Raw genomic sequence first — 51,174 nt, 5'->3', positions numbered from 1 at the left:
AAATAAAAGGGTATGTCAGAAGCTCTAAGTAATGATGTCACGCAAAACGTTACCAAGTGGCAGCAATCAGATTCTGCTTAGCAGGGAGCAATGCCTACAGAACACCGAGTCTGGACAACAGCTACTCACGGGGAGAGATCTGCAACAAAGACAAATCTGTTTAATGGCGCCTGTGGGGGCCGATTTGCTGGCAACATGTGCCACTGGGTAACTTCTCATGTGCTTTAGTCAGCGTTATTAGCTTTTGCAATTCGATCACGGGTCTTGCAACACCAGCAGTTTTTCTCGAAGCGCTAGTTACCAACGCATAGTAAGGAAGATCAAGATCCCATTTTTTGAAGTTGGTATTTCATCTTGACGAAGGATCAAGCTGCTAAGATTGAAACAACCCCCTTAGGGGCTGGCTAACGTGCCAGTGCCACGGCTACAAGGAGGGACTCCTCGGCGATATTCACTCCGAAAAGAAAACTTCCAGTAGACATCCCGGTATGGCACCTCCCGGGTTCTCACCCTCCGAGGCTGGACCCCGCCTCAGAGAGGTAACGCTGCGGGCCACACCGTGAAAGCCAACCGGGCCCGGGAGGCGTTTCTTTCCTCTCTCGCCTATTGCGAGCAAAACGGGTTTCACCGCAGCAGCACAGGAATGACCGCGGACCGGTGCCCCCGCATCTCGCCCTGCAGGCTCCCCAGGGACTTACGTCCAGCCCGCGGAAGACCCCCGGCAACAGCACCTGCCCTCCGTGGGGCAGCGCCTCCGCGCCCGCCCCAGCGCTCCCCTTACGCCAACGGCTCCACCACATAACCCCGCCCACTCCCCCGCCCTGAAATCGCTGGCCGACTTCCTGCGCTCCCGGCCCCGCCCTCGCCCCTCCGCCCCCGCCGCGCCCCAAGCGCTGATTGGCTGCGGGCTGACAATACGCGCGGCAGCGCCCCCCTGCCCGCCCCCCCCCGCCGGCTTCACCCCTTCAGCCACGCGCCGCTAGCCGCGAGCTGGCAGGCGGCGTTAGCCCGGCCGGTACCCGTCTGCTGAGGGGACTCAACGGGTGGCGGAGCGGGACTCATGGCCGCGTCCAACCGCATGATGCTGGGGCCACTGGTGGGCTCCATCGATCAAGGCACCAGCTCCACTCGCTTCCTGGTGAGCACATCGCGGGGCTTGCGGCGGCCCCCGGGGCGCAGAGACTTACGGGGTGCAGGCGGCGGCCCGGGGGAGCTGCTGATTCCTCTCCTGCATCCTCGCGGGGCCCCTCCGGCCTCTTCTGTGCCCTTGGAGAAGGGCAGGGGGAGTGGGCCGCTCGGGGCCGTGCCGTGGCTCTTGTCTCCCGCACTGCACCGGCTCCCTCTGTCCTCTGTCGGGCCGGGGCCACCGCGCCGCAAGAGGAAGCGAGCGCCGGTGGACGCGGGCCGTGGGGAGCTACCGGCCGGCAGTGTTCCCCGGCGATAGGACCCCCGTCGCCTTCCCGCCGCCCTGAGAGGCGAGCAGCGCTGCCCGTACCGAGGGGAGCGGACCGTGCGGCGGTGCCCTCCCGGCCGCAGGGCAAAGCGGAGGGCAGCATTTCTGGGTGCTGCTGGAGGGGGCTGCAAAATCCTGCTGCTTCGAGCAGGCTGTATTTTAAATCTGAAAGGTCTGTCGCTCTGAAGTCAAATGGACAAGGTGCACAGACAGTGGAGAAATAGATACGCGTGGGTTGAGTGACTGTGATTAGCTAGCAGTGTTCAGACAGTGCAATGAATGCTGCGTTACCCTCTAAAACCTACTTGGGCCTGTTGGAATGATCGCTGCAGTTTCGGAGGCTACAACCTTAATGTCAACGTGTCCTGAGCACTGTAGGTATTCAGGTGACTGAACCTGTACACCTTATGAGAGATGGTCTTCTTAATCTCTGGGGGAAGATAGTTTCTTTAAGAATGGGGTGATTAATAATAATAATAGCCTATATAAGACCTTTAGTTTAAGGATCAAGTTATTTCTCTATTATGCAATAGAAAGTAACTAATGTTGCTATTATATATGAAACTTATAAACTTCCTGCATGCAAATCTCTACAAATGACCTGTTGCTGAGTCAGTAAGTCATAGTGATTTGACTTAGATCCCACTGATAATTCCACTGTAGAAATGGAGTAGAGAATGACTAGATACAAAATGCTGCCAGATGTGATCAGCTGGGGAGGGCAATGTTTTATCTTGCCCTTGCCTTTTTTTTTTTTTTTGGTGTGTGCGTTTGTGTGGTTTGTTTGGTTTTGTGTGGGTTTTAGTTTTTTTTCAATGCTTTCCCCATGTGGTATGTTCTTTCATGAAGCTGGAGATTAGAATATCTTCTTGACCTGTGTTACCATTATTACTCAACATCACGACCTTCATGGGATTGTCAAATGACAAAACAGAGATCTGAGGGTGGAGGGAAAATCCAGACTGACAGATGACACCAGCAGGCTATCTTGCATGCCAGTCAGGAGTCCTTTTTGGAAAGAATTTGGAGAAGTTTCCTTTAACACCTGAAGATAAACTCTATATGCTTTATGTGTATGTGAGGTTAACTTTTTTCTTGGCATAAAAGGTTAACATTAGCAGAACCAAAAGTGACACAGCAAGCTTTAAATTTATACTCAAGCTCTTTTTACCAGCATTTTGACATGTTCTTCTAACAAGGAATTTCTTGCACTTTCATCAGTGGATTGTATACAGTTGGGAGCTTTTTCTCTGTGCATTAGGTATTTTGCCTCTGTTCAAGGATTCAGGTGCTTACACAAATGACATCTTTTTTTTTTTATTTTTTTTTTTAAGTGTATTGTGTCTGTCACTCTTCAGTTCTTCTTGTATCCATCCCAGTTTCTCAGTTCATTTCAAAATACAATGTTGTCTTCAGTTTGGCAGTGACCAAACTATAATGATAATAAAGTTATGTGAATTTGAGCAAAAAAGATACATCATCACTGAATTAAATCAAAAGATGGGGTAAGGGGAAGGAGAGGGCAAACTGTGCATGGATTTGCTACAAGCTGCATCAGGCATTCAGATAATAACATGTATCTGGAGAATTCTGTGCTGGGAAGAGATTGCCACACTTAGAAGAGAGACTTGGCTTTGAAATGTTTTAAACCAAAAAGTAATGTGGTTTGCCCAAGTTGTTTTCTTGGCTCTGTTGTTGCCTCTCTATCTTCTACTGTGCTAGTTGTTTTCCATACCTTTTTCTCTTAATCTCTCTACTTTATTTTTTTCCTCTAATGCTTCCAACAATTTTCATCTTCACCAAGTCATCAGTCAAAATTAAATTGCTGGTTACTTTGCACTAGTACAACTGCTACCTTGTTTTTTAAGATGGAAGACATACAACTTTGACCAGGTTAAAGATGAATGGGTGAGAAACTGGCAGGTCCTTTGGGGCTGAAGGATAGTGTCAACAGTTCAGAGTCTAAATTTACAGTTACAGGTGCCAGTTTACAAGCGGTGTTCCACAGCAAAGCAAATACTGGGATAGCCTGCGGTATTTTCATTAACAGCCTGGGGGATGGGGTGGAATGCCCTCCCAAGTTTGCAGATCACCATAGACAGGAGGAACAGTTCATTGGCATTCCAGTTGGAGAAGTGGCCTGGCAGAAGCCTAAGTTCAACAAAGTTCAGCACTTGGGACAGAAGGCTAAGGAGCAGCTTGATGCAAAAGGACCTGGGCTCCTGCTTTACAAGCAAGTTTAGTAGAAGCGAGCAGTGTGTTCTTGTACTGGTGAAGATTAACCACATTAGGAAAAGTGCAGACTGTGGATCAAAGAAGTAATTATTGCCATCTGTGTGGCACCTGGGAGGCAGAATCTAGAACACTGTGTCTGGTTTTGACTCCCCTAGAGGCAGAGAGAGTCTGAAGAACTGGATTTCGTCCAGCAGGGGGTCACTAACATGATCACTGAGCTGCAGCACAAAGCATGCAAGGAGAGGTTGAGAGATGAGGAGCTGTTTCTTCACAGAGAAGTGTAAGAGAGTGTCTTCAGCTATCAAACCATATCTTGTAGAGAACACAGAACAAGCCTTTTGTCAGAGGTGCACAGAAAATACAACAGGCAATGAACACAAGTTGCAGCAAGTGAAGTTTCAGATAGATGTAAGGAAGAAATATTTCACTAAGAGGGTCTCTGGATCAGGGCCACCGAAAGCCTGTGGAATTTCCGTCCTTGCAGATACTCAACATCTGACTAGCAAAAGCCCTGAACAACGTCATCTAACTTTAAATTTAAACTTACCTGAGCAGTGGGTCAGGCTAGACAACCCCCAGAGATTCCTTCCAGAATTAATTATTCTGTGTATGGACACAAGTTTTTAGAGATTCTCCTGCTTATGTGATTGAGGCTATATGAGCACAGATGATGAAGAAACACCAGAACAAAGCTACATTTCTGCTACTGCCACTTACTTGTCCTTGCCTCTCACACACAACATACATACAGTTTTAGCTTATGCTGTAGTTTTACCCTCTGGGAACCCTAGTTTGGATGTTTGGTTTTTGTTTTTTGTTTTTTGCTAAGCTACTTGTTTTTGCAAAATGAACTGTAATTATTTGATCTCAACTTTTCTGTTGTGTCGAGTCTGCATGACAGATTCACTTACTAGGGAGGGCGCAGTGCTTAAAGCAGTGCAATTGCTTAAGGCTCATTTTCTTTAAGATACCAAGCAGGAAAATAAATTGAGTAGGCTATGCAAGTGTACCCAGATGACTAAAGTCTGGTCTAGATGTTTTGCCAAATATTTTCATCAAATATTTGCATCTCTCATTTTCCATTTTATTCAAGAATTGTATAATAAAAATCCATTGTAACTTCTTTTGCCAAAAGCTTTTGGATCATGAGCTAATGTTAGCCTAACCACTGGCTGATCTCTTGAAAGGTATTTGCAGGGTAACATCTGGCATTTTATCCAGGAGCAAGAAGAATAGAAGTATTCAGTGAAGTATACATACAGTCAAGTGCATGTACAGTACTTCAAGTTCTAGCTTTGTCAGTCAGCCCCATTTTTTTTTCCACCTCATTTCAAAAGAAACATTCAAATAAAGCTGTATCACACTATCAGCATTCTTTTCAGAAAACAAAACCTGGTTTTAGAGAAGGAAAAACTTAGTACCCATTAAGCTTACCCTTCAGAGGGAAACCTGTTTCACCCCTCTACTGAAATAATGTGACATTTTAGGGGAGAAAGCAAAGCTTGATTGTATAGCTAACAGAAGGGTTAAAAATATTGCAAATATTTCAGTTTTTTCCTAGTTCTTAGTTTTTATCACTTCAAGTACATTGCAGGTTTGCTTTTTATTCCCACAGGAGGGAAGAGACACCTGCTTGAAGGGGGGGAGGAGGGAGATCTGTTCATCAGGAGCCTTCCAACCAAGATAATTTCTGGGAAACTTGTTAAACTTATTCATAGTTTCTGCCTGCCTGCTAGGTAAAGTGCTAAAGGCAGGATTATTGTTTGACATCCTTCCCCCAGTTGGGTTTATTTCAGTGCAGTTTCAGAACTCGAGCTAGGAGCTTGTTTGCTATAGCTGTTTCAGCTTAACAAAAAGTCATGAAGATACAGCATAGGACAACAGAAGTAGGTTTTCTCCAGGCAGAGTTACGTGGCAAAGCTTGACAGTAATCATAGAATCATAGAATAGTTAGGGTTGGAAAGGACCTTAAGATCATCAAGTTCCAACCCCCCTGCCATGGGCAGGGACACCTCACAGTAAACCATCTCACCCAAGGCCTCGTCCAACCTGGCCTTCAACACCGCCAGGGATGGAGCATTCACAACCTCCGTGGGTAACCCATTCCAGTGCCTCACCACCCTAACAGGAAAGAATTTCCTTTTAACATCCAATCTAAACTTCCCCTGTTTAAGTTTTAACCTTTTACCCCTTGTCCTGTCACTACAGTCCCTAATGAACAGTCCCTCCCCAACATCCCTATAGGCTCCCTTCAGATACTGGAAAGCTGCTATGGGGTCTCCACGCAGCTTTCTCTTCTCCATGATGAACAGCCCCAACTTTTATTGAAAAGTTACTTCTAATATCTGTTTTCACTATTGTTTTTTCAGCTGTGCAGCTTCTTGCTTGACTTCCATAAGCCTCATGTTTCTCTTTGTTTCATATTTATTTTCATCTTTGGAAATTATTACAATAATTGATCTGAATTCTTTTCCACTAAGATAATAAAGACTCAATGTAATACCATGCAGCTCTCTGCACCCCTACATATGATGCCATGCGTTATATTACAGACCTTGTAAAGATCAGCCCTTGTGCTTGCTTACCTACAGCACAGCTAAGTATGTCTGTCTTCTCTCTGCTCTTGAGATTTAAGGCTCAAGCTTTAATTCTTTGTATGTTATTTTGTTGTGAGTGGAAGGACTGTGTTATTTATTCTTTTCCTCAATCTCTCACCAGATAATGGAGTACGTATCAGGTAGTTTTCACTGCCTTTCACAGAATCACAGAATCCTAAGGGTTGGAAGGGACCTCAAGAGATCATCTAGTCCAACCCCCCTGCAAGAGCAGGGTAACCTAGAGTACATCACACAGGAACTTGTCCAGGCGGGCCTTGAATATCTCCAATGTAGGAGACTCCACAACCCGCCTGGGCAACGTGTTCCAGTGCTCTTTCACTCTCGCGGTAAAGAATTTTTTCCTGATGTTCACATGGAACCTCCTATGCTCCAGTTTACACCCATTGCCCCTTGTCCTATCACTGGACATCACTGAAAAAAACCTAGCTCCATCATCCTGACACTCACCCTTTACATATTTGTAAACATTGATGAGGTCACCCCCCAGTCTCCTCCAAGCTAAAGAGTCCCAGCTTCCTCAGCCTCTCCTCATAACAGAGATGTTCCATTCCCTTAATGATCTTTGTAGCTCTGCGCTGGACTCTTTCAAGCAATTCCCTGTCCTTCTTGAACTGTGGGGCCCAGAACTGGACACAATATTCCAGATGCAGCCTCACCAAGGCAGAGTAGAGGGGGAGGAGAACCTCTCTTGACCTACTAACCACACCCTTTCTAATGCACCCTAGGATGCCATTGGCCTTCTTGGCCACAAGGGCACATTGCTGGCTCATGGTCATCCTCCTATCCACCAGGACCCCCAGGTCCCTTTCCCCTTCACTGCTGTCCAGCAGGTCATCCCCCAACCTGTACTGGTACATGGGGTTGTTCTTCCCCAGATGCAAGACTCTACACTTGCCCTTGTTGAATTTCATCAAGTTCCTCTCCACCCAACTCTCCAGCCTGTCCAAGTCTCGCTGAATGGCAACACAGCTCTCTGGTGTGTCAGCCACTCCTCCCAGTTTAGTATCATCAGCAAACTTGCTGAGGGTACATTCAGTTCCCTCATCCAGGTTGTTGATGAAAATATTAAACAGCACTGGTCCCAGCACCGACCCCTGAGGGACTCCACTAGTCACACACCTCCAGCTAGAGTCACAGACCTCCAGCTAGATGAAAGACCTCCAGCTTTCATGAAATCATCTCTGTTCAAGATACCTCTACATGTCCAGTAGCCTAGACAATTCTTTTGTGACTACTGCTGATAAAATTAAGGCAAAACCCACTTTGTCTTCCCCTACCTCCAGAGGAGAGAGATCACTATCATAAATTGGAACCAGTTCTTAATGAATATGAAAGGAACAAAAGTAGTAACAGAAATATGCTTCAAACCTTTTCCAACAAGAACGTATTAACCTCTGAAATACTTATTGTCACCTATCTCTTTCTCACTACTGTCAGAGAGAAACAAGGACAGATTTTTTGAGTTTTGTCAATTTTTTTTTTTTTTTTAGGGGGTAGGCAGAGAAAGAGGGGAGGTCACTTTTGTTCTACGTATAGTCCCTCTTTTATAATCTAGGTTCAAATATGACGACCCATTTATGTTTGTCATCCTTTTGTGTATCAGGATTCTATTTATCGCTGTGGAATATGGTATTGTTCCCAGTGAAACTTTTTAATCCCTTGCCCTGAGGTGCAGGGAGTGTCTGTTGGCTTTGTTGAGGATGTCAAAGTTTGCGGTTTTGTGTGTGATGGACTAGGAGACTGTGTTTACCTAGTTCTCTATGGGCATGAAGAGATCTAGGCATTTGTAGTGTTACCGCTTCTGTTGAGAATTTATTGCTGTTAGAACACCTTGCTTAGAAGGAGTTAAAAACCTTTGGTGTGCTAGAGCTTCATGCTTTATTATAGGTGGGTCCCACACTCCAGGTTCAATGAATGACCTTGTCCAATTGTATTTATTTCCTGCTAACAGTAGGCATCCTTATGCACTGCCTTCTGTTTCAAGAACTAGTGAAGAATTAAGGGTGGATGATCAGCCAAATTATATTTTACACTGTTAGTAGGTCAGATACGTACCAGTTCAATAAAGTCTTCTATCTTTCTATCTTTATTATAAAAAACCTAGTAAATGTTATTGGGCTTTTGGCAGAAAGGCAATTTCAAGTAAAAAATGTCTTGCTGCATATATGTAAAACTTAATGTCTCAATTAACTATGTTTGATAGTGTTTTAAGACCCCTATTCCATTATATGAGTTCCTTCCAAACATGGTTTCCTGACAGAACTTACCCTTTCGTTAGGGTAGCTTAATATCAAGCCTCAGCTGGTAGATGAAACACAGATAAATAAATATGGTAGGAAGAATACAGTGGTGCTTTTTCTATGTAAACTTTCCAACTGGTAACAGAGAAAGATGAATATGTATCTTTTTAAAACTTCTTCTCTGGGTAGAGGAGGGGAAAATTTAGCTTTTAGTATTTTCCAGAGGTCATGCTGTTGCTGTCCTTTGAGGTTTTCAAGACCTGTGTCAAAAAAGTCCTTGAGCAATCTGGTCTAATCTCATAGCTGACCCTGCTTTGAGGAGGAAGCTGCACTAGAGATCTCACAAGGTCCCCTTCAGCCTGAATTATTATATTATTCTAATATAGAACTAGATTGTTTCTAAACTTCAAAATTTCATTTTAAAGATACACTGTAAGGTTTCCAAGAAACTGGAGAACTAGAACTCCATCTGCTTTTTGTCAGGATTGTTCTAATAGTTTCAAAGTAAACTGTACTATCTAAATGAAATCAAGAGTTCATGGATTATAAGCTTTAAGAGCAATTCCTAACATTTGTGGAATGAGAAAGGAGAGTTGACGAGGAAGTCTAGAAAAGATGCAGTTGTATCCTAGAGAGTGGATGGGTACAATGGAATTTTGTACTCCTAGCATGAGAGTGGTTCTTAAATCTGACCCTCCTCTGCTTGCCATAAAAAGATAGGATAGTGTTCTACTGGCATGTTCTGCAGTTCACCTGTGTCTGCTGTTAAATTTTACCTTCTAGGTCCCTGAACATTCTTCAAGCAAAGATTATGCATGATGCTAATGAGAAAAAGCCATTTTCACAAGAACATCTTCGTAGCCCAGTCAGTTATGCTTGCTTACCCATTGTACACTTGAGTTGGATGCTTTACTGGGTGACATCTTAGCTTGGCCACAGTCAGTTAGTTACTTTTGGAAACAGTTTACTGTTGGTTAATGAAGAGCATTGTATATTCTAGCTGAGCTTCTCCTTCAAGGCAGACCTTCTAACTTGTGATTCCTTAAGAATAGCCATTAGTATAGATGTCAGGATTCTATACTCCGCTGTTTTTTTTTTATGGTAGTATATCCAAATCTAAGTCACTTTTCTTCAGGTTTTTTTTTTTTTAGTATATTGTGCTGCTGCAGTAACATTCTTTTCTTGTCAGACCATTCATGAACTCCGTATTTGTAGTTTTGAAAAAAATGGGTTCTACGTGCTTTTTCTTTCTTCACCATTTAGTTCCTTTTGTGATATCTAAACTACACAATTGTCTTTCTCTTAAAATCACTATTCCAGTTATAATTGACAGCATAGATTACCAAAATATTCTTTGCATACTTTAGTTACTACAATTCATATATCGGAACTGAGGTTACATAGATATGTGTGTTGATGATAGAAAATTAGTGTTAATTATAAGGGCACTGTATTTGTTCAAAAGAGTAAATGCTAATTTATTGTTGTTTAAACTTCTGTGTTCATAGAAAATTTTGTTGTTGTAATTTATTTTCAGGTTTTTAATGCAAAAACATCAGAGCTCTTGAGTCACCATCAAGTTGAGATAGTGCAGAAATTCCCTAAAGAAGGGTATGAGTTTTCTGTGGTTTTTCATTTGTGTACATTTTTGTAGAGCTTATATATTTTTATGTATGAATGATCAAACTGAAGTTGATTAATAATAACTAAGAATACAGTATCTGCTACGAAAGACTGTGATAGAAAAATTGATATAAAAAAACCTCACTTGGGTGGTGAAATAACTAAAAATAATTAGTGTTTTACTGCTAATGCTCACTAACATATTTGAAGTTTAAACTTTAAAGTTTACAACTAAAGCTCAAACAGGACTTAAAGTCTCATTTGAAGTGGTAAAGCTGGTCATTTTCACACTTTAGTCATAGTTTTCATCTTAGTCCATATATAATGCTTAGTATATGAAATGGTTTTATTTGATTGATTGTTCTTAGCTCACCTAGCATTTCTGCCAAAGCTTTCTGTATAGAATAAAACAAAAGAAAAAATCTTTGGTATTTTGCAGTTTTTTCTTGTGAAAATACAGTTTACTGTTTAAAAAGGATTTGAAATTCATTGCGCTTTTTCTAGATATGTAAAACATGCTTTGTAGTTATGATTTTGTCTAATGCTAAGCTGTTTTTTTCAGACTGAAAATTTCTTTTTTTTCCCTAAATGTAATTTTTTTTGCATTTTTATTAACTGGTGTTTACTCTTTGTTAAAGATGGGTGGAACAAGATCCAAAGGAAATATTAAGTTCTGTCCATGAATGTGTGGAAAAGACCTGTGAGAAACTGCAACAACTGAACATAGACATCACTAATATAAAAGGTATTCATAAAATCATAGAATCATTTAGGTTGGAAAAGACCTTTAAGATCATCAAGTCCTACCATTACCCCAGGACTGCCATGTCCACCACTAAACCGTGTCGCTAAGGGCATCTACTCCTTAATGTTAACTGAGGGCTTTAACATACTTACGGTTGAGCAACTAAGACTCTCTAGTTTTTAAGTCAATAAATAAGAAGGGTGGCAGAATGTGCTGGCTTCAAAGAAAATGTTAAATTGGAATCGAGAGCAGTTTGTTTGGGAGGAATGATGAGAAAATAAGTAAGTCCTTTGTTTAGTTTAGCAATGCAGAGTCTACAAAGTAGACTTAACAGAGAAAAGTAATGAATGAAGAAATTCTGAAATTTTAGTTAGGACTCATTGGGAAAAACAAGTTTCCCTGTCAGTGTTGTTGCTGTTTCAGTTTGTGTAAAAAAAAGTAAAAAAAAATATTTAGAGCACATAAGTTAAGCAGCAAAAGGTGAATGATGAGGTTTTCAAAGTAATATTTCTAGATTATAACATGAAAAGGTTGAAAGCTTTTTATTTCCCATTTGCTTTCCTCTTCTCCTTACCAATACCACCATCCTCTCCACATATCCCTTTCCTCACTCACCCCCTAAAAGGGGTAAACAAACCTTCTGAAAAGGATACTTCTTTCCATTTTGTCCTGAAGCCATTGGAGTCAGCAATCAGAGAGAAACAACAGTGGTCTGGGACAAGACAACTGGAGAACCTCTTTATAATGCTATCGGTAACTACTCTACTTTTGAATTATGTAATACCATAAAATGAGCATGTTGTGAAAAAATGCTTTCCTTACTGCCTGTGCAGATCTCATTGCAGCCAAGCTTACTAACTTCTTTTATTTTTTGATGTCTGTGTCATAAGCTGTGTGTTTGTATATACCAGTGCAATTAAAAAAAAACCAGACTATTCTGTTAGAATTATTACTTAATAAATCACTTTATGTGATTAAAAAAGAAACAGTATTCCTGAGAGGTTTTGTACATCCCTGGTATGTAATGAAGCTCTGAGTTATGCCAGATCAAAATATTCCTTTTAAATGAAGGAGCTTAATACATTTTCAGGATACTTTTTATTTCACTTCCAATGAAAAACATGTTAAGTAGGTTTAATGAAATCTTATTGCTTTTGAGTTTTACTTTTAACTTACCTTAGCTTTTCAGATTGTCAGCAGTAGCATAGTATCAGTGAAAAACCAGGAATCTTCTATATTCAAATCTGTGCTGCTTTATCTTAAGCAGCTTTATCTTATACAGGTTTATCTTAAGCCCAGCTGTACCTTGATAACTCTGATGTTGCACTTAAGTTCAAAGTTTTCATAGGTGTAGTAAATAATCAGCCTACTATTTGTTTTAACCTCTTAGTTTAATGACAGTCATCTGCTGTAAACAAGGTATTATTAATAATTTTCTTGTGCTCCAAAAGAGCAAAGTATATATCCTATTATGTGGAAAATCATATTTGATTTCTCAGGTTGTTTGTTCTTCTAAATCAATGAGTTTATCTAACCATTTTCAATTTTTACAACAGTGCATTTAAAATACAATGGCAATACAGTATTGTTCCAATGACATGAAAAGCTAAAAAAAAAAGAAGTCAGCAGTTTACTGGCAAGAACTCTGGTTTTATAGAATAAGCTTGTACATGTCACTTCTCCTGTACTAAACCAGTTGATCAGTTCATATATTAATGGTTTCAGTGTGGCTTGACCTGAGAACCCAGGCAACAGTTGACCGTCTTCTTAAAAAAATTCCAGGAAAAAACAAATCCTTTTTTAAGGTAAGACATATTCCAGAACAGTTAAATTGTAGCTCAACTCTTTATACGTTATCTATATACATTATACGTTATATAATGTAATGCTACATTATATAACGTTTTGAGATGAGTGCTTATAATTCCCCAAGTAAATCAGTTGTAGCTTTTAGTCCCTTTTTAGCTTGTCAAATAATAAAATATGTGCATAATCCTATACACCAATCCGAGACTTGAAAATGTTTATTTTCCTCAAAAGAAGTGGTTAAAACTCCTTACATATCTCAGTACAGAAGTTAAATGAGTAATCTTTCGTGAGACTTAATCATGTGCTATCCAATGGTAAGTAAACATCACACACAAAAATTAACAGCAAGTAGAAAAAAAAAAGTTTTGAAAGTAATTTATTGATGAAAAATTGTTATCCTTTCTCATGACTTAATGAAATCAATTGCAACCAATCTGAGAACTGGGAAGATAGTTCATAGAAAGCAAGTTTGTTCGTTTTTATATGTGGATATATATAAAAACAGGTGTCATAAATCTGATTTATATTTTCCTTGATTGACTGTATAAATTGTATATATTTTCTGTATATATGTTTTCCAATAGGCAGGAAATGGATGTCAAAAAGCATAAAAGTGTATCTGATTTTCAGTTGAATGCAAATTCCATCTTTTCTGTGTTGTGCTACTCATTTTTGTTATCATTACTTGCTGTCTAGTCATATGGGGATATCCTAGATAAGACAGGACTTCTGCAAACAACTGTTTCCATGTAAACGATCTTTGACTTGCATTTAGAACAGCTTTCATTTTTGTCCATTAATGCACTGATCATTTGTTTATATTTTCAGACTTGTGTGTTGTATGGTTAGTATTCATCTAAATAACAAGTTTGTGCAATTTCTCAGAGTTTTGTGTCTTTGGTTTTTCACTTACAATCACCATTTTTAAATGTAACTACAATATTAATGGAAAAGATACTTGTACGATGTTTAGGTGATTTTTTTAATTTTATTTTAAAGTTTAGGACTGGTCTTCCACTTAGCACTTATTTTAGTGCAGTAAAACTTCGATGGCTTTTGGATAATGTGGAAGAAATTAAGCAAGCAGTTGATGATGGAAGAGCTATGTTTGGGACTATTGACTCATGGCTTATATGGGTATGTATTTGTGAGTTTATTATCACTCTTTTTAAAATTAATTTCGGTATCATACAAATTCTTGTGCAATGTACTGTGACATATGATGCCCAGTGATCACGCAGTGATGTGGATGCAAGCCACTACAGAAATGCCGTTAAAGTTCCATAGAATCACAGAATAGTTAGGGTTGGAAAGGACCTTAAGATCACCTGGTTCTAATCCCTCTGCCATGGGCAAGGACACCTCACACTAAACCATGCCACCCAAGATTCCATCCAACCTGGCTTGAACACCGCCAGGGATGGAGCATTCACAATTTCCCTGGGCAACCCATTCCAGTGCCTTAACCACCTTCACAGTAAAGAACTGTATCCTTCTATGTCATCTGAATTTCCCCTGTTTAAGTTTTAACCCATTCCCCCTTGTCCTATCACTACAGTCCCTAATGAAGAGTCCCTCCCCAGCATCCTTATAGGCCCCCTTCAGATACTGGAAGTCTCCACGCAGCCTTCTTTTTTCCAGGCTGAGCAGCCCCAACTTTCTCACTCTGTCTTCATACGAGAGGTGCTCCAGTCCCCTGATCATCCTCGCAGCCCTCCTCTGGACTTGTTCCAATAGCTCCATGTCCTTTTTATGTTGAGGACACCAGAACTGCACACAATACTCCAAGTGGGGTCTCATGAATGCAGAGTAGAGGGGCAGGATCCACTCCTTCGACCCGCTGGTCACAATCCTTTTAATGCAGCCTAGGATACATTTGTCTTTCTTGGCTGAGAGCACACACTGAAGCTGGCTCATGTTCATTTTCTCATCAGCCAACACCCCCAAGTCCTTCCCTGCAGGGCGGCTTTGAATGTCTTCTCAGCTTAACCTTTAGCTGTGCCTGCGATTGCCCCGACCCAGGTGTAAGAACTTGCACTTGGCTTGGTAGATCTTCACGAAGCTGACATTATCTCACCTCTCAAGCGCGTCAAGGTCCCTGTGGATGGCATCCCTTCCCTTCAGCATATCAGTTGAACCACTTAGTGTCATTGGCAAACTTGCTGAGGGCGCCCTCAATCCCACTGTCCATGTCACTGACAAAGATGTTGAACAAGACTGGTCCCGACACCAGCCCCTCAGGGACACCACTCATTACTGGTCTCCAGCTGTACATTGAGTCGTTGACCAAAACTCTCTGCGTGTGGCCATCCAGTCCATTCTTTATCCACTGAGTAGTCCATTCACCAGATTGATGTCTCTCCAGTTTAGAGACAAGGATGTCATGTGGTAAATCATACTAGATGAAGATTTTATGGTCCCTCTATTACATTTTTTTTTTGGTAGATGCTTATGTGTAGTTTACCATTCATAGGTTGCTGTTAGATTTTGCTCATGCTTTTGGAAAAGCCTCAGACTTCAGAAAGCTGCATCAGCCACCTTTGCAATATAAGAATCCAGGAGGTACTGTTGTAACCCTATTACCTCTCTTGTGCCTTTGTTCCACTGTAACAGGTCTGCCTCTTTAGTTGCTGGAGAAATACAGAATTCCCAGTTCCAAGCTGAAAGCATTGTGAATTCAGAAATATTTTTAAATTTGTTTAAGTAAATTTCTATCTTTGCTTGGTGAATACTGTTAATATATTTTTTTGTCCAGAGTTTGACGGGTGGAAAGAATGGAGGTGTTCACTGTACAGATGTAACTAATGCCAGCAGAACAATGTTGTTCAACATTCATTCCTTGGAATGGGATCCTGAACTCTGCCAGTAAGCTCAGTTTTTCAGTAATACTGTTATTTAAATAGATTCTATAACTGTTGTGTGAAGAGATTAATTTAAGAGTAAGAACCTCTTTATCTAGACTAAGACTGGCAGTTACTCTTGCATTTACTGTTAGTAAATTACATTAGTAGTTAAGATTCATTGTTCTCCAGATGTCCAAATTGCAACAGCCTAGATTAATTAAAAGTAGCAGATTTTTTCTGTAGGTGGAAGACTGGTTCATGGAAATGATGACATTTAATAGTTTCTTTATACCTTAATTAGATTTGTAAGTTGCTTACAATGATAGTGTCACTATTTTAAATTTAAATTTATTAACAATATTATAAAGATACTGCTGGAAGAGGAATGACTTCCCACATGAAAGACTTGCATATGTCTTCAAAATATTCAAATATATAGAATCATAGAATAGTTAGGGTTGGAAAAGACCTTAAGGTCATCTAGTTCCAGCCTCTCTGCCATGGGCAGGGACACCTCACACTAAACCATGTCACCCAAGGCTCTGTCCAGCCTGGCCTTGAACACCGCCAGGGATGGAGCATTCACAACTTTCTTGGGCAATCCATTACCATGCCTCACCACCCTTACAGTAAAGAACTGTATCCTTATATGTCATCTGAATTTCCCCTGTTTAAGTTTTAACCCATTCCCCCTTGTCCTATCACTACAGTCCCTAATGAAGAGTCCCTCCCCAGCATCCCTATAGGCCCCCTTCAGATACTGGAAGGCTGCTGTGAGGTCTCCACTGGTTTACTCCATAATTACTCCATAATTCAGTATCATGTACTGTAACAAGTGGAAAAACACAGTGATGGATTAAATCCTAGAAGTCAAAGTTCCTTTTACATTTGGTTTTCTTTTTTTCTTTAAAGTTTTAACATATTTAAGAAAATAAATGCAAAATGCTTTCTGCTTTAGTGCTGACCACATATATATAAATTATTTTGTACTGTGTTCAGGTTCTTTGATATTCCTATGGAAATACTCCCAAAAGTACGAAGCTCCTCTGAGATTTATGGCCTGATGGTATGTTTTCTTGTGTTGTGTGAAGTTAATCTTGTAAAAATATGACTATATCAATATAGATTTGTCAGAGTTCACATAGATTAAGACTAATGGCTTTTTCTAGACCAATATTGTTTGATTTATGATTAGTGTGTTATCTATTGTATAATATTAAATTGAGTATTTCTTGTTTTCTAAGTATCAAATAGACAAAACAAGATGGGAGAGGTTTTTGGTAAGGATAAAAGTTTTATTTTTTTATTACAGTTACTTACTGATTTAAAAAGTACCTTTCAGAATGCTATGTTTAATCAGTACATTGAAAGAATGAGATTGTTGTTATTAGAGCAAAGTATTTTTACTTCTGAAAAGAAATTATGAAAGACATCATGGAAGTCTTCATGATCTAGGAAGGCTGGACAAGATGTATGATATCTTATTTCCACATAACCAAGGGCAAGATTGGTCAGTTTTTGTGAACTGGAAAATCACAAGTAACACCTTAGATTTGTTTGTTTGAAAAACAAACTTCCTGTGTGTATATTTACATAGCACTTAATCAAAACATGATTTGGAAATACGTCTTTTTAATCCTTTTTTTCTAATCATACAGTTTTCCAGTGCAGCTGTGAATATCAGGAGTAAATCATTCATTGTTATCAAGTGACTGAGGTTTCAAGTTTACTTTAATGCAGCACCAACTGGTCTGATACATTGGCATCTAATTTGTTTCAGAATCAGATAAACTGGATGTTGCGATTTTGTATTCTTGGTAGTTTGCTCTGTTGTTTACGAAGAACATAGAAGAGCATTTTATAATTAAGAGAAGTTATGTGAATTTTATTTAAAATATAATTCTAACTTGCCTGGCATGTAAGTATGTTTACTAATCTGTTAATGGAGATGTCACTAGAAGTCATTGTTGACTGTTAATAATGTGAGGGTAGGATGAAAGTTAAGCTGAATGAGAGAGGTAAATGGAAACAGCATGGAAACCTGGCAACTGAAACACTATTGCTGGTCACTTTAAATGTGAACTTTTGTTTCTCTTCCCCTTTCCTTCCATTTTTTTTTTCTTCCTTTTGCTGACTGTAGAAAATCTGTCCTAGCCTGGTGAGTAGAGGCTTCCATTAGGATGAACATCTACATCTTATCCATTCTGTTCAGATGCATGTCCACTGGTTTCAGGATTAGTAAAAGCACACTTCCCAGACCAATAAATTTGGCACATATTTCCAAATTTGAGATACTACAATTAGAGTTCATGCCAAAGTTGTTTCTAAAATGTAATCTTGATGTATGCTTTTGCCTTAATTTGCAGGCTGTTGAATATATCTTTTTATGTTGAAGTAAAAAATACAGCTACTGGCTATCAAATGTCTTGTTTTATAAATGAGAAAAATGGGCCATTCTGTCAACGAACATTCATTCTGTTATAATGAAGTATCAGATTCAGGCAGGGGGTTTTAATGCATTTAAAAACTGAATTACCTAAATCCAGTTAATTAAAAATGAGAATTAAAGAAAAAGCTTCATATTGGAAATGCACTGCATGGCTTCACTGCAAATGGATTTCACAATTGCACAAAGAAACAGGTTAAAGTAAAAGGTAAAAATTGTCAGGATATAAATTTCTGATGATATCCGTTGCAAAAATATAATTAAAAAACTATGTGGTAATGTTTGCACAAATTCTATATGAGACTTAAAATGCTGTGTTAAATGAGGTGTCTGGTTTTGCTTAGTGTGTCATCACAGCCACTTTTTTTTGTCCACTATACCATTTTGCACTTTTGCATTTTACACTTGACACTGGTTACACAGATGACACGGAACCTAATTTTCTGTCCACTTAGATTTCAACAAAATTTGTGTTAAGAAGTGTTGAGGTGGCATTAGATAGACCTGTGAATTTCCTGCTGGTTTTTAGTGTTATAGTCATGAGCCGCATTAAGCTGAAGTCCGTTGCATACCCGAGCTGAGCCATGTTGCTTTCATGACCCTTCTTTGTTTTCCTTTGAGCATTAAAAGTTTAGCTTCTTTTTCATTGTCTTCAACTGTAATCATGGAAAGCTAATTTGGAGCTTTTCTTTCTCTCTTTGTGAATCAGAAATCTGGAGCTTTGACAGGTGTACCAATTTCAGGGGTAAGTCCTACTTCAATTCAGATTCTGGGATAAGAACCTGTTTCTGCATGAACGTATCATCACTGGGAAAAGCTTTAACATGGAGGAATCCTGCTACAAATTAAGTTGATATTTTTTTACTTCATGTTAATCATGAACTAAACTATTGAAGTTGAATTATTAATTGATTAGATTCTTCATTATTAAGTTATGGTCTGGCTGTGGAAATACAGCTGATGGCTTTAACGCATATGTGTAGTGCTGTTGCAAACTTAGGATCTCTGAGTAACATTCCAAAATGGAAAGAAGCCCAGCTTTATATGTAGAAAGAGTTCAGTATATACATAATCTAGAAATGCTGAGCAGATTCTCAGCTTTTTTCAATACAGTATGCGCAAAGATAATAGATTTTTATTTTTATTTCTTTAAATTGTTCACCATAAGTTTTATGCTGGAGAGAACGAATGCCATCCAGAGGGGCTTCGACATGCTTGTAAGGTGGGCTGATGCCAGCCTTATGAAGTTTAACCATGACAAGTGCAAGGTTCTACACCTGAGTCAGAGCAATCCCAGGCGCAGCTACAGGTTGGGCAAAGAAGAGATTCAGAGCAGCCCTGCAGAGAAGGACTTGGGGGTGTTGGTTGATGAGAAAATGAACATGAGCTGGCTTCAGTGTGCGCTCGCAGCCCAGAAAGCCAACCATACCCTGGGCTGCACCAAAAGGAGCGTGACCAGCAGGTCAAAGGAGGTGATCCTGCCCCTCTACTCTGCACTTAAACAGGGGAAATTCAGATGACATATAAGGATACAGTTCTTTACTGTGAGGGTGGTGAGGCACTGGAATGGGCTGCCCAGGGAAATTGTGAATGCTCTATCCCTGGCGGTGTTCAAGGCCAGGCTGGACAGAGCCTTGGGTGACATGGTTTAGTGTGAGGTGTCCCTGCCCATGGCAGAGAGGCTGGAACTAGATGACCTTAAGGTCTTTTCCAACCCTAACTATTCTATGATTCTATGATAAGTAGCATGACACATTTCATTTGCAGTTCTTATAAAGGGAAGAATAGTAGAAAGCACAGGTTATCTTTGCAGATTTCTCCTCACTTCCAATTACCTGTGTGCTCCTAGTAGATTAAAGTTCATCTGTTCATGTTCTTTTTCACGCATGTGATCAGTGTTGGAGACATTTGCTAAAAAACCCACAAACCTCTCTTTTCAGTGCTTGGGTGACCAGTCTGCTGCTCTTGTTGGGCAAATGTGTTTTCAAGATGGGCAGGCAAAAAATACGTAAGTTATTATGAAAGTAGAAGATAAACACACTGTTTAGTTTTGAGTTTAATACTGTGTTCCCTTTCAAGCTAACTGCCAAATGCTTTTGTGTTTCCCCTGTAACTACATCTCTACTGTTTGACTCTATTGACCTACAAAGTAAAGAACGTCCTGACTTTTGTATAAAATAGTGGCCATGTATGTTAGATTGCATAGACTTGCATGACACGTACCCCCTCATCCTTGCTAGACAGGAAAGGTTCATTTCAGTTGCATTCCTTGGTTTTGCTTCTGTCTCTAGCTCAGAGCCTCTTAGTGTCCCTCGGTTAAAACAGATGGTCAGTTAAATCAGGCAACTGGTGTAATCAAACATTCATTTGAGTAGAAGCTCTGATTAAATGACTTACTGCTCCATTTACAGCCATGTGCTTAACTGAGCATGTAGGTACATACACAGTATGGCACTTTCACAGATTTAATTGCACATCAATCTATACTTATTGCTAATAAACCTTCACTTTATCTTTTATATTTATACACCAATGTAATGGCTACTGGCCTTGTATGTTAGTAAAACAAACATGGTTCTAAATAATGCTGTCACAAAGTATTTTTATAAGAAACACTTTTATAATGTGAGAGACCTTTTGAGAAAAAAAAAAAACAAACCAACAGCAACAAAACAAAACCCCACCCATACAGCTAAACAAAATGCTAAAAGCAAGATTTGGGGGGGGAGGGTTAACCTGTTTATGTTATTGCTTTACCATTTTTCTTTCCAAATATAACTGAAGACTATCTCAATACTATTTTAAGCTATTAATTTTCAGGGTATTAGGAAGGTAGGGAACTAGTAATTTCTTAGAATAAATTACAGTGGATTATGAGTAATTAAATTTTATTACTTTGTGTCCTTATATGTATGTGTATACACATAAGTGATGTGGTCTTTGAATGACAGGAACAAAATTTCTTTAATTTTTCCCTTTAAAAGCTTGAATTTAGTATTGTGAAATATTTATTTTATGAAGTAGCTTTCATAATCATCTTAAACTGAAGTCGGTAAACACTGCCACCAAAGAGGAATTCTCACATTTGCAGCTGTACTAATCCTTGATAAAGTATTATTCAAGAAATAGTCGCAGAGAGACTTGGGACTGGATTTTTCAGCTGCAGACTGCATTTAAATCAACTTTTTGAGAATTATTTTATCATCAGTTAATGGTAACATAACTGTCAAGAGGCAAAAAGTGGTGTCTTGACTGTACAAAGGGGAGTTGCAGATTCATGAATTACAGTAACAGGTTATCCTTTAAACATCCTGGTTTTAACTTGTCTTTGCTTTCGTGCTAGGTATGGAACAGGATGTTTCTTGTTGTGCAATACAGGTCAGAAGGTCAGTTGAATTTTTTTAGTTCACTTATTATTTTACAATCTTTATTTAAGCTCTGGAACGCAACTGTGTATTAGCCTTTCTTATTAAAAACACTTATATTGCTAGAGATAAGGAAAAGCGTATACTGAAATCTGAAAGAATAGAAAGGAATAATTTATTCAAGGTGTTTCAGTAAGACTCCGTTTCCTAGCTCCTTTAGTTTCAAAAAAAAACACCTTTTCATAACAAGTTTCTTGTTTTTTCCTTGGATATGTTCCTTAATATCACCCAGAAGTGCTGAGTGTTTTGTTACTCAACCACATGCTTTTCTCCTTGTGTTGGCTTTTTTATTTCTTCCATTCATTTTGTCCCATTGTTTCTTTGCAGTTGAATAAATAATGGAAAGCTTTGGCTTAGTTCTCATTCACGTCTCCTTCTAAAGACCCCGATTCTTTATTATGAGGAGGCTAGAAAGATCTAAGGCAGTTTACAGAAATGAGAGTAATCTGAGGGATCTATCTTAGATGTTCGTTTAGAGTGGCTGATAATTTACATCATTTAAACCTTCCCTATTTTTTTTTGTTTATTGTTTTTTATAATTTGTCTCATTTATTATAATTTGGATATTTTTATTTAACTATTTTCTGCCTCTGTTCATACTTTTCCTTTTCTTTCCCCCTTCCCCGTTTAGTCTGTATTTTCTGAGCATGGTCTTCTAACCACAATAGCTTACAAACTGGGCAGAGACAAACCTGTTTGTTATGCACTAGAGGTAAGTCCAGTAATTATTCTTTTTTGTAGTGATACATGTTCTTGTTTACTTCTCTAGTATCTTATGTTATCTTCAGTTGCATGGAAATAAAAATAATTGTTTTAGCTTGTGTGCCTCAAGGCTTGGTTTTGGTTAGCCTTATCTCCAATCTGTATCATGTAATCTAATAAAAATATTTCTACATTGCATCACTTATATTTTCAGGGCATGATTGCTAAAACTTTTTTCATGTTACATGGTCTTTTAAATGTGTAATAAATGTAAATAAATGAAACAAAAAATCTTATATTAGAAGTAGGCTTTAAAAAGAGGGGGAAAAGTACTAGTGTTCCTCTCATAATAAAAGTCATAACTAAATATCTTTGGTTTTTATATCATTCTAATGGATTTTACTTCTAACTTTTAAAAATCTAAATCAAATTTCTGGGGCAAGAAGCCTCTAAAAATTGAGCTTTTTTACCTACTGAGACTTAAGTACCTACTTCCAGAATGTAGTTCTTCAGTTCTCCACACAACCCTGAGGGCATCCAAATCCTGTAGAAAATTGGATTTTTACTTTAATTTCAGGATTCATTGCTCTAAAGCTCCGTTTCTGAAGCACAGATCAGCTAAGTACCTATTTGCCACCAAACCTTCATTGGGAATAACAGAACTCTTCCGTCTGTGTTGCTTAGTGGGCTTGATCTAATAGTTATTCTCAAAACATGCATACTGTATTCTCTGCTGGCATTAAGCTTTTGTACAAAGCCTACATTTTCCATGTGAAACAGACAGACACGCAGGATTTTCTTCTTCGGGAGAACAGTTTGTGGCTTACAGTACTTTTCTAAGACATAGGAGCCTGTATACCTTTCCTTTTCCTTTCTTAAGGAAAGCTGATCTTGCATTTGCCATCTTCTGACAAACTTTGGGGTTTTCATTTTGTGCGGGGGTATGAGAGGTTTGTTTTATTTTTAACACATATTCTTAAAGCAGTAACTGAAACCGTCCCGAGAGTGATTTGTATTTCTGCATGCTGAAACATGAGCATGTGTACTTTGCTTCTTCCTCATCCCCAAGTCTCTAATGTTGCTGTCTGAAGAAATGGCTTCAGCAGAAGATATTAAGCATCTTTTCTCCTGTATCCATGCTAGAATCATCTACAATCTGCTGGTTTAGATACTACACCTGGGCAAAAAATGTGGATTCAGCCTTTTCATCAAAGCCATATCTTGTAATTGTAATAGTTAGCTGGTTAGAAAACACTTCTACTCTTTCTTCACAGTGGCTTTAGATGAAAATATGATGCCGCTCCATTTTACTTGAAGGTTAGTCTAGTAGATTTGAGACTGTCTTGTAGAGAAAACCATTTGGACTTTGGAATGAGATGGGAGCTATGCCTTTTATCTGTAAAGTGATGGAACCATTCAGGGCTGTTCGCTGAGGCAACAGAGCGGTTTTGCTGGCCCATACAAGTACCTACATTTCTGTCTCGTCATTTGTATTTAAGTTCTAGACATAATCTGTCTTGTATTTTCAAATCAAAGCATAAAAATCTTAATTTGTCAGAAAAAGAAGGATGAGGCTACTGGACCTCATAATGGTATGTTCAGGAGAAGACCTAAATTAGACAGAAAAGAAGTCTGCTTAGGAAATGTCATGGTAACTGCCCCCATAGCAAAAATCATGCAATATATACCATTTACTGCATGAAGCCTGTGTAACAGGCTGCCAGTTTTATATGGCAGTCTCCAGCTGTCAAGAAACTTGCGGTTTGGTTGTGAGCATTCTTGGAGTGCTGAACCTGCAGCTGGAGACCACAGCTACCTTTCATCTCCAGTCTTGTAAAAAGGAACAGGAAACTATCAGTTGTCATCTCCTAATGTAGTGATTTTGTTTCTTTCAGGGATCTGTTGCAATAGCTGGTGCTGTTGTTCGTTGGCTGAGGGACAATCTAGGTATCCTTAAAACTTCACAGGAAGTTGGTAAGTATTCACAATTTGGAGCTTAAAGTTTTAAGTTCTTAAATTTTTCATATTTCTTGATGTCTGGAATGTTTGCAAAGCTGCTACTTAAAGGAATTGTAGAGGATGATAATCCATTTTGGCTAAGAATACATTAATCCTTTAACATTTGGGTAACTAATGTTTTCTGCTTGAGCTCAACTGAAAAACCTGGAGCATGACATAGAAACTAGGACTATATCAGACTTTGAAAAAGGAAAGTATGCAGGTGTAGCAGTTTGGAAGTGACTGATTTATGAGACTTAGGATTAAAAAGCAATTGCTTTTGAAAGAAGTTTTGAATAAATTTTCCTACTTCTTCTTTATTGCTATGTTTCTCTGATCATTGCAAACAGAATAAATTTTAAAAAGCAGAAAAAAACATTTTCCTTTCTTCTTATAGGAAGGAGCTGCATATTAGCATTACATCCTCTTCAGATCTAAATGTTTTAATGTCATTTTTTAAACTTAAAAATATTTTAATATTGGGGAGTTCAGATATCCAAAGTTATTATTCAGATATTAAGAAGCTTCAGATTTCCTTGTAGCTAGACTTGTGATTATATATGTACGCTGAGAATTTAGAACTCTAAATCCATTTGAAATTAGTGAGAATTTAGTTCTTAACTCCCTTTGGTCTTGATCCAGTTTCAGCTGCTTGCCTTGACTTAGATGCAAGTAAAGTGTGACCATTTGCACTGCTCTGAAGGTTGCATTCGTTACCCAGATGATGCCCTTTGAAAACCACACAGAATCTATGTCAGAATATTGAGTACACAATTTTGGTTTTCAGTTTTGATTTTTCATTTTACATTTCCCACAACTTCCTGTGCTCCATCTTCCATTCACATTGTTACAAATGGACAACTAGTCAATAAAAAGCAGAGTGCCAGAATTAGTTGTATTTTCTAATTGCATGTGGCTTTATTATTCTTGTAGCTGCCTGTCATATTCTGAGTATTTTCCCTATGTAACTAATAACACCCTCAAGTGTCGTATTTAAGTGCTGGTACAGTTGCAAAAAGCTAAATGAAGACTGTTTGTGTGTGTGCATTAGAAAAACTGGCTGCAGAAGTGGGGACTTCTTATGGCTGCTACTTTGTGCCAGCATTTTCAGGACTATATGCACCATACTGGGAACCCAGTGCAAGGGGGTAAGAATCTGACTAAGCACTGTGTTTGCAGGGAGATTGAATTTTACAAATACTTTCACTAGTCCTTCCAGGTATATGAAATTGTTATTTTTGTTCCTGTGATGTGTCATGATACATCATTCTCTGTGGTATCTTCAAGGAACTACCATGTTTCTCTTTTGTATTTAACCAGTTCAAAATAGCAGCTGCTACTAGAAGAAAAAGGATCAGCTAGTTCAGCTACTCACTCTCCTCTCCCCGCATCCAAAAAAAAACTGGGGAGGTGAGCAGGGAAAACATTTGGGCTAGGTTGTGTGTTTTACAGGATAAGTACAAGATAGTTGATCATTCTTGCCACTAATGAGGCCAGCTTTTTTTTCCACATGCGTTTCTGTTTCTGAAAGGATAGTTATCTCAGTAAAGAGCAAGAGGGGGTCTGCATACCTGTGAGCTCTCAGGCAAAAAAAAAAGCAGAAAGTGAAGAATTTAGTTCTGATGAATTTTTTTGAGCTCAGTTTCCCATGGCCCATGGCTGCATTCACTATCACAAATGATACTGGCTACTTAACTCCTCCCCATTTCTCCTCCCTCTCCTTCTCCAGCTTTCTTTCCAGTCTGTTGAACACTCTTTTCTCCTTTCCTTCTAGTCCCTTTCCTGTAGTTAAGATTTAACTACCTGGTACTAGTTAGATCTACTAGTTCAAACAATTCTATTTGTCTTTTCTGCTATTGTGAGCTTGGAAGTCACAGCATAACAAATCTAAACAGAAAATAACTTTCCTAAAATGAGAAAAGAAATCTTAAATAATATCAAGTTCTGAGGGTTTAGAGTAGTTGTATCTTTCTAATTTAGATCCTTTTTTGTACATAAGAAATAAAAAAATCTTTTGAGTTAGCTTTTTTACAGTTTTTTAGATCAAGTGCTTAACTGTTCAACTGTTAAAACCTGATCTTTGGAATGACAACTAAAAATGTCCTTTAATATATTTGAGCTTATATCTATCCCACACCAAATGTAGCAGCATTTCTGTGTAGTACACTATTATTCCTCAGATGTTGAAACAGACTAAAAGGATAATTATTTGCTTTGTGGTTCAGAGTACATTGAAAGAATTCAGGATATTTATGGTTAGATTATTTTTGTATCCAAAAATCTCTTTGAAAGTGCAAAGTCAACTACTGATCAGAATAGATCTGAAAACAATTTTAAGCATTTAGAGCACAGCAGTGACGCAGCTAGGCTTTTCCGTAAGAACTGAAAACTCTAGATAATTTATGAAGATTTTAGTCATAGGTGGTATCATTTTTTAAAGAAAAATCAGCAGTGATCATTCAAGACTAGAATTTGTGTGTGTATAGGTGAATATGCACTTATCTGCATGTAGATTGGCAAAAAAAAATTAATTTATGGCAGTTGTATTGATTGGCCACTGAACACATTTGTCAGGAAAATAGTGATGAGATTTTTGATTAAAGATAAACAAGCTTGCTAATATTAAGAAGTAGTGCTCATACGATAGAACTGAATGAGCTTTGAATTAGAAGACCTAGACCTGAAGTAATGATATATGTCTGGAGAAGAAGTATGTCCTAACTGGTTGTTGTTTTTTTTTTTTTCTCAACAGTATTATCTGTGGCCTTACTCAGTTTACAAATAAAAACCACATTGCCTTCGCTGCGCTAGAAGCGGTTTGCTTTCAAACACGAGAGGTAAAGGCAAATTGGGTCCTAAATGCATTGTAAATTAGTGTGTTAACAGCAACTATAGTTCTTCAGGAAGAGAGAGGATTGAAAACATTTAATGAAGATTAATCATATGCTTTATATTGTACTTGGATGCTAGTCTTCTCTTTACGTGGTGCTGATGTTGAAAAATTGTTCTGTGGTCTTATTCTGTGGTGTAGTTGGGTGGTGCATTATTTTGGGGTGGCAATGCTGCTATTTTTCAGCACTTAAGGTGATTCTACTTTGCAAATATTTTGAGAAGTAGAACATAGAAACATTAAAATGACAAGGCCAGTGCCATAACTAAGAAGTCACATTAATGTAAAAGACTACATTTTATATTGTTTGCTGTGACGGAGATGGCTTACGTTGCTTCTGGCATACAATAACAAAAATAAGTTAAAGCAAGACAGCAGCACACATACCAATGGAAATCTGGATTCACTTCATACCTGTTACATCTTGCATTGCCTTAGCAGGCATTCTGCAACAGCAAACCTAAATTGTCACGGAAGAAATAAATCCTCCAACTGAATCAAAGGGTTTGATATCAGTGTGTTCTGATCATTAGAATCTTTATATCACCATCTACTATCAATTTACACTTCCTGTATTCCAGTCAAACACAGGAGAAATCCCTTGACCCTAAAGGGTAACAGTCAAACCTGAATTTCATTGCATGTTTTTAACCTGCTGTTATTTAAACATACCAAGTTTTTAAAGTAACACTCAGCTAACACTGTGTGAGAGGAGGAAAGCAGCTTGCTGTTTCTGTAGTGACATAGAGTAAAAAGTACTCATGTGGAAAAAGCCAGAAGTTTCACCTAAATGTCTGCTTTTTAAGCTGTGCTAACAACCTCTGAGTACTCAGAAAGTTGTGAAGGAGTTTGGTGGTATAAGTCAGGGTAAAGTTACAGTAAACTGAACTGATAGTCTGTTTTGTTGCGTTCTCCTCCCTTTCCTTGTCCCTCCTCTCATTCATTCCCTCTCATGTGACAGCTCAGTGAACTTTCCAGCAGAAATGATCCCTATTTCTGCTGGGCTGTTTTTCTGCTGGATTACTGGTCTCAGCTGCCTTGCAGAGGAGAGCAGCAAATGTCGGAACAAGAGACCGGGCATGTCACTGGGAGTAGGAGGGAGGGGAATAAAGCTGACTGGCTGAGGGTGACATTAACTGTTTGAACAGACCTAATACTTCCTCATACTTTAGTCAATGTACTTTTATCACAATGACAGGAGTGCCTGAGCAGGTCTCTGGACACACTTAAATTAACAAATTCAGTCCTAGTGACACAAATAAAATATATGTACATTTTTCAGAAATGTATTGTTAGTTCTGTCTTGTCAGAGACAAAGGGTTTTGTTTTAATTCCGGTTAAAATGGAAATCCTTTGTATCCTTGAGGAAAACCCTCAAATTTCATGTTCATTGCAGTTCTCGATTGTTTTATTGTGCCATCCAATTCTTCCAAGTCTCTTTTTCTTGTTATCCAGAAAGCTTCTTCCTTGTGCAGACAGATGACACTTGTTACATTTTTTAATTACAGAATGCATTATGGAAAAACAAGCAATTTTTCAGTTCTAAGAGCTGTACAATGCTGTCATTAGAAAAAACTTACATAAGTGGATACCATAGTCTTCATCCTACTTCATTACAAAAGAAACAGCAGCAGCATGATCATGATTTGTTTTGTTGTTTCATCCCTTCCTGATTTCTAGCATTCTTTTCTTTCTTTTTAATCTATATTGAGTGCATAGTATGATTCAACATGCTTTTGCACAGTGGTAACCAAAGCCAGAACCTCCAATACTATATGTATGTAAAGCTGAGATTATGAGGGGCTAATGATGTTTTGAATGTTAAAAAAGGCAGGCAAAATCAGGCTAGACAAATATGAAATCATACATGTGAAGGGAATCAGTGACAGGGAGCATGATTAGCTTAGTACTGCCAGCAGACTTTGCTGCTGTGCTGTGAATTGTCTTTTCCAGGTTATTTCTAATTTATTGAACAGTGCAGGCCCATGGACAGATGCCTCCACCATGAAAACTGGCCTTAGGCTTCTGATTTTTAACCATTATTTATCTTGTGGCAGTTCTTTTAGTTCCTTTAAAGATTTTCTGGTAAGGGACCTTGCTAACTTACTTTCTGGAATGGATAGAGTCTGGACAACTCATCTCTGTATAGTTTTTACTACCTAACAATTTTTTGGTTCTTTTTTAAAAATACTCCACTCTTAATTACTTTTCCCTTGCAAAGACTTTAACAATTTTCATGTATTTTCAGCTATCCATTGTGCCCAAAAGAAGGAAACATTATTTTACCAAAAAATTAAACCAACAGTTGCAGTCTATCTTGTGTAATGTAAGATTCTCAATTTTCAGCAACTAATTGAAAATATTTCAAGAGGCTGCTCTGTCAAAACAGTTCAACATTCAGCGGTTCCTATTGAATGTCTTCCAGATTGCCAGTTCAAACATTTTAGTTTTTCAACTCTTTAATGCACCAAATTAGATAAAGTATTTAGACAAACTGCAATCAGCTAAAGGACTGCATTTAGTATTACTTTCTCCTTTGTTAGCTTTGATAAATGTAGTTGTCATCAGCTTTTCTTCAAAGTTTTTCTTCTCAGACCATATAAGCAGCACATTGGGTAGATATAGAGGATCAGAGGAGAAACATCTCATACATTAGGACTTCTGTAATACACAGAATGCATTTGCTGTACATTAAGCAAAACTGTATCATCACTACCTCTTTTTGCCCTTTTGATCTATAGGGGAGAGGAATTGTCTACTTAACACCCTTCAGCAAATGCTGAATTATCAGTATTTTACACTCAGAGGGTATCATAGATTTCTCTGCAATTAAATAATAACATATATTACTTTTACTCAAGCTTTTAGATGCCATAAACAAGGACTGTGGGGTACCACTAAATCAGTTACAGGTAGACGGAGGAATGACCAATAATAAAGTCCTCATGCAACTCCAATCAGACATTCTCTGTATTCCAGTAGGTAAGATGAAATTACAACTCCTATTCACTTTTTAAAGCTGAAAAAAACATTGATATGTCATGGCTAATATGTCACTGCACATTAGGACATTGCACAGTAACATCAGGATATTATTCATCTTTGTACTGAAGACTGATAATTTGCTTCATAAATGTAATAATCTGCCTCATATGCAGCTTCTAGAAAATAATTTAAAAAACCATTGTGTTGTCTGTTACGCATAAATGTGAGACACTTCATGGGGAAGTTTTTAACTCTAGAAGTATTATAGCTTGCCTTTAATAATATGTAATACACAAGGCTCATGCTGTCCGTGCAGAGCCATAGTTCATAGCAGATGAAATGATACAATCAATAGAATCAGATTTTAAAGGATCCCCTCTGCCTTAAGCAGAGAAGCAGGCAGTTCTGGAGTTAATGGAACAGAGTTAACATTGACTTCTTGGGGGTGGGATGGTCATATCTGTGGAAGGCAAACAAGCTAGTAATACAGCAATTTGTAGCCTCTTTTAAGATGCCTTTTCTTAATATATATGCTTTTAATAACACAATATCTAGAACATGGGAACAAGACTGGTAACAGCCAGTGACCACTGCTTTGAGAAGGGAGGGAGAAGATAAAAAGATAGTGTATTTTTAACAGGAGCACTCTAGGGAAACTGATGGCTGAGGTCAGCAGCCCTGCATGTGTTGTGAAAATGGGCAATTGGATGATTCAGTCTTAAATGAAGTAGTGATCTGAGATATTTCAAAGACTTGGACGACTTTGGATGAAGTTAGCCTCGTAACCGTGTGAATTGTAATAAAATGAGGCTTGCAGTTGCTAAACTTAAAGTAAGCATATAGCTGCTATATCGTTCTAGATACATATGTAAATCTTTAGTTTCAATGTCATCAAGGTGACTTTCATTAAAAATCTTCATGCCTTTCTCTGTGATTTACTTCAGTAAAGCCATCAATGCCTGAAACAACAGCTCTAGGAGCTGCTATGGCAGCAGGAGCTGCAGAAGGAGTTGGAATTTGGAGTCTGAATCCTGGAGATTTGACAGCAGTGACATGTGAACGATTTGAGCCACAGATCAACCCAGAGGGTAAAATCCTTTCATATTACCTAAGAAGTCACAAACTTCATGTTCTGTGTCCAGCAGATCATGTTTTTTTTCTTTGTTACAATCTAACATACTGATACAAAACCAGCTATATATGAATATCCTCACAAATGTTAAAGATGAGCTTTTTTGTAGTGTTCAGTTTAGAGAAAAGTGTGTTTCAGTTGCGGTTATGTCCCTTTATTGACTATCAAGATTGCAAAATGATTAAAATAACATAACTCCACAGGGGAATATGTTGGGGTTTTCTATTTCTTTATTTTGAAAAAGCTTGGCATTGGGCATTGGAGTTAGTAGCTTTTGATTTATAGCAAGTAGAATTAAAGGTTTTGAAGGTTTGAAAGGTTTTTATGGAGAAAGATGTCTCCTAAAGCTCCTGTACCTCTGTGAGTTTTTACTGGTTGTGGGACACTTTTCTTTTGGCTTTAAAAAGCCTACATTAATCGTTATTTTTTAGCTAACTGTCTTCTTCATCAGTTCGTAAGTGCTTCTAGAGATGGAAAGCATGTACTTGACATAATTAATCAGTGTGCAAGACAAATGCATTTTTGTCTTTTTAAATTATTTCTTAACTTCTAGTGCAGAATTTTGTCTTATCATTGATTATCATTACTGCTATAATCCCTACTTCAAGACAGTTTTTTCAACACTGAAAGACTTCTGCATGAATAGCAATTGCTTCATTTTGTCCTACTTGTAAATCTTCTTAATGTGAAAATGCAGATAATGGGTTTTAAGGTTTATTTCTCCTTACTGTACATAACTGGGGGGCTTTGGGTTGTTTTGTTTTTGTTTTTTTATTCATTATTGTTCTATACAGACAAACTATACTGTGCAAAAGAGTGGAAAACTAATATTGTAGTCTTTGATTCTTAAATACTTCTAGTTGTATTTATATGCATTGAGAGGCTTTTCTGTTTGCTGATTTCTCAATTTCAGAAAGTGAGTTTCGCTTTGCCAGATGGAAGAAAGCTGTGATGAAATCTATGGACTGGGTGACATCTGACATTTCTTCAAATGGTAAACCAGAAATTAATGCTAGTCAAGTATTATTTAATTAGCCTATTAACCTTGGTAGTTAATCTTCATTCTGGTGGCTGTTTCTGTTCGTACCATCTCTATGGTATTTTTGGACTATTCCAGTGATTTTAAAATTACTACTTAAAACCACTGCACAAGCAAAGCAGGAAAATTGATAGGTAGGTCTTTTTCTTGAAAGGAGAGCACAAGCAATATCTTGTAGGGCTCTGAAAACAGAGGACATGAAATCAAGACTAACTACAGATTTTGCAGAATGGCACTGATTTACAAAAGAAAAAAAAAGTGACCTAGAATGAGAGATGCAGCACAATTCCAAGACAGTGTAGGGATTCTGTAAACTTTCTTACACTAAATCATCGTGTTGCAAAGGAGAAAAGGTTCATCCTGTGATTTTTCTTGATATATCCTGCCTTTATTATTTGCTGTGTGGGAAGGAGGGATTGATAGCCACATCAAAATCTGTTTGCCCCAGAAGGCCTAAGAGCAAGAAGTTGTCATAAAGTGAAAAATTGCATAGTCCTGTTATTCACACACAGAGAATATACCAAACACTTTTGAGGGACTGAACAAGTTCTTTCTTTGGAAGTAGACAGGGTTTTCATCTGCCAGGTTTGAATTAAATAAAACCTGCAGTCTTCTATTATCTATAATTTGAATTTATATTTCAGCACTATTTCAGGATAAGATTTTGTCCTGAATCATCCTACAACACATCATTTATGGCTTTATCTTAATTTAATTTCCCTTTTGTTGGAAAACCTGTTAGAATGAAAAGTGTTAAGTAAAGAATCCTCAAAATGTAAAGTCCCCCCACAATCCACAGATGAAGATCTCATGCTGCATGAATTCTCTTTCTTATATTCTTGAAAGCTAAAGCTAAAATTTTCCTTTCACCATCCTATATGTTGGCTTAAGCATTTCATTTAACTCTATGGGAAATGTTATTTTCCTTAGTTCTTCCTTTGAAACTGTCTTCTGCTTGCTGAGAGTATTGAACATTGAAGACTATTAAAATGGGCTCAACCTAGGTAGTGCTAACAATGGAATTTAGATTTCAACTTTTATACTGAGAGACTGTTTTGAGTTATTGTGGGGAGTATAAATAATCCTTTTTAGTTTTTCTGCAAATGTCACTACATTTATTACGTTTTGCTGTTCGTATGATTTCTAACACATACATTGCAATTTATGTATATATATTTCTCTTTTGATTTGCTTGACTGGATACACCCTACCCTGGATGACATCAGGTGACAGTAGTATCTTCTCTAGTCTGCCTTTGGGTCTTTATATTATGAGTAGCATGATAATGTTAATCGGAGCAAAGTACATCTCAGGTTAGTTATTGTTTGAACTAGAACCTTTTAAAAGCTATCTACACTAGATCAAGTGTTGGGGGTTTTTGTATTCCATCTATTTATTTTTAGCAAAAATGATGCTTTTTGTTGTTCATGCACACGAGTGTTTGAGGGTGTGAAGTAGATACCTACGGGAACCAAGGGAATGCCAAATTCATCCTCATGTGCCATGAAATTCTTAGCTGTTGATGCACATGAAACCTTGAACTCTTCCTTCCGTTTGTCTAGCTATGTGGACCGTACAGTTTATAAAAGGCGTATAGGTTGGAGCAGAGTTTTGCACTGCCTGAATTACAGTGTGCACTGCAGTTAGAATAAGGTTCCATCCTTTATCCTGTATTTCTTCTCATAACATTTAAAATCATTTTGAGGCTCTTGTTCAAATAAAATGAAAACTTCTCCTCTGTCCTTGAAAGGCTTCAAGTACCTCTTTCATTTTTCTCATCCCCTTGAAACTATTGTATGGCTAGAAATCCTCATCTACTAAATCTATACAATATACTTTTTGTACTTTGCTCTCGATGGATAAATTAATTCAATTTGTGTAAACAGAAGAGACCCTAAAAGGCCTATCTGCAAAACTGGGGAAAGGAACTGTGTGCATATGCAATGAAGATGCATCTTCAACCTATTAATGTGTTTTATGTTAAAAGTTCTTAATATGGATGGCAGTGTTAGTTACTTATGCCAGAAGTAAGATATTTCATTAAGAAATTCTTATGGTAAGAAAAGGAAGTTTATATGGTGACGTCATTTGTTTTTTGTTGTTGTGTTTCATAATTTCATTACAAATAAAATATTTTACAGTATAGTCATTGTTGCTGCTTAGTAAGCTTTTTGGGGGGGTGGTTTAGTTTTATTTCTTTGTTTCGGTTTTGGCGGGATGGGGTGGAGGGACTGTTAATTAAGCAGACAATTGAGGACTCTAGCATGCTCCTGTGATGATGTGTTTGTATTTTGTTTCTATGCATTCAGCCTGAATTAACTGTTCAATTGTCATTTTTCTTGCATGGAAGAGACTGTCTGAGCTTGTAGGAGAACTAAAAACAAACTAAACAAATGCTAGGCAAAAATCAAGCTGAACAAATGGATTGACATTGATTTACTAACTGTGGAATGTGTCTGTGAATGAGAACAGTCTGATTATGAAAAATAAAATAAAACCAGCTGTGAATAGTGGGTAAATTTTTAACAAGCTGAACTCAGCAGTTTGAATATTAATTCGAGGTCAGGGTCTTCACCACATGGAGGATACCTAAAATAATAAGTTCAATGTTAAGTGGGCAGATAAGCAATTTAAATTCTGAGTTTATTGCTTTTTTAAAACAATTAATCAGTAACCTGCATATAAATATCTAAACTTGAACTGCTGGAATGCATAAACTTTTGTTTTTTCTCCCTTCCCTGAGCTGATCAACGCCTTTCTGACTCACAAGTGGAAGCCATACTCATATCAAGTCACTCTAGCCTTCAGAACCCATTTTTGCAGATGTGTTCAGATAACAGTAACTTAATAACAGTAAATTGATAAAAGATGTATATATATAATTATTATATACACCACTACAGTTACTTTATATACCAGTATATTGCTATATTATTTACATGGTAAGCTTGGGGACAGGAGAAGTTGCCAGAAATTTCCAGCTCTGAATTGTTTTAAAAATTATGTCTAAAAAGGAATACCACCAGTGATGCTGTGTAGAGGTTGTAGTTTTGCTCAGCTGTGTCTTAGGGTAGAACATGATAAACAGAATTTGTGTTGCTGGTTGGAGCAGGGCTGTTTCCCCTGCTCTGGTAAATATCCTTTTGCTTTTAAAAGCTGGATCTAGCTGACCAGGCTTGCCTTCTAATTCGCTACAGGAGCGCCATTAATTAATTTGTTATTTTTTTATCTTTTAATGAAACACTGGATCTCCAACGCAGTCATCAGTTTAGTAGGTTTGAGGATTGAACCTACTGAGGATTGAATTCATCCTTCATGTGCTGAAACAGCAGTAAGTCTTGCATGGCAACAGTGCTGTTGTTGTTGAGCGTGTCTCTGTAGGGCAGCGGCATGATTTAACAGTTACTGAAATGTGAAGGAAGAATCTGCTGTGGCAGAACAGAGAGCACTAACGTGGGAAAAACCCGTTTACAGAATGGCTAAACTAACTGTCTTTTCATGCAGCACCTGATGACTGAAAATGAAGAATACTGCATTTCATGTTAACATTTCATGATTTCATCAAAATTGGCTCATTTACTTGTACCTTACTTTATGATATTCTTTCTTCTTCTCTCCCAGGGGAGAAATGGCCAATGTTTTGTTTTATTTCACTATTAAAGCAAGTTGTATGTATCAACTGGAGTCCTTATGCTAAGATTGTTAGGTTTTTTCACAGTAGTTTTGGAAGTGGACATCTGAGAGCTATAGCTGTACCTTTTTTGGGGGTGGGAGTTAACTGAAAGTTATGCTATATTTTATTAGACTAAAAAGAAATGCCTTTGCATGCTTAAATTGACATCTCTCAAGTGAGGTGTAAGTGGAGACTGGCTATGTACAAGATCTTATGTGACATCTGGGGTAGAAAGTTCTTTGACTTTATTGTCACAGAACAAGGTGTCAGTGCTGATAATAATACTACATTATTCCTGCTTAAATACCCTTTAGGGTTATTTTTAAAGATTCTGTTTTTCCTTTTTAGTTTCTTGTGCTGTGATAGTTACTGCCAAATTGCATGCTAGTTTCCACATAGCAACAGCTATGTGCAACATAGCAACAGCTATGCAACAACATAGCAACAGTCTATGCAGTTCTGCAGGTTCATAGACTTAAACTTACTGCATTCATAGAATCACAGAATGGTTCGAGTTGGAAGGGTCCTTAAAGAAGCCTTAGTTGCAATAATAGTTCCCAAATTTTGGAAAGCTGAGCTCATATTCAGGAAAAAAAATAAGCTTAGAGTACCTTCTGTCAATTCTTGTACTTGTTAAAAATTTACCCACCGATGTATCTGATGTCACAAGATACATCTAATTTATAATTGCATTAATTGGAAAATAAAACGTTATTATACCGAATTCTTCTTATAGCTCAGCTGTGTTAGAGTGTTCTTAATGTTTTAGAATAAATTCTGTGTTACTGATGCATGTTCTTTCTTGTTTAAGGTAATGGTAATTGAGACCACTTAGCGGACTCTCTGGATGCAGCTGATTTTTTTTTTTTTGTTTCTTTTTGTTTTGTTGTCTGAAGAGATTCCACCACCAGTGGGATTATACTGTTTGTATGACTAAATCCACTCATGAATCCATCTGTTGCCATTCTCTGAGTAATATCCCCGTGGTACACTGAAACATAAGTCTTCAGCCCTTCATTGCTCTGCTCCCTTCCCCGTCAACTCCAACTGCACTGGAGGCCTTTGCATCGACTATCTTACATCATCCTCTAAAATTTCACAAGGCCTAGCTTTGAGAAAGTGGGTACAAAAAACACTGCAACTTGTGAGTAATGTCAGATGTTTAGCTGTCCTTTCAGGGTTTTGATTCTTTATACAGCACACTGCAGAAGGTTAATGATGCACTAAAGAACTTTGTAAACATCACAGCAATTCTTCCAGCTGCTGTGAATTACCTTTTATATGTCTGTGGTTGCCAAAGATTTTCCATTGTAGCGACCACTGGTCTGGAACACCTTCAGTGCTACAAACCTTTTAAACACTAGCTCAAAAAGTATTACCTGTTGCACACCGCCACCAGTTTGGCGATGAAGAGGTTGCTGATGTTTTCCACAAAGTACTGTTGAAACGATCAATTACAAAGTTTAAAAGTTTGTTTTGGCTTCTGTAGGTAGTCAGTTTACCCCTTATGAGTATTTAAGACAGTAGTTCCTGTAGCTGTTCCTTTAAAAGAGGTAGGAGTAAGTAGGTGTTTTTGTTAAGGCCATGTTTTACATTCTTGCGCTTTTCTGTTAGTTGGAAAGACAAATTTGATATGTCATGTTGATAGGACAGCTTCTTGGTCCTCAGCCCAACTGGTAACTTAAAACTACTGTGTAAATGCACTTCTGTTGATCAATACTGCATATATTCTGTCATCCTGCTTAAGGAAATTTAGTGACTATTCACTAAACTTTTGAAAGTTGAAGCTAACTTAGTTTTCCTTAAAGAGGGTCCACTTCAAATTAAGTATTAGTGCTTTAGTTCTTGGTCTCATTTAGTAGTATCTCAGGGACCAAAATCTCCCTTTCAGTTTTCACATCCATAGTTTTAATAGCAAGTTGTTGCAAAATTTGCTGGGGCAACCTAAAGTGCACTTAACACCTGAAATGGGCCACTGGAATTCACGGGCAGTGTGCATGACAATTGAGTTGCATCCCCTTTGAAACTTTTTGTCCTCCACAGGTAAAAGAGTGAGGCAATAAATCATTTTATCTTCAGCTTTCCTGTTTGTACCAACAGCATGACAAATGCCAGCCTCACTGGTTAGGTCAGAGAAAATGTGTCCTTGTCTAGTATCATCAGATCAGTATAGAATGATAGCAAGGTTAAATGTGGGAACAACACAAAGAATTTCAAAGAAGTGTTTAAATGCACTAGGAGTCAAAGGGAGCGTTTCTCTCTGTGTTTGTTCTTAAAGATTTTTGTCTTTAAAAAGAAATAGTCTTTAGCAAAGTTCTTTTTTTCTTTGTTAAACTATGCTTAGAGGCTTAGTTTTTTAAAAGATGTTAAATATACATGTGTCTGAAGCAATGGATTGCACAGAAGTTCAGGTCTGTATAATATATTTAATGTAAAATGCATAATTGCCTTTCTATTACCAAGTGCAATGACCTTTGAAAATGTGACTTTTAATTCAAAAGGTAGAGAAGGAACAGTTTTCATCCTGTGGTTGCATGTATAAATTTAACAGAGGGAATTTTTGTGCACAGGTGAAAATGTAACAACTTCATTGAAACCCTGCATCTCCTGTAAATACTCAAATGTGAGGTTTCTCTGTTCAGCTCCTCCAGCTTTCTGTGGATTTCCCATTGGTTTCCTACCTTTCTTGCACACAGATGCATGCCAAGAAGTTACAGCTCTAGTGGAGGATTCCTGCCTGTGGCAGGGAGGTTGGAACTAGATGATCTTTAAGGTTCCTTCCAACCCCAACCATTCTATGATTCTGTGATTCTAACTGAAATTTCTGGGTTTCCCAGTTTTTATTAGAGAGAAAGAGTGAAAAAAAAACATGAAAATCCTTATACTCCTTACCTTTACTCTGAGCTGTTGCTGATCCCACCTCACCCTAAGGGACAGGAGTAACAGCAGCTTTTGGAGCACATAGGGTGAGAGCAGCACACATCTCAAGCAGTGGACTTCCAAGTATGACCTCTTGCCAAAAGCAACAAAGTATTGAATCTGGGAATGACTGATGTTGAAGTTTTGCCTTTGTTGACGGTGTATGTGGCAGGGGGAAAGGTAGCACATAGTAAGCAGGAGAGGGGGGGTTTGCTGCTTTTATGACTTATCTTTTACTGGGAAACACAATTCCTGTTAGTTTTTCACTGAGTAAAAATCATAATTTTGTTTTCAATTGCTGTTGCAAATATTTTTAAGAATTTCACACCACTGTTAACTTTCTACCAACATAGTTGAACTATATTGTAAACTGCATGTTGGCAGGAAGGGGACAAACTGTTGAAAATTAGCTTTTTGTGAAGCTGTGATTTATTTTTTTTCTATAAATAACCAATTTCTAAATTTTTACTTGAGAAATGCATTAACTTGGTATTAAAATACCACAAATAAATTGATGTAAGATGTTGTTTTGTTCTTGCATGTTCTCTCTCAGATGCATTTTCATCAATATTTTCTACATGAGGCATCAGGGTACTTTGACATATGTTCAACAAAAGAGCTCCCTCATTCAGTGTTACAGACACAAGCCACAACTTGCTCAGATACACACATTGCCTATGTGCAGTACTGCCCTCTGCTTTTCAGTGATATATTCCGTTTCAAGGATGCGATTAAAAGTTACATTTCCTCAAGTCCCTCCATATTCAGGAAAAAAGCAGCAAAATACAAGTAAAACGACAAGAAAGACACCATTGTAACACAGGTTTTACCCAAAAGCCTTGAACGTCATTGCAGTAAACAGTAGCATAAGGTATTCCTGTTATTTTAAGAAAGAAGCATGGCGGTATGTATATATGTGAAGGGCACATATGTGTGTGCCTGGTTCTTGTTTGTTCATCTCTTCGTAGCTCCCAATTATATTCTGCACATCTAGTGCTGCCTAATTGTACCAAAGATACGGCCTTCATCCATAGTCTTTAGTCCCCTATATCAAAATCAGTTGTGTCAGTCAGAAACACACCCGACCCCACGCCCAAAAAGGTGGCAATTAAATATCATATCAGCACAGCAGCCTTTGCTAATATGTTATTACTTAATATCAGACTTCTCCCACTGCTCCTGAGACTCCTGTGTCTTCCTTTCACATGGCAAAATTACAGCCTGGCCCTTAGCCATGCTGCAGAAGGGCATGCTCAAATTTCAAGATTCATCAGGATGGAATATAATGAGATTAGAACTTTATTAACGTAATCAGTACTGAAAAATTCTATGTGAAAAGAAGTTTTGTTCAATGAAAGCTAATACAGTGTCTAGTCTGTTGTTGGAACTCTATACAAGAAAACTTCTTGTCTGTATGTCTGTGTTGGCATCCAAGCCATAATCTTCCCATCTAAAGAATCCTATGTCTGCAGCAATTGGAATGCTGTCCCGTTATGAGCTGCAGCACAGGGCCAGTACCTTTTTTGAATTTTTTTAATTATAAGAATTAATTGGCATTCATGGAAGTAGTAATTGTTAGTCCTAGAGATAAGGATAGGCAAATGAGTAGCAGCCCTTAAAATCTCAGAAATGGCACAGGAACACTCCCAGAATGATTTTCCTGTGCCACTCAAAGGGATCTTGACAGGCTGGAGAAATGGGCTGGCGGGAACCACATGAATTTCAACAGTGGAGGAACAACCCTGGGCACTGGGACATGGTGGGGGCCAACCCACTGGGAATCAGCTTTGCAGACAAAGTCCTGGGAGTCCTGTTGGACACCAAGTTAAACATGAGGCAGCAATTGCTGCAAAGGTGGCCAACAGCACCTTGGGCTGCGTTGCCAGCAGGTCAAGGTAGGTGACCCTCTTTAAAACCAGCCCTGGTGAGGTACGTCTGGTGTGCTGGGTCCAGCATGAGAGAGACATAGACCTACAGTAGGCCACAAAGAGAGTTAAAGGACTGGAGATCCGTCATATGGAAGAAGCTGATTGATCTGGGACTCCTCAGTTTGGAGAGAGCTCAGGTATCAATACCTGATGCAAAGTAAGGTGGCCATGAAGGCAGACCCTTCTCAGTGGTGCCCAGTGGCAGGACAAGCGGCAACTGACCCAAATTGACACACAGGAAATCCCATTCAAACAAGACATTGTTTTGCTCTGAGAGTGGTCACAGACAGGAGCAGGTTACTCAGAAAGGTTGTGATCCCTCAAGATACTCGCGACTCTGGTGTCACTGACCCTGCACTGAGCAGGTGATTGAATCAGAGCTACCCTCCTGACTTAACTGGTCTGCAACTAGGTCAGCCACAACTTGTATCCAGCACAGGCTGAAGGCTTGAGCCACCTAATAATGAAGAGCAGGGAAAAGGCAACAATGGTTTATTTAGACAAAACCAGTCTGATTTGTATGAACCAGTTTTCACCCAGTGTTGTACTTCAGCATTATTCGTCTGGCATTATTACAATGTTACCCTATGTGTGTATTTGCTATAGAAGTCAGCCCTGTTGTGCAGGCTTATTATCTGACTTGTTTTAAGAGATTATCTTTTAAGCAGTTGCAGTGGGAGTTTAAGTAGAGTGACTATTTTTCAGATTGTTAATTGCTTTAGTTTAATACCCTGTTTTTTCAAAGGGAATTATGACACAAGGTGCTTCAAAGCAGCCTAAAAGACAAGATAACATGCTTCCAAAGAGACCACAGTTAAACTGTAGCTAGCAGAACCTGAAAAATGGGCTCATTGAGTTTTTGTGAATAGAGAACACTGGTTTGGGAGTGAGTTCTTTCTGTCTTGCGGTGCTTTTTCTTTAAATCCGTGGGCTGATATTCTGGGTGTTTCCTCCTCTGGCAGTCACTTCTTTTGGAGGGATCTCCCACATCATTGCTTTTCAGTTCTGCAGGGATGGAGCACTCTGAGAACTGAAGATCCAGCAGCTCTAGCTTCCTGATCCCCAGATACACTTCCTGGGTCTTGTGCAACTAGAGAAGAGCTTGCAGACAGGACGGCATTGATGTCTGGTTGTCACTGTCTAAACAAGCATTTTCCCTCCCACCTCTAAAGCCATTACAGTTGTCTTCCATTTGTTTTGGCAACAGCATGGGTTAGTCAGCATGCTCAACAGCACCCACATTTCCTATGCTACTTCATGAGCAGCTTCAGGAGGTTTGAGTTTATCACTTCAGCTATTTTTGCTAAGTTTTCTGACACTAATCCTATCTGTCTTTCTTCTGTATGTTGTCTGGCAAGTGAACACATTACTGAAAACCTGCCATAGACCTTACTGTTCGATACAGAGGAACTCAGGATTCATTAACTGTTTGTCATTGCATTTTTTGAGCACAGAAATCCTTTATGTATTACTCTTATATGTCTGACAACAGGAGTCAGCTTACAGTTGAGAGGGTACATAACACAGATATTAATGCCCTCCCCTGCATGATGTTTCAACATCAACATCACTTTGTTCTGCACATACTAAAGCCAAGTGCTGCCCCCATTATGAAGGAAGGTTACTTGAAAAACTGTAAATGGCCTCAGTGTTTATCTGCTTATAACTGGAATCTAAGAAGCCTTCCGTGGGCAGCATTTTCTGGAAATGAATGTACCAGAGCTGCTTGCCAACCTTGATTGATTTTTTCAGGAAGAATTGATTCTTCAGATGTACAATTCTGAAGAACTGACTCTTCAGCAGAAGAAACTGCTTTAACAAGAAGAGAAGCTTCTAGAGCTCTTGCAGGACAAATACTGGAGGCATCAGATATTCTCCAAGTTGTTTGGCTTTGCTTAAGGACAGTGTGGAAAAGGGGGGAGAGTGACCTATCTGGAATGTGCAAGGAGCCTGTCTTCATCATGAAGCAAATATGAGATGATAACTTTAATATTGTTCTCTAAATAACGATTGTTGTGTCTCAGTTAAACTTCAAAACATGTATTATTAAGTCTCTTTAAGGCATTTTCCGTCCCCCACCCAGGAAATAGGTTTGTATTACCTACACAAGCTATTCTTATTTAGGTTCTCTTATTCAGTCTTCAACAAGGTGCAAAACACTTCATGTGCAACATGATACCTCTGTTCCATGACCCTCTAATACATAAGCCTGAAAGTAAATGAGTTTTACCTTACCTGGGTTTGCATTTCAGCTCACTGCTGAATTTCTGACTCAGGAGGTGTCAAGGGCTGTTATACCCAGCCAGGGATTTCAGATCATGCAATCATTTCTTTGACTGTTACCAGTGTTCTTGTTTGTCTGCTGGTATTACAGCAACAAACAGGTGTATACAATACAAGCTTTGACAAACTTCTACATGCTAAGTAAATGCGAAGTAAAATTCATATTAATTTAATATAACATTTTAATACTGCTCCAAGATTTTGTTTGCTAATCTTGAAATAGGTTGTTTATTCATGAATATGTGAAGTACCGAGTCCCAGTTGATGTGCAGATGTGGCAGACTATATATTGGAATATGCAGGTATGGTTTTATTATTTGGTATGTGAAACAAGCGCTTATAGAATAGTTAGGGTTGGAAAGGACCTTAAGATCATCTTGTTCCAACCCTCACCCTTTAGTGTGAGAGACACCTCACACTAAACCATGCCACCCAAGAGTGGTTTGGGTTGGAAGAGACCTTCAAAGCTCATCTGGTCCAACCAACCTGCAATGAGCTAGGTTGCCCAGAACCACATCCAGCCTGGCCTTGAATGCCTCCAGGGATGGGCATCCACCACCTCTCTGGGCAGCCTGTGCCAGGATTTTACCACACTCATTGTAAAGAATTTCTTCTTCACATTCAGCTTGAATCTACTCTTTTAGTTTAAAACCTTTACCCCTCATCCAATTGCAACAGGGCCTGTTAAAATGCCTGTTTCCATCTTTCTTATGGGCCCCTTTTAAATACTTAAAAGCTGCAAGAAGGTCTCCCTGGAGTCTTCTCCAGGCTGAACAACACCAGCTCTCTCAGCCTTTCTTTACAGGAGAGGTGCTCTATCCCTCTGATCATTGTTGTGGCCAGCCTCTGGATCTAATCCAACAGGTCCCTATATTTCCTGGACTAAGGAATTAATAGGATGGTTGAAGGTCATAACAGTAGGATGATACTATTTTACAGAATATCCTTGAATACCTGAAATTGTTGGAAGATTTTGTAATAGCTTCATTAAAAAAAATAAATCAGTTGTTCCCACTTGCTTTTCAAAGTAGCATCCATTGAAGCTACCACAGAAACATCTGGCACAGTATTCTCCAAATGAAAATGTTGAAACATACTTTAAATATTGATACAAAAACACAGTCACAGCCGTACTACCTTGCAGTCAATAGAAACAGAGATAAAATCAGCACATGAGCAGTTCATTCACATGCTGTTGTCACGGTTTAAGCCCAGCCCTACCTAGTACAGCTGTACTGCCAAACTAGTTTGCAGCTAAGTGTAGTACTACACACATGTGAGGAAAGACAGTGGGCTCTTTCATAATAACATAAAAACCAGGGTGTGTGGTAATTCTTGTTTACAGAAAACCCCCTAAGATGGTTGATTTTACGAATTTTCACCTAAAAGCCATAAAGTTCCAGTACCAAGGTTACACGCAGACCTAATAGTCCATACCCACAAAGTAGCCATGGAAGTACAATTAGGTGATTTCTTTCTCTCTACAGATATTTAATCTTGGACACTGCCTAGACTTTGACATGAACTGACATTCCACAGTGAAGAGAACAGATGTGAGATCTGTGTCTCTTTCAATTTTCTTTTATTTAGAATTTAGAGGTTTTGTAGTACATAAGACATGGGTTCTTATTATTGTGGTGTTAGAAAGTACACTGAGCTACAACCTTTGTACAGGCACCTCCAAGATACCTCTCTCCCACTCTCCTCTCTGGCCCTGAAAAAAACACAAATGTTTTAGATTCATTTAGAAGGCTGCTAACAGTTGTTGGTTTATAATTTTGGGTTTCCTTACCTACTCCATCACTTTGAGTCTGGACTTGGTATGAGTAAAATCATTCCTGTTTCAGAAGAGGGACAAGCTGGGGTTTCTCCATCTGTCCCCTCTCTCTGTAGTGAGGTGATGTCTGTCTTAGAGCACTTGTAATCGTGCATCTAGATGCCAGATAGCATCACACTTCACAGTTACATTCTTCAGACCATATACTCCTTATTTAATTTTATAGAGCTAATCCTTCCTCTCGACAGCCAGCCAAAGAAATAAGCTAAGTAAGAGTTATGCAGAAGTCTACACATTGGGTAATATCGATTGAGTCCTCCAGTCCCCTTTGATCCTCAGACTGATCTTTGCTAACATTCCATATGCCAGAAATTTTCTGAAGAACAAAAAGCCAGATTTGTCACCACTGTCATTTTTCTACCAGAGTAGATGCTGAGGAAACGTGGTCCTAACTGTAAACACAAAACTCCTATTTGATCAGCTGAGTAACTAGCCATTGCTGGCCCTACGTGTAAGACTTATTATTTAAGGAAGGCATACTTTGTAATCAAAAGCTGTTTGCACAGGTATTTATTATGTTATTTATGATGTTAATTTTCAAAAAACATACATTTGTTCTGCTTCTTTGACATTTTCATCATTGCTGGTGCCACCTGGGCTAGCATTAACTTTAATTCCACAAGTGGTTTGAGAAAAAATTTTAAGTGATTATGTAGTTTATAAAAACCTGCAATATGAAAAAGGTTCTAGATGGTTATGGTAAGTTCTGCTTTAAGTCTGAAGCTTTTGACTTATTAAGAGTTTGAAGCATATATTGTATTTTCTGAACAAGGGAGCTTTCTTAATCACATTTTGCCTTTCTGAAAAGAACCATCTGTTTATAATTTAAAAAAAAAATACGCTTATTGACTGAATTAATTTCTCCAGAGAGCTAAATTAATTTATAACCAATGGTGCCCACCTGGCAGTCCTTTGTTTATTCCAAAAAAAGCCATGCATGGACAGCAGACTAAGTCTTACTCTCTTACCCTTGTGCACCCCATACACAAGCAGATTCTTGTCAGAAATTAAACGTGGACCATCTCTTTGGGTATTAGGATTATACTTTGTCCTTGTGTAGCTTCTTTTCTGATAGGTACCAAAGGAGTTTCTAATCTTATCATCTGTAGGTGGGCAAACAACCACAAAGGACACTGGTGTTCTGTCAGTAACCTGTGACTGAATCAGTCAGGTAACAAGCTGGCATTCTGGATCCCGTTCAGTCATCTCCTTTATTTTCCTTCTGTTTATTCAGCAGCTGTTTTGTTGTGAGCACACCCCATATGTTTAAATGACTCAAAATAAAATTAACTATTTCTTAATACTTATGCTAGACCATTGCAGTGTGGGAAATGTCTCCCAGTTATTAGTTATTCTTCTGTATTTCCTTTTTTTTTTTTTTTATCCTAGTAGAGGTGAAAAAGGGCAGGGTTTCTCAACCCTGGTTAGTTATGTGTGTAATCATCCTGTTTGCTATATGTATAGTTGTATGTAAATTTAAGCCTAGTTCTTAACCCATCAAGATCAGTAAGCCTCTTGTGCTTAATCCCATCACCCCCATGAGTGTGCCTGGAAGTCCTGTGAGAGCACAGAGCCAGCCCTAGGAGGCAAAATCATGCTTCCCCCTATGTAGTAGTATAGCAAGCCACACATGCCAGCTCCACTAACTCCCTCCAGCTGCGAGGCAGTAAGAAGGTTCTCACCTTGGTTATTTATTACCTCTTAACAGAACGGTGTTCTTCTTGCTCCCCCTAAAACCTTTCAGACCAAAGACCAAGTCCTCAACTGGAATGGCAGCCGAGGGCAGCTCCCACTCAGCCATTCACCTGGTGTCAGCTTTGCTCAGGTGACAGGTGACATTTAGAAACCTGCTAAGGTAAAACCAGTTAAAAAACAACTGAACACCAAAAAAAAAAAACAATTTAAAAATCCAGAGTACTGTGATTGCACGTGTTTATCAAAATTATCAAGTAAATCATGTAAAGGAAGTTGTCTTAAAACACTACAAAAGTTTTAATTAAAATTTATTTCAGTATGTAAAAGGAAACCACCAAGTTTTGTAATTAAATTTGGCAAAAGGATTTTAATGGAAAATACCTGTGGATAAATTACATTAATTCTGTAACACTTCCCAAGATGGATTCCTTTGCTGTTTTTCTGATGGAATAGGAAGGAGAAGAATAAAAACACCATGCTGAAACCTTGTTGGACAAGAGTGGGTATTAGTCACTTCAAACTGTTTCCTGTTTAATAGAACGCATTACTTTCAAGGGGAGAAAAGTAATAATCTCAGTGGTGAAAAACAGCTGGATACCATTAACAGCTTTAAAGTGGAGGTGGTGCTTTCATCACTTCCACTCTCCCTTCCCTTCCTCTTCCCTTCTGCATTCTTTTCAGAGGCATAGTTTCATTTTCCCTGTTCTCACTCAAGTGACTCCAAATTACAGCTTTCTGGCAAAATGAAGGTGGATTTTCTAAGGTTTCTTTCTGTATTTTGTCAAGCAAGCCACTGGTGGGTAACGTTCAACACATTTTCTTTTTCTTTGGATTGTTTCCTTCCATTGTCTGAGCCACCTGTGCAAAAACAAGAGAGTGAGAGAAGCCCTCCTGCATCATGTATGCTCAAGCCCTCTTTCTCCTGGCTCCTCCACAAGTGGAGCTGTAACTTCTGTATCAGCAGGAGTTAGGTCTTTTATTACATTCCCTCCCTTTTCCATACACAGTACTTGGCTCCACAGCCATAGACCCCGGTCTTCCTTGCAGGCAGCTTTTTCATCCAGTCTCAAGAACGGTCAAAAAGCCTCCAGCAAATCCAAAGGGATATTTGCCACCTGCTATCCATAATCTTCATCTTCCCTCTTGTGCTTTGTTGCCAGGAGGAAGGACAGGTAGAAAGGGTTTTCATGTGTTTTAGCTTTTCTTTCTACTGTTTTTCTGTGTTTGCAGATAAAGTTTGATTTCTGAGAAATAAAGGAAAAAAAGCTTCTGCCTCTTGCAGCAGCCGCTTTTTGCTGCTTTTCCCAGGAAAGAAATGTCCAGCAAAGACAGATTTGTTTTCAGCAGTCCAGTATATAAAGATCAGATCTTGCAGGATTAGCTCTAGCTAGAGCCAAAGTGTCATTACAGTGGATATGTCTGGACAAGGTCACAAAACCCAAACAGAAGAATTGTCAGCCAGGATCCAGTATTATCTGGATATGACTGTATTCAGTATTACATTAAAGACTAACTTTGTTGTTATGCTGTACTCCCTCACCCAATGCATGTGCTTTTCTCCTGATTACTGTGCATCCGTTTGGCAATATGAGATTCCACTGGTCTTTATTCATGAGTTAGGAAAAGCCCTGGTGGCACTCCTACATGGCCAAAAAATGAGTTACCACCAGTAGCATTTAATTATTTACAGCTACGCACAAAACAGGTTCCAACAACACAGCCGTGATTCTGAATGGAAGGTAAAGCTCTTCCTTAGGAAATTACCCATCCCAGCAGGGTGGGGGTGGGTGCTTTTCACTACCATCAGTCTCTTTGTTGCTGTTAGCCTTTTAATGGGTAAGGAAAGTCACGAAGGCTCTTTGCTGCCCCAGGGACAGTATATGTATCAAAAGGAGGTAGGTGTATACACTGAGGGGCACGGATTCCCTTCCTCCAGGGGACTACGGCTAGTTTTCTGGCCATTGGTTCTTTGCTTTTCCACTTCTTCCCTCCCTAGGGATCACTTTTCCACCTAATGAGATATTGCCATTGTTAACTTTAATTATTTTAATATGAGTTTCACAGTACCTAGAGTTCTGGATTAAAATTATTACTTGCAGGTCTCATTATGTATTACATATTACGTACTATATCTTATATATTAATTATATATATTTTATATACATATAAATACAGATTTTAAAGCTTCTAGTTTTCCTATCTTCTCAAGATCAAGGAGATAACAATAATTCTGTTTTGCAAATTATGCAGTGTTGGAGTTGTTTGACTTGGCAGCATATTTCTGTCCTATAACTGGACTTTGGAAGACAGCTGTTAGACAGGAGGTCTGCTGGGTTTACTAAACTTTATCTTCTCCTTGTTTCTATGTACTTTCTATTTTTCTCTGTGATTCAGAGTAGTGTGTGTATGTTAGGATTATTCTACCTGAAGTTAATTATTTTTCTATTACCTGCTATTGTAAAGTGTTAAAAGAGAAACTTATAGTATAGTAATTCATACAGTCATAATATGTCACATAGCTGTTTTTTATTTTCCTGGCTGCCTATTTTTAATTAAATGGTATTTTATGCTCTTTGGGATTTAATCTGTAACATGATGAATAATTATCTTAATTGTAGTCTGATTTTTTTTTTTTCTGATGGGGGCAGAACAGTGACTAAGGTGGTTCATAATTAGAATGCAAGAAGTTCACAAAATGTGAGTAAAATCAAAATATGAGTAGGTGGATGAATATGTAAAATACTTGTAATTATTGTACTCTCCAGACTGCGTGGTGGGACTTGCATTATTTATATTGTATCAGATCAATTACATATTAACTATGTAGATCCATCAGGTTCAGATTAAATTCTGAACCAAAGTGCTTATTTCCTTGCATGATCATTTTGATTTTAAAATAACCTTCATTCTGTTCCTGATGGAGCTCATAAGCAGTGCTTGTGTAAAATACCCCAGGGGCAGTTAAAGCCCCAGAACTTAATTGCAGGTAAAACATAATTTTTGATGAGAACATTGCTGTTTCGAGCTGTGAGTCGTCACTTCAAATCAGCCCAGTGGTGTTTTAGTAGAGCCTCCAGGATAAATATTACATAGTGGGCTGTTGATTGGGTGTCTCAATGTCTTTGGGGGTCTGATCGGGTCTTGTTTGCACATTAATAACATTTTCAAATACTTAAACTTCATCAGAGTGAGCAGGAATAAGTGAAGGAGGTTTAGGGATGTGGGCACATGCCTGCATGTTGACTGGACCACGACCATGTGTAAAGAAATGGTTTACTCCAACAGTTACCAAGACTATGAACTGGGATCCAGAGAAGGCAGGGTGCTTTCTCCTTATTTTCATCAGTAAAAAGCAGGTTGGCAGTGCCCGAGGACATCTTTTTTTGTCCTTCCCATAATTAAATAATAGACAATTCAGTGCAAATAGTGGGAATAAAAGTGACGTGGCTGCCCACAGTGGGTCAGTAGCTGAAGGGAAGCTGTTGCTGTGTGGTTTGCCTGGCGCAGCGGTCACACCTGGTCTGCTAACCGCAGCTGACTGGCAGCGCTTCCCACTGCCTGGCATCATTCTTCCAGTCATCCTACAGACCTACTCAGGCTGAGTTGAGAGCAGGCTGTGGGGCTGTCACTGGTAAGTATGTGCCCTCTTTCACCATTTGCTTCACAAGTGCTGGTGGAGTGGAGCTGGGGACTGCTGGTGGGAGGGTGATGATGAGTTGACGGCTATAAAACGAAGAAAAAGCCATCAGTCCCTTGCTCCAGTCGCCCTTTCTGACCGACAAAACTCTCACAACAGCAGTGCCTGTATGATTTACTCTCTTCCTCCCCAAGCTCAAGCCTCAAACAATTGCTACAAATTCTGCTCATATCAGACAATATTTTGTTCTTGTATGAACTTGAACAGAGAAAATTTTTGAGCCATATTAGAACAGCATTTATTTCAATGCTTTCTATGTACTTAGTAAATGGAATAAGGAAAGATTTGTACTTTGATTTTAGGAAAAGCTGTTGCCTTTGTACATCAAACACTTTCTAGACAATTTGTAAGCTCTTCAACCCACACTAAAATGCTGCATCTTTTCTGTGGAATGAAGCTGGAGTTTAGAACAAATGCACCAATTTGCTGGTACCTGCTATTGCATCTCAATTTAAAATTGAATTGAGTATATAGTTTGGTGTGATGGGGTATTGGCAAATATGGTACCTCTCATTTGAAACTGGCACAGATCTTTGATACTCTTTCATATAAACCCCCAAATAAACATGTGAAATGCAAGACATAGCCTGTGTTTTGAGTGTTGTTTTTTTTTCTGCCTAAGCATATTTCTTCATAAGTATTTAAAAGGTAAAGTACAAAACATATATATCACAATAAGTCTTTATGAGTTGTGAACACATGGCACCTTGATTTTGCAACTAAACAGAACTATCAATGCATGTTGCCATTTGATAGCTTAAAAGCCTCATAAAAAAAACCATGAAGGAATAGTATATCACTATTTTATTTATAATTAGAACACAACAGGATGAATAAATATCTGTAAATCAAAAGATGTCTAGTCATTACTTTTGTTGTATTTCTTCCTGTGCTTTTTCCATCTTTCAGTTGGAGGACAGGAAGGGATTTTACTTTCTACTGATGGTGCATTTCTTCTT

The 51,174-nt window shown here is 38.5% G+C and overlaps 1 protein-coding gene across 5 annotated transcripts; it reads left to right on the top strand.

Annotated features, from left to right (window-relative positions):
• The first annotated feature begins 944 nt into the window (after positions 1-944).
• GK (glycerol kinase) lies at positions 945-47,774 on the top strand. 5 transcript variants are annotated; one of them, XM_057411813.1, is made up of 21 exons: positions 945-1,138; positions 10,084-10,157; positions 10,808-10,914; positions 11,590-11,667; positions 12,640-12,719; positions 13,723-13,860; positions 15,479-15,588; positions 16,566-16,632; positions 17,707-17,724; positions 18,722-18,757; positions 19,953-20,020; positions 21,356-21,398; positions 22,069-22,149; positions 24,035-24,113; positions 25,189-25,285; positions 26,890-26,974; positions 29,889-30,009; positions 30,957-31,100; positions 32,058-32,138; positions 33,410-33,496; positions 36,668-36,810. In XM_057411813.1, exons 1-21 carry the CDS (start codon positions 1,061-1,063, stop codon positions 36,679-36,681), a joined length of 1,686 nt encoding a protein of 561 aa, XP_057267796.1. In that variant the 5' UTR covers positions 945-1,060; the 3' UTR covers positions 36,682-36,810. The 5 variants fall into 5 exon arrangements, with proteins under 5 accessions (XP_057267796.1, XP_057267798.1, XP_057267801.1 ...); XM_057411815.1 differs by lacking the exon at positions 33,410-33,496 and adding an exon at positions 35,444-35,514 and having other exon boundaries at positions 946-1,138; XM_057411818.1 differs by lacking the exons at positions 33,410-33,496; positions 36,668-36,810 and adding an exon at positions 47,749-47,774 and having other exon boundaries at positions 946-1,138.
• The last annotated feature ends 3,400 nt before the right edge of the window (positions 47,775-51,174 follow it).

This window comes from Pezoporus wallicus, unplaced genomic scaffold (genome assembly GCF_028554395.1).
Source record: "Pezoporus wallicus isolate ANWC-B61680 ecotype Strahan unplaced genomic scaffold, APGP_CSIRO_Pwel_v1 contig_1438, whole genome shotgun sequence".
Taxonomy (NCBI): Eukaryota; Metazoa; Chordata; class Aves; order Psittaciformes; family Psittacidae; genus Pezoporus; species Pezoporus wallicus.
Note: the sequence above shows the minus strand (reverse complement) of the source record. Positions and strands in the feature narration are given on the sequence as shown.

What these genes read in the sequence shown, in the direction of transcription:
- GK (XM_057411813.1), top strand. Translation starts at nt 1,061, where the DNA reads ATGGCCGCGTCCAACCGCATGATGCTGGGGCCACTGGTGGGCTCCATC. An exon ending in AAAACAAATCCTTTTTTAAG is followed by an intron (nt 12,720 to 13,722) that starts GTAAGACATATT and finishes TTTATTTTAAAG; the next exon opens with TTTAGGACTGGTCTTCCACT. An exon ending in CATTCTCTGTATTCCAGTAG is followed by an intron (nt 30,010 to 30,956) that starts GTAAGATGAAAT and finishes GATTTACTTCAG; the next exon opens with TAAAGCCATCAATGCCTGAA.